This window comes from Cyprinus carpio, chromosome B11 (genome assembly GCF_018340385.1).
Source record: "Cyprinus carpio isolate SPL01 chromosome B11, ASM1834038v1, whole genome shotgun sequence".
Taxonomy (NCBI): Eukaryota; Metazoa; Chordata; class Actinopteri; order Cypriniformes; family Cyprinidae; genus Cyprinus; species Cyprinus carpio.
The window spans coordinates 7,875,633-7,946,358 of record NC_056607.1 but is presented as its reverse complement, the minus strand read 5'-3'; the positions used below and the strand labels follow the sequence as shown (position 1 = coordinate 7,946,358).

Here is a 70,726-nt window from a genome sequence, read left to right as displayed (position 1 = left end):
TAATAGTAGAGCACATAGGATGAGCTCACACGCATGTGTGTATGTGCTTCATGACAGTAGAAGGAGCTTGAGACATGGACGCAGACACATCTTTCAAAACGGTAAAATCCACTGCAAAATAACTAGCGAATAGTGTGTTTGAAATAGTAGTAGTCTGAGTTGGTTGTATAAACTGATTCTTGGTGAGCATTTAATATGTCTTTAAAATGTCCTGCAGCACTGACGGATCTGTAATTAAACGACCTGTCTTTTATAATGGAGCATCAGCTTTTATGATTCAGATGTTCAACATGCTTGTGCGATAGTTCATGAGCTTTTATTAGCTCACTCAATTTTCCACACTTACTTCCAGAGGGGGAGAAGGAGGGTTGTTGTGTAATATACCCAGCTAACAAAAATATTTTCTAAGAACGTTTTGTTAATGTTTCCATTAAGTTGTGAAATTCTGAAAGTTCTTTGAAACATCCAGTTTTGAATTTTTTTTTATTTTTGGTTGCATGAACGTTAGAGAAAACATTAAAGGAACTTTCCATTTTATTTCTTTGCAAACAGTTTGGGAACATTGCTTTTGAATATTCTCTGAACGTTCTGAAACAAGAACAATATGTTCTAAGAACATTCAGTCAATGGCGGGAAAAGAGTCTTTTGTGTGAACGTGTGTTTGCTTGAAGGTCTTTCTTCAGGTCGATATTGTTTAATGGTTGTTCAGTAGAGTCCTGTCAGAAATGGCATTTGAGTGAGCTGCAGTTTTGGCCGAACACAGTGACACACCTCTGTAAGCTTATTGGGCTTAATGTGCTTTTCCTCTGAGCCATTGTGTTAATGTCGTTGACCCAGTTGGCTTGGCAGTAGTTTTCCCATTTGGTCCCCAGTGTGGCATTATTAGCGGTGCAAAGACAGAGATGGGCCCAAACATAAACCTGCCCTAGAGAACAAATTGCACATGCAGATAGCGATGTTTATTTGCACAAGCTGTCTAGCAAGAAATAGGAGAAGAATTGCACAAATACACCCCCAAAAAATAGTGTTGAAGATAATTTGTTAAATTTTGTGAACACGATTTGCCCATTTTGCAGGCCAGTTCTGCAAGCCAGACACCCAAATCATTTTTTTTAAAATGGTAATTTTAAAAAAATGTAGATATAATGCTCTTCTCCATCATTTGATCACCATTTTATTCATTACAGCTGCCATGATCTATTATTTATATATTTTGAATTAGCTTATATTTTCAATGAATTAAAATTTTAGTTTGTTTTAGTCATTTTATGTGCTTTTGTCATTTTTATTCATTTTTTATCATTTAATATTTCTGAAACACTTTAAAATAAGGTTCATTAGTTAACTACTTTAGATATTTTAGATACAATCCTTCGACAGTCAACATTTACTAATGTATTATTCAAAATCAGAAATCAAAAGTTGTGCTTGTAACATTAGTTAATGCACTGTGAATTAACATGAACTAACAATGAACATCTATATTTTCATTCACTAAGATTAATCAATACTATAATTCATGTGTTCATTATTTGCTCATTAACTAATGAAACCTTATTGTAAAGTGCTAACAATATTTCCATTTAGCTTTATCTTTTGCTTAATTTTAGTCATTTTAAGGTGAGACACTGCAGGAGAATAAGGTAATATATATTTATAATATATATATAATATGCATAATATGCAGGTTTGAATATGCAAATCATGCATTATTAAATGAAATATGCACTAATTTGCATAAGTTTTTGCACTAAAATCTAAACACTGGATGAAGTCAGTTTCAGAATTCTTGTATAATTTTTTTTATTTTTTTTTTTATATTAGAGTCAAAGAGGGAATTTTGGGTATCACATTTTTGTCACTCCATAATTCCGAAAATACTTAGAACAGACAGGAAACAATATATTTTCACAATTTTGGGGGGAATAAAATGTTGTATATAATCAAGAAAATTATATATGAACAAATACCTTTGTAAAAACCTTCAGGATACAGACAGGAATAAAAATGTAAAGTTTGGTGTGTGTAGGTGCTACTGAACTGGACATTTATGGCTCAGTGTAGGAGACAAAACTCATTTTGAGAAAATGGCCTTTAAAAATATGTATTGTAATTGAAATCTACTGACAAAAATAGATAAAGTGCTATAAAAGAAACACTTAACAGTGTCTTTTGGATGTTTTCTTTGCACTAGTCATTGGTTTTGCCTTTAGTGTCTCTGTGTTTAAAGGAAGTTGTGAGCACTCTGCTTTAAAAAAAAAAAAACTTCACCCTATAAATGTGGTAAAATCACTATAATATACCCTTTAATCACCTGTTATTTTAATAATCTTGTCTGTATTTTTGTGGTTTTCCCACAGTGTGCCAATGTTTCTCTGTGTTAGAGGATGGTGCTTTGGCTCACAGTCTTCAAGAGCAGGAAAGTGAGTATAAACATCTTTTTCCTGTAATCTTGCTCATCCTTCCTTTTTACAGAAGTAAAATAGACCTGATTGATCTTTATCATGTCAGTTGAGCAGTTCTACAGCACCAACATCCAGAAGAACCAGGTGGTGCAGAACGATGTTCGTTTGGCCCGGAGGCTGCAGGAGGAAGAGGAACAGCGAGCAAATCTCCGGCAGGACCTGCAGCAGCTGTAAGCATCGTCAGGCCTTGACACGTGTCCTGAATTACTCAGTCAGCAACATTGCAAAACCGCAGACATTAAGGACATTCAGAATACTTTGTGGAAACAGATGCGTCGGCTCATTTGCGTTGCGCAACTTGATTAGTTTGTATATTGTGAGGTATAAGTTGAAAAACCACAGGGAACAATGTTTAGAGCTTGAGAGTAAAATTAGCCTGGCATGATTACAATAGAGCGGGATCGGCAAAGGACTTGAAACAAGCGACCTCACAAAATGTTCAAATAATAAACGTGTGAGAGTACGTTATAGTCAGATATGAGAGCGCTAAAGCTGTAAGTTCAACTTTGTCTCGTTTACAGGGAGGAAGAGGACTGCAGATATGCACAGATGATCCAGGAGGAGCTCCAGATGTGTGCAGAGGAGGCCAGGAGGCGAGAGAAAGAGGATGAGGTGCGTTTCATTAAAACATGATAAAGGATTAATCACGATTAATCGCATGCAAAATAAATTGTTTGCATAATATATATGTGTGTACTGTTTATATTTATTATGTATATATAAAGACACACACATACAGCATATATTTTTTAAAATATTTACATTTATTTACATGTATATATTCATATTTATATTATATATAAATATATTTAATATATAAACAACATATTTTTCTTAAATATATACTGCATGTGTATGTATTTATATGTACATAATAAATATACACAGTACACACACATATATTATGTAAACAAAAACATTTATTTTGGATAAACGTGATTAATCGTCTGAAAGCACTGATTTAGATCCATGATTATCATCATCATTATGAGTTTGGTATCATAAATTTTGCTAAGATGTTTGTCTCTTTTAACAGAAAGGCAGGACTTTTATTTCTGCAGTCACTGTATTGAATGTTGTGATTTCTCCCATTTATTTCTGTACAAAAAAATTATATTTTTTACATTTCTTACTGCCACTGATGAAATTCCGCCTAATGTGCTTGATACACAAGCACAAAAATACACAGAAAAAAAGACACTGAACACTGTATATTTAAAAGTTGTAAATAAAAATCATTGGAATATTTAAAAATAATAATAATAATGATTATGATTATGTGTAATTTGGATTACGTAATTAGATTCCAAAAATTAAGTACTTGTAATTTAAATTATATTACAATGCTCATAATCAGAATACAGTTACTTTTTATAGATTACATGATTATACATATTGATTTGCCATAATTCATCTTTTTTTCTCTCTCTGTTAAAATTTCCTTTCTAAAATTCCACTGCTTTTAAAAATTTGGAAAGTCTTCAAGATTTTCATCAACTCATAAAACTCCTGTAGTTCATTCATGAACCCCAGTTTGGGAAACCCTGGCATAATGTAACGTTTAATGATGTTGATAACAAAGAATGGCATAAATTTTAGGTCAAAACAAGTAATCAAAAAGTACTCAAAATACATAACCTAATACTATATGTACAAACTATAATTTTCGTTGTGTAATTTGTAATCAGTGACAGACTACAATTTGTAAGTAATCTACACAGCACTCTCTGTTGTTAATTATCTGTCCTTTCATGTTAAGCTTATTAAAACGTAATAGAGATGCTTTTGGACAGAAGAATAAAGGAGAGAAAGAACATAATAGACAGAAGAGAGTGAGAAGACTGAGGCCCAACTCGGATCTAGCACTCTGATATCCACTGGCTTCAAGTATTCTATTATGTCCTTTATTTAGCTGTTGGGCGACATTTCTGTCTCCTGAAGGAGCAGCTTTGTCATCTTTGTTGTCAGGAGTGGTTTTTGAAAGTGTTCCCATGGCGTGTCCGGGGTGACGCTGAGGAGGTGGACGTCATCTGGGAGGCCACGTCCCGTCGGATGCTTCAGTGGTGAAACAGTGAGGTTCTGTATTTGTGGAAAGACTATTTACCAGAGGCTTTCTAAAGCAGTCTGTCTGGAGCCCTTTATTCCACCCTTTGGAAAGACGTCTTGAGGAAGTAATGGTCTATAGCACTCTGACTCGTTTGAAAAGACACAGTGTTTGGCTTTGATATTTTCTTTTTAATGCAGTGACAAATTATCGATTTTGTCCACTTTTTCCAGATTAAAGTTATTAGTGTTCTCCTTTAATCTCTCTTGTTGTTATTATTTTTTTATAAATGTCATCAGATTTGAGAAATGGAAACCGGGAACGTTTCCTGGTCTAGTGGTCAAAATATCATAAAAATCTCAGTTATTATTGTCTATGAATTAAAAACAGGGACATCAAAAGTCTTTTGTTTTAAAATGTTTTGTATTTCATAAACTGTCATGCGGGTCTGACTGACCTTGACTGGTTTTAATATAATTGGTTTTAATTTTAATTCAATGAAAATCACATTATGAAAAATAGTAAATAGTAAACCATTGCAAATAGCAGAAAGATCAAAACAATATATATAACAAAATTATAACTTTAGGAAAACACATTGCAAAAATAAATATGGGAACAAAAGATAAAAACGGAATTAAATTATATATATTTTTAAATATATATATATATATATATATATATATATATATATATATATATATATATATATATATATATACAGTACAGACCAAAAGTTTGGAAACATTACTATTTTTAATGTTTTTTGAAAGAAGTTTCTTCTGCTCATCAAGCCTGCATTTATTTGATCAAAAATACAGAAAAAAATGTAATATTGTGATATATTATTACAATTTAAAATAATTGTTTTTAAATTTATTATACTTTAAATTATCATTTATTTCTGTGATGCAAAGCTGAATTTTTAGGATCATTATCACATGATCCTTTAGAAATCATTCTAATATGATGATTCATTATCAAAGTTGGAAACAGTTCTGCTGCTTAATATTTTTTCAGAACATGTGATACTTTTTTAGGATACTTTGATGAATAAAAAGTAAAAAAAAAAAAAAAAAAAAAAAAGCTATGTTTTTAACATATAAATATTTTGTAATAACAATATACACTACTGGTCAGTAATTTGGGGTCAGTAATTTTTTTTTCTTTCTCTTTTTTAAAAAAAAAAATAAAATCAATACTTTTATTCAGCAAGGATGTGTTAAATTGATAAAAAGTGATAGTAAAGAAAATATATTATTAGAAAATATATTATTAGAATTTTTTTATTATTTTGAATAAATGCAGTTCTTTTTAACCTTTTATTCATCAAATATATTAGACAGCAGAACATAAATAAATCAGAATATTAGAATGATTTCTAAATGATCATGTGATAGACTGGATGTTACATGTGACACTGAAGGCTGGAGTAATAATGCTGAAAATTCAGCTTTGCATCACAGGAATAAATTATTTTTTGAAAGTATATTCAAATAGAAAACTATTATTTTAAGTTGTAATAATATTTCACAATATTACTGTTTTTTTTCTGTATTTTTGATCAAATAAATGCAGGCTTGATGAGCAGAAGAAACTTCTTTCAAAAACATTAAAAATAGTAATGTTTCCAAACAAAATCATAGTTTGTATATAATATATAATATATAATTTTCTAATTACTGTGTATATATTCATTTTATAAAACTGTGAATATATTGTAAACCGTAATTACAACAATTTAGTTCTTTATGGTTGTGCTTTTATAAATGGAAGTCAACATTTTTTTTAAGATTTAGTTCATTGTTGTATTTAAATTTGTATACATAATAATTAAATGCATAACAAATAACATGTAAAGGTATAAAAAATTAAGTTAAATAATTGAATTTAATAACAACAATAATATTCATTTTTTGTTGTAATATTTTAATATTTTATTTATATTTTTATTAAGATTTTTATTTCATTTAAGCTCATTTCGAGGACAAATGTGGGTATTTGATTTTTTAATTAATTTAAATGTATTTTTCATTTATTTATTTGTATTTATGTAAATGTATTTATTTATTTATATATTATTTACTGATTAGTTAATTTGCAAAACACCGAAAACCTGGACTGCCCATAGAAAATGTGGATGTCTGGTCATCCTGTTTTTGTTTTTCTGCTAACGGTTTGCAGCCTGTGTGCTTCAACAAAAGAGGACGTCCATCAGCACCTGCTCTGTTTGTTAGCCGAGGGTGTTTTTGTCTGATGTGGGCTGTAGTTGTGCTTGAACGCCTGGTGTTGACTGTCCTCTCTGCCTCGCGGCGACAGTTTTAGACTGCAGATGGAGCGGTGTAGTGGAGTAGAAGGGAATTGTACTTGCTATTGACTTAATGCTGATTCAACAAAGTCTATCTGTGTATGTCCAGTGGATCAGCTTTCTAGTAATGGCTAAATGTAATCATCTATATCTTGACAGTTTATTGGTGTTCTGGGGAAGTCATGGCCTAGTGGTTAGAGAGTTGGACTCCTGACCCTAAGGTTGTGGGTTCAAGTCTCGGGTCGGCAATACCACGACTGAGGTGCCTTTGAGCAAGACACCGAACCCCCAACTGATCCCCGGGCACCGCAGTATAAATGGCTGCCCATTGCTCCGGGTGTGTGTTCACTGCTGTGTGTGTGCACTTTGGATGGGTTAAATGCAGAGCACGAATTCTGGCTGTACGTCATGTCACGTCACGTAACTGCTGGTGATATTTTCCTGTGTGACCTCAATCAACACTTTGTCAATTATTTTAACACAGTGCCAACTTCACAAGGCAGAAAACTCATAGCACACAAGAGAGGAACACTTCTGGCAAGGCATATGTATTTAGAGATCTCATTATGTAATTAATACAGATAACTGGTGTAGTAAACAAAATGTTATATGAAAGTCATAACTTAAAATTGTCTAAGGAATTAATGAAAAGTTAACAAGAATAGAAAAAATGGAATTAAATGCATAATGAATAATAGGTAAAGATATAAGTTAAATAATTTAATTTAATAACAACAATAATATTAGTTTATTGTATTTTATATATATATATATATATATATATATATATATATGTATATATATATAATATAAAAACAGTGAAACGGCTGGAGTTCTGTTATCACTAGAATATCACACTAATCTCAGCCAATCAGATTCGAGGACCAGAAAGAACTTGTTGATTATGATTAGACACACATTCCTGCTTGAGTTCTTCAGGCCTGTATCACTGAGGGTGGGCCGGTCGGTCACCAGAATGGAAACACTTTCATCAGAGCTCTGCACAATGAGAAATACCTCACCATGGTGCTGAGGGCACATTGATTGCTGTAGCTTTACTAACCATGCTTTACCTCCTCAGTCTGTAGGACACTAGTTTACCCCAAAAAAAACAGCTTTAAGACTGGAATACCCATGAGCCCACATAACAGCATCATCTGATGTTGTGTGTTTATCTGTGTAGTATTTGCATTGACTTTCCCATTGGGCATTTTCTGTTTATTTACAAGAAAGCGGGCAAAAACCCCTTCTGGTGAACATCCAGACACCTTGTTGATCAAAGTTAGGGCCTGTCTTGTCAAACACAGCTGAGTGATAACACATTGCTAATATTCTGATGTCTTTTACCTTAAAACTAAACTCTGTTTGGCTTACAAACCTATTAAATGTTTTTTATAAAATACTGAATAAATAGTATGAGCTATTTATAAGGTGCTCTGTTTCTGTTTATAGATTTCAGCTTTTTGGTTCTGCTTTTTTGATTTAGACCCACATGAGGGTGAGTAAATGATGACGATATATAGTAGTCAACATCTGAAGTGGATCAAAAAAGTTCATCCTAAAGTTGACAAGAACACATTTTGATTTTAGGCTTTAGGACAACTTTGATGAAAGGTTTTGATCCACTTCAAATGTTGATTAATGTACATTTCTGGATGAACTGGCCATGTAATAATATTACATTTAAAGAACAAGTCTCATTACTGGCCTATAGTGGACAAATGAAGTATATACACTATTGTGATCTGCATTTTTAATGTCGATTATTTTTAACGTGTCAACTCGTTTCCTGTCTTTACTTCCCATATTTAGCCAACCATTTCCTGTTGCGTAAAACGTTGGTGTATAAAAAAAATACCCATTTATTTATGTTTCCTATTCTGTTTCATTTATAAACAGTCACAAACCAGGACAACTGTGTCAGTTTAAATGTCAGATCTGTATTATATAGTGCAAAAATGTACCATGGTAATCATATTTTCTGCCAAAATTCTAGTTAATGTTTCTCAAGTTTAGATTTCACGTTCACAAATTCTAAAAGCTGTTTAAATGATCCAATATGAATGTATTTTGATGTTACAGTAGTAACTCTGGCTGTGGTTGCTGTGGTATTTTGGCGGAAAATGGTTCTAAGATCAAAGTCAGGCGAATATTCTCAGAGCTGCTGCTCAGTATGACGATGTTATAATAATGTGTCAGCGCTCGTGCGCTGTGTGGTTTTATTCCGTGACGTCGGTGTGTTAATGAGGTCTGAAGGACTCAGCAGATTTCAGGCAAGGTGTCCTAAGAAACGTCTCTGTGGGCGTGACACAAACAGTGTGTGTAGGTGTGTGTCTATGTATGAGCTGTATTTTCCGCAGGTCTGGACTGCAGCTCCTCTAGTGGGTGTCAGCCTAGGTTTTTGTGCTGTAAAATGATGAGTTTTTGTTCTAGTGACTTCGTGATGGAAGATTCACAGCCCACTTTGACACCTCTGCTGCATGATATTAAACTCAGACCAAGATGTGTGTGTGTGTCTAAACTGAGATCTTACTTTAAATATCACTTTAAATATCTCCATCCTGATGCATTAGAAATATATTCAGTTTGGCCATTATCACTTCGGGCCTGTGCATTGCTTAAAGTCAATATCAGTTCTAAAATAAAATATACATTTAATTACGTTATGTGACTGTATTATTTCTATTTCTTATGTTTTTTTTATTATACAGCACTTTGGTACAATGTGTGTTTTTTAAAGTGCTTTATAAATACATTGAAATCTATGGAAGCCCTCAAAATAAAAATAAAAAAGTAAATAATATAATTGCAAGGTTATATTTCACAATTCAGACTTTTTTCTTGCAATTCTGAGGGGAAAAGTCAGTACTGTGAGATAAAAAATGTCTAAATTGTGAGTTATAAATGCTACGTAAAATCAGAATTGTGAGATAAAAAGTTATATTTAATCTCAAAATTGGTCCAGAACTTGCAATTCTGAGAAGATTTGAATTGTGAAATAAAAATTCTAAAGTACGTTTTTTCAGTTTCAGTTATGATTTTTATGAAGCTTGTTTCCGCCATGGGATAAAAATAAAGATTATTGACACTTTTTATCTCACAGTTCTAACTTTTTTTTCTCTCACAGTTCTGAGAAACAGTCAAAACTGACAGATATAAACTTAGAATTGCATTTCTGAGAAGAAATGTCTGAATAATGATATAAAAATCTGCAATTGCCTCTTTATTTTTATTCTGTGGTGGAAACTAGCTTCCGTAGAAATAACTGTACAGTATAACTATATCCCTGGTTTTATTTTTTAGATAATTTGCAAACATTACTTTAAAAAAAAAAAATGCAAAACATAACAGCTTTCCATTTCAGCTGATGCCACCAAGCTTTCTTATTAAATTTTTGCAGTCCAAACAATTTCCAATAAATGAATCCTGCTTACATTTATTTAGGACTCAGTTGTAAATATGGCACAATTTTTTTGTTGTTGTTGATCTTAACAGTTAAGGTTATACTGGACTGTTAAAACATGCATCAGTCAGTTTATTACTGTATATGTGTGTGAATTGTTTTCTCAACAGGAAATCGCTAAACAGTTACAGGAAGAAGAAGAAATGGAGATGAGACGCCAGAGGGTTGCTGCTGGTTGCAATGACAATGACTGTGTTTCTCCACTCTGTGAAGGTGAAGGTTTTTTCTCACAAATGCTTGATGTGAATACCGGCATCACATGTTGCACAACTGGTTTTGGTCTCCTTCCGTCAGGTTTGGGAGTCTGGGAACAGATGCTTCAGGACGCTGAGATGGCCCGTAGACTTCAGGAGGAAGAGGATACGCTGCCTCACAGAGAGGTATGTTTGCTACTCAACCTGAGGCTGGTTTAGGACCAGGATGGGGTTAGTTTTTCTATAACAATTTGGGACCAGTATTATTTAACAACATTCATTATCATGTCTTTTTGTTCAGCAGTTTCCTCAGAGCTCTGGATCAGAGGTGGATTTCATTGCGGCCCAAGTAGCCCAAGATGAGGTAGAAACATCGTCAGGATAACTGGACTGATAAATTGATAAACAGATTGATACCAATTGTAATAAACAGCTCCATATTTTCATTAAGTGGAGATATAACGTAAATACATCAAAAGTTTAAACTACTACTTCTTGATTCTCAAACGGTTAAGAAAATACCGGCTATGATGATGCCACAAAACTCTGTAACTCCTCTGTAACTCATCAGGAGATCGCCCACTATATGCAGCGCCATCAGAGAAGAGTCAAAAACAGGCCACAAGACCTAGAGATCCAGACCAGACCTCCTGAACCGAGAGATGAAGGAAACACCACAACCAGGAAGGTCTGAATCAACCTCACTCACTTCACACATAAAAAAATGTTAAAGGGATAGTTCACCCAAAAATGAAAATTACCACATGATTTACTCATCCTCAAGCCATCCTATGACTTTCTTCTTTCAGACGAATACAATCGGAGATATATTAAAATGTACTGGCTCTTCCTAGATTTATAATGCCAGTGAATGGGGGTTGAGATTTTGAAGCCCAAAAAAGTGCATCCATCCATTATAAAAAGTGCTCCACGTGGCTCTGGTGTGTGAATAAAGGCCTTCAGAAGCGAATTGATGCGCTTGTGTATAAGATTTGTATGTATAAAACGTTATAAACCATAATCTCTAGCTTCAGCTAACTGTCGTACACATGTTCACGAGAGAGTGGTGTTCCAGCAGAGGACGTAGGCTCCAGTGAGAATATGCTAGTCTCGCGAGAACCAATTTTGGCTTATATCAAAATCCTCTGACATTTTTCTTTGTTCAAATCCTCGTTTTGTACTTCTAATTCGTGACTGGTGTTTAGTTTTGCTCTCTGCTCTGCGCTTTACGGGTTCATCACTGCATTCGCATACATCCAACGTCATCCGCTTGAATGCCACTCTCTCTTGGATGTGCGTACTAATATACAATATATGGATATTATTCATACACAAATTCATTGCTTCGTATAAGGAGGCTTTTATTATAATAATTATTTCTAAAGCATTATAGTATATTAGTGAATTTCATAGTGAATTTAATTTTCTGGATGAACTATATGCACATGAGGGTTTTGTGTGTGTGTGTGTGTGTGTGAATATATATGGAAGCTTGTTTTCAGCACTAGATAAACATTTATTTAATTGACTTCATATCTTGCAATTCTGACTTTTTCGCCCCATAATTCTGAGTTTATATCTGGCAGTTATGACTTTTTACTCAAAATTACAGTTTATATATACAGTTTTTGTGTAAATGGACATTTTGTAATTTAGTTTGACCTTTCGGGCCGTGTTGTCTCAATTTCAGTCTCTTCAGATGTTGCGTGATAGGCTGAACTCAGATGGACTGCATTCACCCGTGGAAGAGGAAGACTATACCATCGAAAGCCTTTTATCAAGCCCATCATGCACTGTGCTGTAAGTCACACGTTTTTTATCTCACACATTCTCAAAAAAACTTTCAACACTTACATATCTTCATCTCTTTTCAGCCGAAACCAACACATACACAATATTGCAGAAGAACTGGACCCAACGTTTAAGGCTAGGAAGCGTGAGAGGCAAATTTCCACCAGCCCCCTATCAGGTATGAACACATTGTTATATAATAGGAAAGTTCAATAAGTGTATTTTTGCCACATCAGCAGCCATTTCCTGTTTTCTCAGCAGGTCTATGTTTGGCCCCTCGTAACCCGCACAGTATTTTTTATGACTATTTACCAGAACCCACCTTTATACCACCAACTAAAAGGCAGAGCGACAAAGCAGGACGTCACAAACCCAAAGAAAAGAAAGAGAACTGTAAACAGCAGTGAACATGTGACTAACTCAGTGTTGTCTTTTGAGTGTCTTAACAAGTATTGTAGAATCCAATTTATGGACACAGATTAAACTGTTAGACTGAGTAACAATTCATGGTTTCATCATGTTGTTGTATGGCATCACACAACATGACGGCACCAAGGGAGATGTACGTAATTTAAGATAAGCACCTACTTTTAAACTATTAAAATACACAGAAGCAAAGTTCCTTCATTATATGATGATCAAAAACCTGTTTTAAAGGTAGGGTAGGTGATTTTGGAAGAGGTTAGCAATAGCAAGCTAGCTTTGAAAGCATAAGATCCCACCCTCCCTGCAAATCACATTCCAGAGCCACGCCTCCTCCAAAACACATGGAGACCGAGGAATATGATTGGACGAACATTTTATGGTCCTACTCCTTCCACAGACAATATAAATACCTATAAATAAATTTAGACTACTTAACTTAGTGATTGCTCTCAGGATGTGAAGAGACTTTCAACCAGCATAACAAAAAAACAACAACTTTTGAACCAAATCACCTACCCTGCCTTTAAACGCTTGTATTATTTTTTTTTTTTCATCTTCAGGTTTAGTCATTTTTTGTACATGCAGTGGAATAACATCTTTATTATTAACAACTAAAACAAAAACAAAAAACTGGGAAAAATTGTTAAAAAGACACCATAGGCCTTTTATTTTATGTTTGTGTAAGGGATGTCATGCCTTATTTCTGCTATTTTTGTGTTGCGCCTTAGTTCAGCATTTTCAAAAGGGTTTTAATAGACATTTGTTTTGTAAATGTGTGTTCCTCATTTTCAATTCGAAAAAAGAACAGCAAGTCTGTTTACTGATATTATTGGGAAACATTCATCTGAAGTCTTTTACCAGAATGTGAAGATTCAGGGGTTTTGCAGTTGGAAATTTAGTGGATTTAAATGAATGTTATGCAGGGAAATTCTGATGATGTTGAAATAAAATATCAAACACTGTCACATCCTGTCAGCCCACAATATTTCAGTGCAGAGGTCTCTGCACCCCCCACACATACTTTAACCTTTTGTGCATGTGCAGTGTGGCGATGACATCAACCGCATGAAGGCCTCTCTGTTCTGAAAGACTAAAGATCAACTGAACCCGTGCTGAGTGTAGACATCTCATTTGAGGATTTCTGTGTTTTTTGTTTTGTGGTTTTTTGGTATTATGTGTTAACATCTTACATATTTTCATAATAAAAGTCATTTGAGCAATTTGAGCATGAATGCCTCTTTTCGTAAAGGAAAAGTGGGCAACTGAACTTGTATGAAGTTCAGAGGTTTCATATTTGAGTTTTTTTCTTTCTCTTTTTTATTCTAACATATTATATGTTTTCATAATAAAAGTCATCTGAGCACATTTCGAGACTGACCACCACTTTTCTGAAAGTCTAAAGCAGTGCCTTGCACATTTTGTATGTCTCCCTAATCAGACACACCCAGTTTAGTTCTTGCGGTCTCTACTAACGAGCTGATGAGTGGAATCAGGTGTGTTAGATGACGGAGACATACAAAACGTGCAGGGCAGGGGGGCCTCCAGGACAGGTTTGGGAAGCACTGGTCTTTAAGAGCTACTGAACTCATACTACAGTTTGAGTTTGCAGTTCTCATATTTGAGGACTTTTTTGTGTCAAGTCAAGTCACCTTTATTTATATAGCGCTTTTAACAATAAAGATTGTGTCAAAGCAAAACATTAAAAGGGAAAATAGTGTCAATAATGCAAAATGACAATAGTAAACACTAATTTTTCAGTTAAAGGCAGTTCATTATTGAATTCAGTGATGTCATCATTCAGCTCAGTTCAGTTTAAATAGTATCTTTGCAATCAAGTCAACGACATCGCTGTAAATGAAGTGTCCCCAAGTAAGCAAGCCAGAGGCGACAGCGGCAAGGAACCAAAACTCCATCGGTGACAGAATGGAGAAAAAAACTTGGGAGAAACCAGGCTCAGTCGGGGGGCCAGTTCTCCTCTGACCAGACGAAACCAGCAGTTAAATTCCAGGCTGCAGCAAAGTTAGATTGTGCAGAGGACTCAACTGGTTCCTGTGGTCTTGTTCCGGTGGTCGTCTGAGACAAGGTCTTTACAGGGGATCTGTATCTGGAGCTTATCTAGTTGTCCTGGTCTCCGCTGTCTTTCAGGGCTGTAGAGGTCCTTTCTAGGTGCTGATCCACCATCTGGATACATACTGGATCCGGGTGACTGCAGTGACCATCTGACCTGGATACAGAGTGGATCTGGTGGCTACGTTGACTTCGGAATAAGAGAGAAACAGACTAATATTAGCGTAGATGCCATTCTTCTAACGATGTAGCAAGTACATCGGGTGTTAATGGAAGTGTTCCTGGTTCCAATTTACCTAATTAATGCAGCCTAATTCTTTAACAGATTTGGATTTTAGAAGCATATTAGTGTGTTATGTGTAAGCCAAGTTAAAGAGATACGTCTTTAATCTAGATTTAAACTGCAAGAGTGTGTCTCCCTCCTGAACAATGGTAAGGGTAGGTTATTCCAGAGTTTGGGGAAGGTGCGTTAACATGTTAAGTGTTTTCAGAATAAAAGTCATCTGAGCACATTTTGAGCATGAACAGCCCTTTTCTTAAATGACAAGAGGGCAACTGAGCTTTCATATTTTAATTTTTCCCCTCTTTTTCTGTTAACATCTTACATGTTGTCATAATAAAAGTAATCTGCGGACATTTCAAAAAGGTTTGATTCTTAGCAGTAAACTAAGTACAAAATTTATTGTTTCAGAACATGGGCATAATAAGAAAACATGGTACATTCGACATTTTAAATACTTCAGCTACTTTAATAGCAACAAAATGGCACAAACATCATGAATGCAGTTTTAATGACAGGATTCCAGTAGAATTCAGTAAATAAATTACAAATTACATTGATATTATACATATATGCATATAACTACAAATTAACGCTGATTTATGTTCAACTTGCTACACAACACAAGTTCATGCTTCCAGAGGCCTGATATCCTGTGAGACCAGCGAGGCCGTCGAACTCTGATTGCTACCGCCGTGCTCCTGCTGAGGAAAACAGAAGCTTGGCTCATCAAGAAGAGACACTTGAGTCTGTTCTCCTGCTGAGCAAAAGACACACAGAAAAACATGTTCATGTTAGGAAGGTGCATGAAGATACAAGAGCTCTCTAGCAAACCTATGTGCTGAATAACTAAAGAAAGCACACAAAGATGCTTACCTGCATGAGTTTCCTTTTCAACATGGGGTTTCTGAGTGGCCTTTCCTCTTCTCCACTCCAGGAAGAGGATTGTAGCAAGAGGTACTGCTATGCCGATGAGCCCAAAGATGATGAGAATAACAGTGACCTCTGTAGCAAAGAGCAACAATGCCAATGGAAACCAAATTTAGTTTTACATCTTTTAAAATGTAATCATACACACACACACACACACATATATATACACACATATTCCTATGATGTCTGTTCTCAATGAGGTCAGTTTGAACGTGGCACACATATTCTCTGCTATTTATTTCTGTCATTCATACCACTTTCTGTGTCATTTGCAGGCAGCACTGTTGGTTTGGTGTCTTGTTTAGGGCCACAGATTACATCCGTGTATGCATTTCCAGGCACAATTATTTGATTGTCTGGCTGCATACATCTGTGGGTTGAGAGATACAGCGTTTAACATTGCTTGTGATATGTAGCTTCATGAATAGGTGAATGAAAAGATGGTAAATGCATCATACTTGGTCCAGTTTCCGCAGTATTGATGGATCTTGTCATTGTACGTCCCTGGAGGACATGGCTCACAGCCTGTGAATTCACACAAGAAATATCTTGCGGTCAGATGCATATTTTTTTCATTTTAAATCAAAAGACGGATCAGTTATCTCTATTCAGACTCACCTGTTGCACTGGGCTGGTGTCCCTTGCCACACTCTTCAATGCATCTAGAGCATTTGTCAGAAGAACATCGATATCCTGCTTTACACTCACAAACTGTGTTGCTGCTGGCGGTGCAGTTCACCTTCACCTGGCTGTTTTTACCTAGCAGAGGAGGAGCGAGACCTCATCAAAACACAAGCAGCTACATTCATCATAGTATTCAAATCTGAATCTCATCTAAGTGACACTAGATGTGAATAGCACAGAACCAAACGTGTTCTTAACTCCTAATGTGACTGATACTGTTGCTGTTCAAACTGAAAATCACACACAAAAAAATTAAAAAGAATTTGTGACATGTATCCCACATTTTAGATTTTTTCCCCCCTTGCAGTTGTTTGTATGATAATATGTCTTTAGAGTTCTGAATTCTAAATCACAATTCACCTCATAATTCTGAATTCCGAAATATGTCGAGAAAAAAGGTCAGAATTTTCAATACCGCAAAAGATTGTCAAAAGACAAAAAAGGCGCAATTTCATTTATTTATTTGTTTGTTTGTTTTTTTCTGTGGTGGAAACAAGCTTGATCAAAATTGCGAGCTAAAGGGACAATTCACACAAAAAATGAAAATTCTGTCAATTACTTACCTTCATATCGTTCCAAACCCATAAGACCTTTGTTCGTCTTCAGAACACAACTTAAGATATTTTTGATCAATCTGAGAGCTTTCTGACCTGCAACACAACTGACACATTCAAAGCCCAGAAAGGTAGTAAGGGCATTGTTAAAATAATCCATGTGTCATCAGTGGTTCAACCGTGATGTTATGAAGCTACAAGAATACTTTTTGTGTGCAAAGAAAACCAAAATAACAAATGTATTCAGCAATTCTTCTTCAGTTACTCTCCTGTCTATGAAGGTTTAGAAAGCTCTCAGTTTTCATCAAATATATCTTAATTTGTGTTCCAAAGATGAATGAAGGTATTACGGGTTTGGAATGACATGAGGGTGAGTAATTAATGACAGATTTTCATTTTTAGGAGAACTATCCCTTTAATGTTTCACAATATTGACTTTTTTCCTCATAATTCAGACTTTTTTTATAGCTAGGGTAGGCAAAGTTTTCATTTACATTTTTGTTATACTGGTTGAAAGTCTCTTCACAGCCTGACAGCAATCAATAATTAAAGTCATCTAAATATAAAACTATATAGATATCATGTTCTTCCAAACATTGCATGCAATAGGCAGTCCTACCTGCCTGCTAAACTATGTATTTCCATACCCCTGTGCAGCCAATAGCGATAGTTTGGGGCATGGCTACTGTGACAGGCTGAGCCACAGGGTGTTTAGCCAGTGGGGAAAAAGAAATTCAGATTCCATTAGAGATCTTACAGAAATTCAAAGACTTGCCAAAATACTCAGAGACAGAGGGTAAAACAAGGGTAAACTTTGGCAGGGTTCAACTTTTTACAAGAATGAGGACTTTGATGACATGTTTGGGTTTCTGTTGATAAGAAGAACTTGCAGAGTTTCTTCTCAACAGGTAAGCTGCAACCTGATTGGTCCCTTTCCCTTAGACCCACCCACACATCATCAGAATATGTCAGTAAAGGGCCATTTTGGCATTTTTTTGCTAGAACACATGGACATGTAGCAGTTTCAGGCAGTGGGAAATAAGGACGGTCTGAACTTTAGTTTAAAAGGAAAAATATATGGCCTGCATTAAATCCTGTACCTGAACACTTATCACATATCATGCACACCATTGGGTTTCCATCAGCGATAAACTTGTCTTTATCACACGGAGTACACAAAGCGTTTGGATCTTCACCACAAGAAGCGACAAGACGGTTTCCTGCAACACACACACACACATACACTTTGAACATCTGGAAATGGATAAAGCTTTAGTATTAAAAAATTACATATAAATTGATGAGGAACATTTAATGCACTGTTTCTAGTAGACTAATCTAATAAATAAGAGTTTGTTTGTCAAGTACTTTGCTTATTTGTAGTATAGGGGAAAAGATAATAGCCTATTTTAAATAACATATTAATTAAAATAACAAATAAAAAAAATAAAATAAAAAACATAGAAGCATCTTCACACATGGACTTTTGAACCTCACTTTGTTTTCTACATCAGACACGGTTTCCTTCCGGTGAAAGACATTTCCAATGCACGATAATCAAATCGAAAGTGAACCTCAGATGTGGTTATTATCATATGATCGCACATGATCATGAGGAAACTGAGATGCACTTTTTATGTACTTAAAGACAAGCTGGATATTATGAACACAATTTACATTGACTTGTGTGCTTGATAACACACTGTCATTAATATTCTCCTAGTAATTCTATTTCCAGTTTTGGGGTTTTGGTCATTTCAGAACACTTGCTCCATCACCTCTCACGAAAATATATAATGCATTCAAAATCATATGCCAGAAATTAAATAGAAAAAATTGTCATTTGTTTTCTATTTACATTGATATTAGTGGTATTATTAAATCTAATAATTTTACCAAAATGCACCTTTTATAAGCCTTTTATAAGGGGCTTGGGACTAAAAGGAGAAAAAAAAAAATTATGATTTTTTTTTTTTTTTTTTTTTACAAATTTGTGTCAAATGAAATTGATAAAAAAAATTGCAAGTCGTGACATTTGGCAAGTATGGTAAGCCATACTTGGAATTGGTGCTCTGCATTTAACCCATCACCGGTGCCAGCACTGAGACTCGAACCTGCAACCTTCTGGTTACAAATCTAAATTTCTAACCATTAGGCCACAGCTGCCCCCAATTATTCCAATGGGAATTTTTCACATTGAGCAAAAATAAATAAATAAAAATAAGCAAAAAGTACTTATTAAACTATATACTTTTACTAGCCAAAGGTCACGTCAAGATCTGTTGTTTAAAAGCATATTTATATTGCTTGCCATACATACATTTATATAAAGTAGTCAACATTTGGATCAAAAAAGTTCATCAAAGTTGTCCTAAGACAAGAACACATTTTGGCTTTAGATTTGGTGAAAGGTTTTGGTCCACTTCAAATGTTGACTAGTGTAAATTATCAGTAATTTTATCCCAAAGGTGATCCTTCCTTTTCAAAACTCACCTGGTTTACACTTCTTACAGCACTTTCTATTGGAGTCCTTCAAATCAAAGTTAAAGTCCTGACATCCAGATTCCACAATGTGTCCTGCAGCCAGAACCAGGACAGACACAACCAGGATCAGTCCAAGGATCAGCTTCATCCTCCTGACAAGCCGTCTGTTAACACACTTCACACACACACACACGTCTCTGACAGAATACTGATCTGCTCTATAGTGAGCTGAGTCTACAAAATCTGAAGAGCTCACACGTGAAGCGACATTTGTAAGTTCCTCAACGTCACAAATACACCCACATGAACACACACGCTCACAAAAGAGGCGTATAATCTGTGTTTAATAGTGACTCATCAGCTTTGTTTTTTTCATAAATGATGACGAGCTAGTTCAAAAGTGAAGGGATATTCCTCTCTCTTTAGTAATAAAATAATGTCTTTAATTTCATTTTTAAAAGGGGAACCACAACCACTTTGAACTCTATGCCATTTAACTATATTTAAATTTCATTTTCTGTTGTCACATAATAAACTTGTTTTCGGTTTCTGTTTAATCTAAGAAGCCCATCCAGACAGGTCTAATGATTTAGTCAATATAAAATTAAAATTGACTCCATAAAAAAAAGGATTTTTCACTCAAAAACTGCTGGTAAATTTGAAAAATAATTACAACAAACTAGTAACACATTGAATTACAGTAAACATAAAATTCTGACGTAGAAAGTCTGAAGTATTTTCTTAGAAAATATACTGCAGTAATTTTAGTTTAATTTACAACTTTGAAAATGTCTTTTTTACAGTCTATTATTTATTTATTTTTAATCTTATTTTGAATGATTCATCAGTCCATATTATTACAAAGGGAATAATCTCTGAAACAACTTTCCTTTTTGACCAGTGGATGTACAAAAATAAAATGAACAGTATATTTAAATAAAACGAGCCAGCCTCTAAAATTCTTTGTGGTATTCGATTTTATAAATCTAGTTAGAATGTTAAACGGTAGGCAGTATAAACATCTGGCCTTTAAAATTCAAAGACAGTCCATCCCATCTTTCAATAACACCTTTAAATCATGCATATATTAATAGCCTTATTTTTCAAGTGTAACATCATTGCTGATAAATATTTATTGTCTGTAAGCAGGAAAATCCCCTTTTTTCCCCAGTCCTGTTTATTACAGTGACATTTACATATTTAAATATGTGGGAATTATTGCAACACTGGTGATGTCATCATCTGGGGTTTCCTGCATAACATCAGTGCTCCTCCTCATTTCTATGGTTTCTGAACGGAGACCTCCATGTCTCCCTCTGCAGGCCAAAGCTGGGAGTTCTGAATCCAGATGTGAACACAGTGGGCATGCTCCTCAACAGTCCCGATTTAACCTCATCATTTCTCTTTTTCATAAGTGCCAGAGCTGGAGTCAGGGGCAGATTATCACAGTTCTGAAAGACAACAGAAGTGGGTCATATCTTAAAGTTACAAAGGAACATCTGGCTCATTTAATCACTTTAAGAATACCAGCAAAATAAAATAAAATAAAATAAAATGAAATAAAATAAAATAAAAACATTTAAATTATATTAAATTAATTAAATTCTAGGAGGATGAACTTCTGATTATGCATTAACAATGTAGTGTTATAGCCTTAAAAAGTAGCCTACAAGACCAATCCTACAATAACAAGAGTTCTTAAGAACGATCACAGTAATGTAATGTTTAATGTAATATTTATTTGAGTTGTTTTTATACTCTATCATTCAAAAGTTTGGGGTTGGTAAGATTTTTTTTATATATTTTTGAAAAAAGTACCTTTGGCTCGACATTTACTTGTTAAAAAATTTAGTAAAACAATTTCAAATAGCTGTTTATTAATTGAATATGAATTTAAATTTATTTTATTCTGTGAATGGCAAAGTTGAATTTTTAACATTATTATTCCAGTCTTCAGTGTCATGTTCCTTCAGAAATCATTCTTATATGCAGATATGGTGCTCAAGAAACATTTCTTTTTATTATAAATCCTGAAAACAATTGTGCTGCTTATTTAATTTTATTTATTCATTCATTTTGTTGAAATTGGCATCAACTTAAATTCATGTTATTTTTGATCAATTTTATTGCACCCTTCTTGAATACAAGTATTAATTTCTAAAAAAAAAAAAAAAAAAAAAACTTTCTGACCCTAAACTCTATGTGTACTTTTGAGACAGTGTGATGTTGTATATTTTAAATCTAGAATATTTCTCTTCTAGGCTTCAGTTGTACATGTATTTACTGTAAACATGGCACAGATGTGGTACACGGAAATAAATTCAAAATAACAATGTTCTATTAATAATGACATGAAATGTGCCTGAAATATCAGAGGTAACATGAGAGTTTTAATGGCTCTTTTAGTGCTAACTGTGTGATTATCTGACAGCTGGCACAGAAAGTGCATATGAATGAGAAATCTTGTTCTCTCTTACGGTGGTTCGAGCGTTTGATGGCGTGTCTGAACGCTGTGAATTGAGGTCTAGTGTGGATTTGCTGACGCCTGGCGCCGGGTTGTCTGTCCTCTGCTGTCCTGAGGAACTCGCACGTGCATTGACCCGCTTAAGAATGTCACTCAAAGTGCTGAAAGTCTTGCTCCGTGACAGTTCTGACGGCCTGTGAAAAGCAAGCAACATCCCTTAACTAAACTAAAATAACTGTAATGAATGGCCTTGAGTGACTTGCAGCTTTCATAAAATGGTGGCAATGAGAGCAGTAATAATAAAAAAAGGATTTATACATGTGTATGTGTCTGTGTTTATACAAAGTTCTGGCATGAAACTCTAGGTGGCACAGTCCATTAGGTCTGACTTAAAGGGGTCATATGACGTGATTTCGAGTTTTCCTTTCTCTTTGGAGTGTTACAAGCTGTTCATGAATAGATAAGATCCCTAAAGCTTCAAAGAATAAAGTCTCAAACCCAAAGAGATATTCTATTTAAAAGTTAAGACTCGTCCACGCACTCTCTCGTTTAAACATGCCCCCACATGTCTACGTTACTGTGTGGGAAGATTTTTGTAACATCGCCCAAATGTTCGCACAAAGAAAGAAGATGTAACTTTGGCTGTAGTACTGTTGCTGCCACCGTCACGTCGTGGTGACGCTGTTTCCTGATCCTGAGAGAATAGACAACCAATCCTGATTCACAGTCTGTAAGTATGTTTTCATATTTAAAGAATTTGCCACTGATGATTGAAACACAAGTTTTGAGCAGTGCAGAGTAGCACTTGTTTGTCATTTCTCCGATCACAAATGCAGACATTGTTTTATGTTTATGCAGCGCAATGCAATGCAACGCGTAAAAAGACAGTATAAGTCATTATAATCAGTAATTATGTCCCCACTGGATGCAACAAATGCCTTGTTTGTAATGGGTTTTATTGGTTTTGTCTTGTCATGCTGGGACACGGAATCACAATATGTTATGGGGCGTAACATTTCTGTTACACACCTGAGGCTTTCAGCCAATCACAATGCATTGGATAGCTGGCCAATCAGAGCACACCTCGCTTTTCAGACCGATGAGCTTTTTAAAAATTGACGCGTTTCAGAAGGCAGGGCATAGAGGAGAAAATTTAATGTACAGTATGTGGAAAATAATGTTTTTTGAACCTTAAACCTTATAAACATTTCATTTCCCCAAATACACAAAATAATGTTATTTTTAGCAACATCATATGACCCCTTTAATATGATAATGACATCATTATTACATGTCACAGCTGATTGGTTCTCTCCTGTATCGGTAGCCAATGAGTTTGCTGCTCAACATTCAAATACTTATTTATTGCTTGTGGTAGAAGTTGCAGCACACGAGGGGGACCCCCCTTGAAACACGACTGGGCACGATTGGGCTAGGCTTGAGTAGAAATTGGGCGGGTTTTGTTACGAAAACAAGGCAACCCTGCTCTCCACCTTTCCCAGCTCCACCTGTATAGATCTGCTACAAATGAATCTTTGTTGTCATGAATAATGACTTGGAAGGATGAATAATGAATAATTGAATTCATCAATACAGAATTTTTTTAGATTCAATTACATAATAATATCATATTAACTCTTTCCCTGCCAGCATTTTTTTTTTTAAAAAGTTGCCAACCACCGCCAGCGATTTTGATGATTTTCACTAAAACTTGATGGCCTCCAGTATATTTTGCTGTATGAATATCTGAATATTCAATACACCAAAATAAAGATCAGAGCCTCTACTTAAAAAAAAAAAATAAAAATATCGTTCGGGAGGTTTTGTACTCGTTCAGAAGTAGCGCCCCCAAGTGTGTAACAGTGAAAACACGAAAAGCCATAAAAACTTGTCTTTGGCAGGGAAGCGTTGTCTTCTAAAAGATGAGACAACTCGTCAGTGGTGGGGAAAGAGTTAATATAGAATTTATTTGACATATATAGGCAATTTTATGGGAGCTCAGAATCTGGCTCATGCAATCAAATTTTAGGGCTGAACATCGTTATATGTTAACATACATACATACCTTAAAATTAGCTTGTGTGGTTCCTTCAGGGTTCATCGTATCTCCTAAAACTCTGTCCCTCCTCAGGTAAGGCTCTCGTCTCCCAGAGGCCCCAAGCTCTTCCTCTGATGTCATGTCCATACGGTGAGTGCGAGATTTGTACACAGGAAACCTCTCCTCACCCTCAGCATTCAGTAGAGGATACGTGATTCTGTCAGGAATCTGTAGAGGCCTTTGGATGAAAGAGATCAGCACAACTTTTGTTAACATCTATCTAAATATGTGTCTTTTGTCTACTGGTCTTTCTGAATGTCTCCTTTGGACCGGTTGTAATAGTTACCTGTTCACCACCTCATTGCTATGCATATCTCCTGGAGAGTAATGTCGCCTACAACAGAAAAAGACCATGTGTGTTAAGCACAAACATGTTTAACAATACATCTGTATGTACTGCATGAGATTACATGAAAAGCCTTTTGAGAAATACTGACCTTGGTCTTTGATATTCTGTATGCCTTATATCTGACAGAAACATTGAACTAAACCTGAAATGCAACGAGATAAGACTGAATAAACATGTTTGTACAGAAAAAGCCTCCAAGGATGAATATTTGACCTAAATCTGAAACACAATAGGAAGCAGATTCAGGATTGTGATCTTTGAAGAATTCGCAGCTTAGAGAATATGAAATCATGTTATAAAATGGATAGTTCTAGTCCTTGATTCTGATTGATGGGCCACATTCGAAGCTGTTGTAAATAACTCTACAAACAAACTGCGCCATGAAATATTGTATATTTGTATATTGCTATGTCTGTGTGTTGCTCGGCAACCACTTTGTTGCAACCACAACTGTTTCTGAGGAACTACATTGTTTGGCGGAACAATAATGTATCTATTAATATCATTATATTTTATTAACTTTGTTTATTTAGTGAAACCTCACTACGTATATGGAATAACCGTTTAATAAAAGCAATAAGCCCTGTGAAGCTATGGCTTACAATGAACTTATAACAGATCTGTGTCATGCCTAAAGGTATTTGCCCACTTAGTCCAAAATTTTCATTATTTATTTATTTTTTTTTTTTGTATTCTTCATCCCTTCCTATCAAAATGCTTGCTACCGTTGCAAAAATAAAGAAAATCAAACATTTTCCAATTTTTTTTAATGACAGACAAAAGTTTTGGAGGCAGTGTGAAAATGTGATTGACACAATGTGAGGTCGTATTTATTTTTAATGTGCGAAAATTTTGGATGAGAATTTCGGATTCAGCATTCAATGACCTTAACAATGCCCCTTATCTGTTATATATCAAAAAGTCCCTTTAAGACAAGTTATGTCACTCAGCAGCTATCTTTGAAACACCTATCGGACATGCAATGCAACTCCTATCTCTTTGAATGGGGAACATAAAATTTTCCAAAACTGTTCACTAAGCTTGCGATTAAATTTCATATTTGAAATCACCAAAGAAATCTGACAACTGTCTCATAAATGTTTATTCTGCTCAAATAGCATGTATTATTCAGGCTAGGCCAGCCAGTGCGCCTGCGCTGTCCTGAGCGAACATCTCAGGATGCTTACTGTTTCTATAGCAACCAAGACTTTCAACGGCAAATATCCACCTTTTTCTTGTCGTAAAAATGGGCGGGGCCATTTGTAAATTCTATGGGTCTGGCTTCTGGTCTCATCTGCGTCCACTCCATCCAGCTATTTTTAGCTGAACAAAACATTACATTTAAATTCTTTATGAAATATCATGTGTCTTATATTATTTTTATGCATTATCTTAATTATGAGCACACTGATTTGTAGTGCAAACAGTTTTACCGTTTACTGCATGTTGTTATTCTCCTCGTTATTTTCCTATAGCGGCTTACTTCCGCATTGAAGAAAAAGGTGGATATAATAATATATTTTATAATTGCCTTTATTTTCAATTAAACACAAATCTAACAAATTTGTAAAAGTTTAAGACAGTGATGTCTACATTGTATTTTTGTGGCACAACATCACAAAATAATATTATATTTAGTCAAATTATATTGTTTATCATAACACTTTCAGGTCAGCTAATTCTTTTTTAAGACTTATTTTTAGGGTTTTTACCTTTTTTATCATAATAAGACAGATCATAATAAGGAGGGCGGGATTGGGAAAGGTCCTTGAGTCAGGATTCGAACTGGACCTTGATCTATGCAGGGTCAGAAAGCTCTCGGATTTCATCAAAAAATATCTCATTTTGTGTTCTGAAAATACCTGTCTTACAGGTTTGGAACAACATGAGGGTAAGCAAATAATGACAGAATTTTCACTTTTGGGTGAACTATCCCTTTAAACTGGTGGTATTTTATGCAAATTAATCTGTTCAAAGGCTGTTTAAAATAGTTGTTCTGTAGTTTTCTCATATTTTTGTAAGAACTATTCCTTTAAGTGACTGTGAGACCATCACTTATAATGTAATAAATGTGTACTATGCTTTACTTACTTGCCGTCCTCTGGATACCCTTGCACAAGTCTGCTGTTAAAGTCATTGTAGGGCGCCTCCCATCTTCCCGGATGTCTGTCCAGGAGGTGTCGATGATGAAAGGGTACCTCAGCAGCTTCAGGTGGACTAAGAGGGCTGTCTGGGAATCTCTGGATGACCCCCATCGCCTCCCAGTCCAGGGGCCTGTCAGCAGGTGGAGGTGGAGGACTGGAGACAAACTCTGCGAGTTCGACTTTATTAATGTTCAATGGCTTTAGTTTTTTAAATGGTTTGGGCTCGGTAGCTGGTTTTCCAGCTTTCCACGCATCCGGGACTGGGAGCGAGGCAGCGTAGAGGATCCTAAACTCACGATCGAAAGATTCAACCACGCGGCCGCTGATGACTGTGACTAGCTGGCGGTGCAGGTGAGCATCGCTCCAGCTAAGACTGACCAAGACACAGAAAACAAATCAACAGATTATAAAGGGTTTCTAAGATGTACAGTACAACTCCCAAAAAGTAGCACCATAAAATTCTAGCCTAATAAAAATTGTCCATATGACTCGTGCGCAATTCAAAACTCATTCTTCCACATATTTCAAACATGGTGCCTCATTACGCATTTGGCTCGTGACAGCCAATGACGTGCTTTCAATGTGATATATTTTTGGAATTTTATATTTTCGAAATCATTCCGATCTCAAAAAAGCCTCAAAAGCAAAGAAAAAATCACTCACGAGTAATATGGGATATTTTTATGATAGTTTTATGGTGCTACTTTATTCTTTTGGAGCTTGACAGTGTGAGTCCATTGTTTAAATGTGGAACCATATGGATTTTAAATAACTTGACATAAAGTACAGTAAATGATTTTAGGGGAACAAGTCACTCTTTATTGATAGTAGGCTACCATTCAAAATTTTGGGGTCAGTAAGATTTTTTTTTTTTAAAGAAATTATTCAGAAAGGATGCATTAGAAAATATTACTAAAGATTTACATTTCTAATAAATGCTTTTGAAAATTCAGCTTTGCATCACAGGAATAATTTACATCTTAAAATATGTTCAAATAGAAAACAGCTATTCAAAATTGTAATAATATTTCATAACATTACTGTTTTCACTGTATATTTGGACAAATAAACGCAGCCTGGGTGAACATAAGAGACTTCTTTAAAAAAAAAAAAAAAACTACTAAATAAACTTTTAACTACCTTTAAAAAAAAAAAAAACCTTTTTAACAGTAGTGTACTTTAACAGCTGTGAAAGAGACAAACGAATTGTTCCCACAAACTGTTAATTTCTCTAATTGTCTGTATAATGTAGGGGTGGTGTGGCTTAAAGTCTTTAAAGGTATTAGCTGGCAACCCAAAAGTTGGTTCAAATCCAGGAAGGTTCCCACCCATGTTCCCTAGAGCAAGTCTTCAACTGCAGCTAATGTGTTTCTTGGCTGGTTTATGAGCTCTATAACTGTATGAAGCCGTTCTTTACCTGTAGCTCCCAAAAATCACTGTCTCCAGATCCACCAACACAAAGTTGTCCTTCAGTTCTCCGACCACCATCTTAGTGTCGCGGGTCAGGTAGGTCTTACCTCCAAGAATGCGCACCATGATATTCTGGAATATGTGGAAGAGACTCCGGTGAACTACATCGCAGAACCGAATGTTTCAGAACCTTTCCTCATGAATGCATAGCTCAAGCGATTGTTGATTTCCAATGCATTGAAAACTTTAGGAATTTCAGCTTTTAACCAAAGGTCAGTTCCTGTTAAGTTTTAGAGATGTGGAGTGATTTAAACCCACGCATTCCACAACTGCACACCAATCATCTGCACCAGATGAATGTGGCTGAACCTGTTCATCACTGCTTTGTGAGATCTTCTTCTGAGTTCATATTTACAGACACAGAAAGAGAAATATACTCTGTGATGAAGAGTAACATTTGCTAACAGATGCAGAGTTCTCCACTAAGGTGTGTCTATGTCTTTTGTTTAGTGAAACAGCCTAAAGTTCAGTCTGTTAAGGTGTGCACGGAGGTTTTGTGGTCTAAAGGTTATATAACTGGCTTGAATATTATCAAAATCAGGCAGAACACTGATTTGTTAATCGTTGTATGTTATTTGAAGATGATTGAGATACCATTATAGTTTTTATTAATATTTTTTATATTTTCTTTTCAGTTTAATTTCAGTTAATTTTGTCTTTTTGTCAATTTTTCTTATTACGCTAAGTTAAACTAAATAACAAAATGTAAAAAAAAAAAAAAAAAAAAAAAAAAAAAAGGTTCTTTAGATGAACTTTTAACATCCATGAAACATTTTCCACAAAAGGTTGTGATAAAAAAAAAAAAAAAAAACATTTTTGCTTTTTAAAATGCTAATCACACTAAGAAAACTGTTCACTAAAAGGTTCTTTGCGGACACTAAATTAGTACTTCAACCTTTATTTTTTAAGTCTTGGCAATTAGCTGAAATAAGGTCAGTTTACCTTTTTTTTAAGTTTAAATTTTTTTACTTTTTTCTTTTTTCAATTAGATTTAGTTTACTGTATCCACTCACTGGATGTTGAAGCTGATGCAAAAAGCAGTTCTCTTCCACGGATCTTCTGTTGAGGATGATGTACACAGGAACCCCCCGTGATGCAGCGTTTTGAAGGTCACCAATCACGGTGCTGTCCGACAATTTATCTGTTACAACAGCAATCAGCTGCCCAACACATGCAACAAAAAAAAAAAAAAATAATAATAAAATATATATATATATATATATATACATATATACATACATATATATATATATATATATATATATATATATATATACATATATATATATATATATATATATATATATATATATATATATATACATATATATATATATATATCTATATACATATATATATATATATATATATATATATATATATATATATATATATATATATATATATATATATATATATATGTTTACAGGAAACGTTCTAACAGACTTTCTGTGGATGAATCTTCATATGCAACATTATTCTAAAATGTCTGCTTTCAAAATAGTTTTGTGTTATTTTTTTTAACTTTAACTTTTTTTTTTTTTAACAAACGTAGCAATACCTGTTAAATGTATAGATTAAAAAATGTGGCTGTGGTTGCCAGAAAAAAGATATACTATTGTAAATACTAATACAGTATATATAAGTATATAGATAATGTATAGACATACTGTATATGGAAGTTGCACAAAAAAATATAAAACACCATCTTTGTTTCACACATGACACTAAAATAAAACAATAAACATTCATTTAACAACATAAGACAGAACATAAAACCAAAATGTACATAACCAAAAGAAAACTATTTAAATGAAAAACCATCAAATTTGAAGTGTCACACAGGGAATTCTGGGTATGTAAGTATACGGTTTTTCATTGTAAATTATAAGATGGCTTGTTTTTTCAGTTACAAAAATAAAATTTACCATTAAATTTTTTCATCATTTCATTAATAAATTACTGTACTGTAAAGTTACTGTAACATTTTTACCATTAAAATTATGATAATTATTTACCAAATCTAAACCATGTTTCAAAACCATGAAGATAACTACAATAACAACTATATGAATTGTTTAGTAAAAAAAAAATGGATTCCAATGATATCATTCTTCTGTGCTGCTATCACTATTGTTGTGTTGTGAATCTGCTATTTCTTTCAATTAAGAACGATTTTTAAATCCATATCTTTATTGTTGTAGTAACCATCATTCTTGGTGTGATGGACCTTAAGGTCAACCTCTTTGTTTTAGCTTCAAGGATCTGGGCTGCGTTTCCTAAAAGCATCATAACCCTAGACCACAGAACCATTGAGAACGCTTTTGAGAAACAGCCCTGTCTTACCTTAGTGGCTGCTTGTAGGTGTCTCCTGAGGATTTCCCGTATGGTGGGCATCTGCTCTGCAGGAGGGTTGGTGTAGATGTGAATCTGTCCCATGTCCATCCAGATTGTCTTTTCCGGCCATCCCAGTTCCAAGCATGGTGCCGGAGTGTCGGACTCTGTTGGAAAATAATGTCCAGAGAAGTCCTCCCCATCAGAGCCGACCTCCATCTCACCGTTTCCATCCTCCTGGTTTGCATCACTTTGATGATAGTCCTCGGCCCAGCCGGAGATCTGGTTCACCTCGCCAGGGGACAGGAACGATCCGATTTGTTCTTGGTGGAGTTTGGTGTAGAAAGCCTCATGACCGGAGCTCACTAGGCTTTCCACACAATAGCGCTCTTCCTCGCAGTGCAAGAAGTCTGGATTAAACTCTGTCAGTGGAGCGAAGACGATGTTCTCGTTGAGGCTCTGCTCTTGAGTGTTTGACATGATTGGAGCCTGATGACGGTTGGAGATATCCTTCTACTACAAGGAAAATGACTGGAAAATTACATGTTGATATGTAAACAACAAATGGCAGCTGTTCTAAGTTACTTGGAGGAGGAGGTTGGTGAATTATTCAGATAGATGAGATAGTTCTTCATGTGTTGAAGATATTTAACTCTTTTTAAACACCTAGAGTCAATAGAAAAGCTGGAAACTTCATGGTGGAATTGTTGCCATCGTCCTGGGATGATTTGGAGAGCTTTGAAATGACCTGTAATACAGACACGAGGGAAAACAGCAACAATAGTTTTTTTTATTTTATTATTATTATTATTATTATTATTATTATTATTATTATTATTATTTGGTTTGAAAAAGAGGTGTGCTTAACTGTATTGAATGTGCACTTGTGGTGTACTTCAAATCTTAAATACATTACAAAAACTGCATTATCTAATATTAATTAAATAAAAGGCTATTTAAGTGTGCTTAAAGAAAGTTACAATTTAAAATGTGCACATTGTAATCATGTCAAATTAAAAGTATACTTTAAGGTATATTGTAAATAAATGCTTTAATAAACTTGCCGTGCTTTAAAGAAGTACACTTATTTTGATGTGTTTACTAACATACTAAAGCACAGTACCTTCCTTGATCATAATTTCAACTGCATTGTCATTTAATATTTCATTTAAAGTTAATATGTTGTACAACATCATCATTACAAATGTGTAAAATACATGACAAATACATAAAAAATACACGAAATACAAGTATTAATAGAAATTATATTAAAGTATACTTCAGTTTACCATAAATTTACACATTAACCATATTTCAAAAGAAAATAAAAATAAAATGGCATATAATAATGTACTTAAGTGAATCAAAAAGCCCTTTTTAAGTTTAGCTAACTGCATTTAATGTAAAATTAAACTACAGGTTCTTTTATTATTATTATTTAATTGCAATTAAAATGCAATTAAGTGTCCGAGAATCCAGTTCTCACTTAAGTATATGCTTTAAAATTAATAAAGACTCTTTTTTTAAGTAAACTAAAGTGTACTTCTTTTCCACAAGGACCATTGTGAAATAAAATTACAAGTATATTTTAGTTTACCACCATAAATGCTTGTATTATCAGTTAACTTCATCCATATTTCAAGAGACAGCAAAAGTAATTATGAAATTACATAAAGATGTATTAAGTCCTAAGCAGGTCAAAAGCACTCTAAAGGTCAGCCAGTTGCATTTTAACCTTTAATTACAAATAACATGCAATTAAGTGTCCAAAAACTTTACACTAAGTTCACACTTAATTAATAAATACTCTTTTTAAAAGTACTACTTTTGTAAATGTACTACTCTTTGCATATTTGATGCCAAAATCTTTTTTACAGCCATACTTTACAAGAACAGATTATGTACTAAAAGTTGAGACTTACCCGTCTGTGCCCGTCTGTCTCACACACCCTCAGTCCATTGACTCTTTCCGTCAAGTTCTGACATATCGCTGCTATCTCCTCCCATTCTAAATGGCCTCTCTCTGTCTGGTGTTAAATTACTCCCCGTCACCAGCCAATGTGAGCAACTAGTCAACACTGCGATCTGCCCATTTTTAGCTTTCGCCCAAATCCACGTCTTAAATCGGCATATAATCAGCAAACCATCCCCAAAACATGTTCTGGTCTCCCTCGGCCCAAGTCCGATATTAGATTTCTGTCCTTGTTGTGTCTTTAGTAAACACGTCCCTGTCGCCGGCTCGCTATCGTGACTGGTTCTACCAGCCGAGCCAGTCTTCTCTGGGGAGCAGAGATTGAGACCTTCCTTCCCTCCCAGCTACAGTCAAAAGGGGGCGAGGTTGGAACTCAACACCTGCCTAGCGGTCTCTTTTCACATCATACACCTCTGGTTGCATGGACATGAGGTTACAAGAAATATACTAGATGTTTAGACACGTGCAGGGAAGCTACATGTTCGAAGGAGTGTTTTAATCCACTGAAGAAAGTATGCTGAGCTCACCTTTGCTCTCTTTTGGGTTTTGCATGAACAAGTTACTGGAATTCCATGCAACTCGTGCAATTAATGCACACATTCCTCTTTAATCACCACATCTATGTGTAGTGTCATGCCAACAATGTTTATTTTGTGCCTAGACAGAATCAACAGTGCTTTTCAAAGCAGAGAATGTGTAGTATGATGGTGTGTTGTAGTGCTGACAAATCAACTAAACACAATGATACAGATTTGTTAGAGCAATATTAAGTATTTCAATTAGCAGTGCAGATTGTTACAAAGTAACAACTATTTTTACTGATTCAATCTCATTACTATGTAAACCACTTAAAGAGCACCATGTCTCACTCGATACCAAACATTTTCTAGTGGACACCTGTTGATCCTACTTGAACTGCAGCATTTTAGTGGTACAATTGTTCTTTTCTGTTTATTCATTGTTGCACTGAAGGTTTACTCTAACCTTAAACATCATAACTACTATTGTCATTGTTAAAAAATATTTTATTTATAAAGTTTGCATACATAAAAACATAATAATACAAATGCACATGGGCACATATTTAGGATTGGAAAAAAGGACAGTTTTAACATTTCCAGTTTTAGGAATTCTGACGATTTGATTCGAAAGAAACATTTCTGTGTTTTTTACACTCCAGTTTCCTTAAAGCATTATTTAAAGTAACAGTTCAACCAACAATGAAAATTAGCTGAACATTTGTTTCTCTTTATCAGAACAGATTTGGAGAAATGTAGCATTGCATCACTTGCTCGCCAGTGGATCCTCTGCAGTCAACGGGTGCCGTCAGAATCAGAGTCCAAACAGCTGATAAAAACATCACAGTAATCCACAAGCACTCCAGTCCATCAGTTAACATCTTGTGAAGTGAAAACATGCACATTTTCCATAAACAAATCCATTTTTGAGGCCTTTTCATTTTAAACTGTCGCTTCTGGACAAAATAACAGTTCATAATTCATAACAACACGTCCTCTGGTCGATCTCCTGTTGTTCTCTCACATCAAAATCTACTGAAATATTTGTTTAGAATCATTTTGGACTGTTTGGCTTGTAAACAGTGCTTGATCTGTGCGTATTTCTCTCCTGATTCAGACTAAACTAATTTTTCACTGGAGTAAGAAATATTATGGATAGAGGAGTCATATTTTAGCTAGGCCTTTTAGCACCTTAATGATGGATTTATTCAAAACACAGACTTTCCTTCATGTGGATTATTGTGATGTTTTTATCAGCTGTTTGGACTCTCATTCTGACGGCACCCATTCACTGCAGAGGATCCAATGCTGAGCAAGTGATGCAATACTACATTTCTCCAAATCTGTTCGGATGTACGCCTTGGATATCCTGTGGGTGAGTAAATATTTGAGCAAATTTTCATTTTCCTTTAAAAAAGAAGTTTGCATCAAAATCCCACTTGATTGTCAGCATCAAACTTAGAGCAGCAGTTTCCCCACTACGGGAAAATACAGCAAGTTTTGTTGCAACTTTGTTGCAGCAAAGCAGGTTTTGAGAGTTTGGTCCTAAAAACTAATGTTATTATAATAAATAACAGTAAGCAATATCATAAACTGGCTCACCTAATCAGCGCCATAAGTAAATACTGTATAATCTCATAGCAGACTAAACTAATAAAAGTAGCCTACATGTGTGGTGTTAAGCAGAAAATCAGGCCCGTTTGCGCAAAAGCACATAAAGTGCTCCACTGACAAGTAAAAGGGGCACACACACCCACGCTAGAATGTAACAGTAGCCAAAATGACCCTTTTCCAGTTCACGAGAATCTTGAAGAATCGCACTCCTTTGAAAGGTGTAGATAAGAACAGCCCCAAACGCTGCAAAACCTGCAGTGTGAACGGAGTGAGAATAAAAAAGTGACCACAAGGGGGCAGCACATATGGTACTGTAAAGGGAGTGAGATTATGATATGAACTTTCTGTCTACCTCCCTACCTAAATAAATATAAGATAAAACTTTATTTTAAGGTGTCCTTGTTACACGTTACATACTTACCATAGTAAGTACATGTAGTTAATATTATTCATTCAGTATTTAAATGTAAACCTATCATTGCACTGTAACATGGACACCTTTAAATAAAGTGTAACCAAAAATAAATACAAAGTTTGATTTTATATACCTGCAAATAGTTGGCAAAAGCCAGTGAAGTAGAAAAGACCTCCTTTGGACATGGTGAAGAGCTGTCCGAGGAACACTATGAAGGAGATGGAAGAGAGCACCACAGACAAGATCATGAGGGCCTGGACGGACTGCAGCCATTCTGAGAGAGAAAAGCACACACGAACAACAACAGTTACTTACCTTTAACAAGTACATGTAGTTATTATAGTTCAATAACACTGCCCTGTGTCACATTTGCTGAAAGAAATCCAATACTTGGATACTCGGACTAAGTTTAAGTGCCGATTCCAAAAAAATAGTGCATGTTTTGCTAAAGCACGTCACAAAATATGATGCATTTCATATAATTTTACAACCATTTGTAAGGTGGAGAAGTTTTTTTTTGTTCCTTAATCAGCAGATTAAGACACATTTCCTGTCTTTATCTGAGCCAGTTTATAACTAATTTCACGTGTATGAGTCATTCTTAAGAATTTATTTTATACCTAATATTTATGCTTTTTCCACTTATTTGCAGATTGCAAGTGAAATGATACAGAAACTTTTGACATCTGACTGCTTTTGTTAACCTTGAAGCTGATTAAATATAAATAATCAGAAAAATCTTATGGATGTTTTTGCACTCAGCATCATCAAAATAGGTAATATTAGGCCTGTTTGCAATTTGAAAATGTATCAAATCAGCAGTTTTGTGAACATTCACCAGTTCTCCTGGACTCTGATGATTGAATCCAGTGATTATATTCATTATTTGATTGTGTTAGCTACCCACCGCTGTCTTTGGCAGAAGCACATAACAAGGTTTCTGTGGCGTTTTCATAGGTGCACTTATACCAGAGATCCATGTTCTCTCTGTCTCCCCAAGACCACCAGGACTAGAACAAGATAATAATACAAAGTAATAAAATGCAACAAATAAAATATATATATATCTGTATAGCTTTTTTAGATAAAGAAGCTTCAGGTCAGTACAAGAAAATGCAAAAGAAAGTGTAAAAACAGCAATAAAACACAATAATAGAAGTGTATAATCAAACAAAAGGGTATAATAAAATATATATATAAAAAATAAAAAATACCATAGGGGGAAAAATGCAAGTAAAAATGTTTTATCTTTACCTGATATATTAAATTATTTAATAAAATAATTTAACCTACAATTCTGAATGTATTTTGATAGATAAACATGCATGACCTCAGAACTCTGATGCATTTGCTCAGTAGACAGATGTTTCTTTATTGTAGTAACTATGAGTAAGATATCTTTGGCATTACGACTAACCTTCTCCATAGTGGCAATGAAAAGCATGGCTAAGGTAACCAAATGCAGAACGGTCACAAACATCAACAGGAATGCCATTTTGGTGGATCCTGCAGGCAGAATAAAAGGTGCTGGTTGAGAAATTGAATCTCACAGAAAAACTGAGGAATCATTTGGGATTTAATCAGCGTGTTTGATGTGGCCGTCATTAAGGAGCTCTGTGTAAACAGCAGTAGTTCGTGTCTGATCTCCGGATTTGAATGAAACCGAACAGAATGAAACAGATCTCCTGTTTCTATGTGCATCCCATTCATACTACCATTCAAAAGATTGAAATTGGCGTTAAGTCTTTAGGGCTGCATTTATTTGATCAAAAATATTATTATAGTTTCAAATAACAATTTTCTATGTGAATATATTTTTAAATGCAATTTATTCCTGTGATGCAAAGCTGAATTTTCAGCATCATTACTCCAGTCTTCAGTGTCACATGATCCTTCTGAAATCATTCTAATATGCTGATTTGCTGCTTGATAAACCTTTCTTATTATTATCAATGTTGTGGGAACCGTACTACATTTAGTTTTTTAGGATTCTCTGAAAGAGCAGCATTTATTTGCAATAGAAGTCTTTTGGAACATTTTAAGCGTCTTTACTGTCACTTAACGCATCCTTGTTGAATAAAATTATTAATCCAGTTATGATTCCAAACTTTTGAATGGTAATGACTATGATGCCATGTTAATCAAAATGATGCCATTTGCTGATGGCGACTTTTCCAGGGAAAAATGTAGGACTTGCGTGTGAACCTTGATTCAAGCGCTATAATAATACTTCACTGGCATCATACCTATAAATGAGTTTTCACCTCACTGCTAGACGCTTTTCCATCGTCACTTTTCCGAGATGCAAAACATGGCTATACCACAAACCTTGCATGACTTTTCCATCCAAAAGATGAACAGAGACTTTTGGTTGAACAAACAAAATGTCCATTCATAAATATGAACTGTGTGACGGATCAGGATAGAGAAGGAAGACTGGGAATGACACAAGCTGATCCCAAGATTGCACACCCCCTCTGTCACAACAGAGCAGTGAAAATATCTCACGGTGCATGCGAGGACACCTACCAAACCAGAGACCAAAAGGCCCTTTGTGGTGGCCTTAAGATTACGTATTTAGTCAACATTCCTCACCTCTGGTTTTCATTAATTCAAACCCTACCTCTCCATGTTTACATGAAGGAGCTGCTTGTCACGCGTTCTAGGCACCGACTCGGATATTTATTTCTCTTTAGTGCCATTCAAGACTTTACCAAGATGCTCTTTACACTGTAAACACAGATGAGCTGTAATTACAGCTCATAAAAGTACCTAGATCTTACAGCAATGTAGAACGGACTATCACATGTAATTAATTAAGACATTTTGGATTCCATACAGTAGTCTTCTAGTCTGTTTGGTTGCAGCTTATTTGTACTTCTGCTGTAAGGTTTGTATGTACAAAACCAACAAACAAGAATATCTCAGAGAACATATAGTTTGATTCTGATTAATAATAAATGTTCTTCCTTCTTAGGTTCAGCGCTTTTTGCATATTAACTATTTTATAGTTATTGTTTTTTTAAAGGTTCTTGATGTGACTTTTAGGTTCTGTGTGAGCATGTTGTTATAGTCTCATGCATTAATAATGTAAAAGTGAAGACCTTGGGTTCTTTATGCACCAGTACATCCATCCAGTAGCTTTCTGAAGAAATATGGCACTTTAATGGTTCTTCTAATGCACATAAACTATAACTTTAGAAGTGGAAATGCTTTTTGTTGTTAAAGATGTAAAAATCAAGCTTACCTTGTGTAGTTGTAGAATCAACAGATCTTTGGTCTGAAGTGCTGTGTTGTTCCTCCGTGTCTTCAGCAGGTCTACTCCCCTCTCCACACACACACACACACTCTTCACAGTACCCCACGTTTGGGAAAAAACGGTCCAGGGAGGAATGCAGGCTTGGTCTGAGGAGGAGTTTCCTTCACAGCTCCTGAAAAACTCTGGGTTTGTTTTACAAACTAAAAATGGGCTTCTAGTTGTGTGTCCACCCAAACCCAGAGAGAGTCTGTTACATATCTACACAACAGTCAATGCACTGATGTTCTGATATAGATTCGGCGATAAAACTATTTTGTGTACTTGTGAATATGTATAAATTAACATTTAAATATATATAAATATTTATTATTTCTTACATTTTAAAAAATTATATACAGTATAAACATTTTGGGGACATCCAGAAACAAACTCTTTTGTAAAAACAACATAAAACTCTAAAAAAATACAGAACATTTTCTGTGAGGGTTAGGGTATAGTATTTATAATTATCTACATAATATAACAACAGAAGAAGTTAATGGAATGTACACATTTAGAAAGCCAAGTAAATGTGTGTGTGTGCGTGTGTGTGTGTGTGTGATTTTTTACATTTTTTATTGTTATTTAATTTGTTGTTATTTAATCATTCCACAGCCTAAGAACAATACCGTAAAATCTAAAGTCATAAAAAACGAAAATTGAGTAGAATAGTCTCACTTCATTGTAACTGTTGCTATACTGTGACATGTTTTCAGAGTTAAAAAATGTTGAATGTAATTGCCTTTCAGATTCCTCTCTCTGTAACACTGCTCCTTTACTTTATTTGTCATTATGAAATATTCTATTTCAGTAAATTTAAATTACATTGCCAAGATGCATAATCCTTTCAGATTAGTTTTTCCCAGGTGGGGCAAGATAACCCCCCTTTCATAATCTCATAATTCTTTTTATTGTTGTTTTTGTTTTTGTTTTTTTGTGCCATTACAAATAAATCATTATTGCTTCTGTTTGATTCCCCAGAATAGTGTGTTGGGTGATTCTTAATGATCCTCTGCATACTAAATGTATCTGTATGTAAATGTGTTACAGTTTATCCGTATATGAAAACTGTTTATATATATATCCATACATACATATCTATATCTATATCTATATATACATATACATATATATATATATATATATACACAAGTCCTTCTCAAAAAATTAGCATATTGTGATAAAAGTTCATTATTTTCCATAATGTAATGATAAAAATTAAACTTTCATATATTTTAGATTCATTGCACACCAACTGAAATATTTCAGGTCTTTTATTGTTTTAATACTGATGATTTTAGCATACAGCTCATGAAAACCCAAAATTCCTATCTCAAAAAAAAATAGCATATTTCAACCGACCAATAAAAGAAAAGTGTTTTTAATACAAAAAAAGTCAACCTTCAAATAATTATGTTCAGTTATGCACTCAATACTTGGTCGGGAATCCTTTTGCAGAAATGACTGCTTCAATGCGGCGTGGCATGGAGGCAATCAGCCTGTGGCACTGCTGAGGTGTTATGGAGGCCCAGGATGCTTCGATAGCGGCCTTAAGCTCATCCAGAGTGTTGGGTCTTGCGTCTCTCAACTTTCTCTTCACAATATCCCACAGATTCTCTATGGGGTTCAGGTCAGGAGAGTTGGCAGGCCAATTGAGCACAGTAATACCATGGTGAGTAAACCATTTACCAGTGGTTTTGGCACTGTGAGCAGGTGCTAGGTCGTGCTGAAAAACGAAATCTTCATCTCCATAAAGCTTTTCAGCAGATGGAAGCATGAAGTGCTCCAAAATCTCCTGATAGCTAGCTGCATTGACCCTGTCCTTGATAAAACATAGTGGACCAACACCAGCAGCTGACATGGCACCCAAGACCATCACTGACTGTGGGTACTTGACACTGGACTTCAGGCATTTTGGCATTTCCTTCTCTCCAGTCTTCCTCCAGACTCTGGCACCTTGATTTCCGAATGACATGCAAAATTTGCTTTCATCCGAAACAAGTACTTTGGACCACTGAGCAACAGTCCAGTGCTGCTTCTCTGTAGCCCAGGTCAGGCGCTTCTCTGCCGCTGTTTCTGGTTCAAAAGCACACGCCTGTGCACGGTGGCTCTGGATGTTTCTACTCCAGACTCAGTCCACTGCTTCCGCAGGTCCCCCAAGGTCTGGAATCGGTCCTTCTCCACAATCTTCCTCAGGGTCCGGTCACCTCTTCTCGTTGTGCAGCGTTTTTTTTGCCACACTTTTTCCTTCCCACAGACTTCCCACTGAGGTGCCTTGATACAGCACTCTGGGAACAGCCTATTCGTTCAGAAATTTCTTTCTGTGTCTTACCCTCTCGCTTGAGGGTGTCAATGATGGCCTTCTGGACAGCAGTCGGGTCGGCAGTCTTACCCATGATTGCGGTTTTGAGTAATGAACCAGGCTGGGAGTTTTTTTAAAAGCCTCAGGAATCTTTTGCAGGTGTTTAGAGTTAATTAGTTGATTCAGATGATTAGGTTAATAGCTTGTTTAGAGAACCTTTTCATGATATGCTAATTTTTTGAGACAGGAATTTTGGGTTTTCATGAGCTGTATGCCAAAATCATCAGTATTAAAACAATAAAAGACCTGAAATATTTCAGTTGGTGTGCAATGAATCATAAGTATATGAAAAGTTTAATTTTACCATTACATTATGGAAAATAATGAACTTTTATCACAATATGCAAATTTTTTTGAGAAGGACCTGTATATACATACATATATATATATCCATACATACATATCTATATCTATATCTATATATACATATACACATACATACATACATATCTTTTTAGATATGTTTGTTATTACCGCTATTACTGTATTAGATTCTTTAATCTGATAATTATATTCATGCCTTCTGTTCATGGATAGTCGCATGCTGTAGTTTGGGCAATTAGAAAACTCCTACAGTACATGGAGTAATCTGGAGAATTATTTCCTGTTGGAGGAAACACAGACCACCCAGAGAAACATCAGTTCACACCCATAAATCCCCCATGAAGTGTTTTAATCTGATCTGCTCCAAAAATTAACCTGTCCACTTAAAATGAACTATTTTTTATCTAGTTATGTTAATTCAATGTGAGAATAGCATGAGGAAGGGGATCTAAAGTAGTTTATTTCAGTATTTTATGTTCATGTAGGGCAGGCTATGTGTTTTTATCTTATCTTTTTTATTTTATCTGGGCCATTCCATGAAAAGGATGACTTTTGTGTCCTTCATCAATGTCTTTAACCATGAAAAGCAGAATTGAATTTAACACGAAAAGTCTGATGGAATGTTTAAAATCTCAAAGAAAGTTGGTGGAATGAATCTTATAGGCTACTTATGGAACCGCGTTTCTTAAGGGGTTTGTGGGTTTTTTTGCAGGACATCCCACAGACACACACACACACACACACACACACACACGGCCTGATGAACGTGAATTCCACGCAAATGCTGAAAAATACTTAAAGCAATTCATTATTACATCCATAGGCGACCGTGAATGTTCAGAAGTTCCATTAGAACGCTACAGTTACATGAAAAGAAAAGTTCGACTGAACTCACTGCAGCAGAGTTTGGAGCGGGACCGTGTGCATGTTTTTGTGACATATCAGGACACAACTTTGTATAATGACATGGGTATGACACAGGTATTACAAGGAGAGGGTGACTTATGAGGACATAACCCAAGTCCCCATTTTTCAAAACACTTATAAACCATACAGAATGATTTTTTTTGAGAAAAGTAAAAATGCACAAAGTTTCCTGTAAGGGGTAGGGTTAGGTGTAGGGTTGGTGTAGGGCAATAGCACATAGAGTTTGTAAAGTATAAAAACCATTATGCCTATGGAATGTCCCCACTTTTCACAAAAACAAACGTGTGTGTGTCTGTGTGTGTGCTTCACTGAATTTTCACAAATTTTCAAAATAATAACCTTGAACGATAAGTAATTAAATGGTTCTGAATAACGTCAAGAGATGTGCACAGCACAGGTAAGATCTGTTTAGACATTTACGTGGTCAATTGTTCATTTTACTTTTCTTTAAAGGGAAACACATCACGATCCGAATTTGGTTAACATCAATCTGAAGTTATAGCAATATAGCCTACCTCGTACTATTTTGTGTGTTATTCGCAGTTTATTAAGTAACAGAAAGTTGCAATGTTTTCATGCTGGCAATCTGCTAAGTCGTTTCAAGGAAGAAAAACTGATGTGCGCAACCGATCTGCAACAATAAAATATATGCAAAAAATTAGCAGAACAGCTCACGGGTTTAGTGTAAACCGTAAACAACATCTAAAACACACCAAATCCATAGATAGATAGATAGATAGATAGATAGATAGAACATCTGTATGTTCATCTCCATATCTGTTTGGGATGGACCGATGTTGCAGGACATGGAGCAGCGGCTGCAGGAGGAAGGGTTGGGTTCCTCGGCCTCTAGCGATAAGCATCTGTCTCTGCTGTGGCAGCTTTACACGAAAAGTGAAAGTACCGTGAGATCCCTCAACCAGCAGATACAAGATCTGCAGAAGGAACGTGTTGCTGAGATTGAAAAGGTGAGCACGGCTGAAGAAAAAATCTGGAGACTCGTCACTTGTTTGGTTACTTGTGTCTGGACTGTGGTCTCTGTGGAACACAAAAGTAGCTGTTAAGATGAAAAAGAAATGCAAGGCATTGAAGAATATACACAAAAAGGAAACTGCAGCCTTGTCATTCTTCGATCTTAGGTTCAGCAATAAATCAATCACATTAAGAGTCTCACAAAGACCCGAGACTCTGTGGCTTTACATCTCGAGCAAGGAAACGAAACGTTCCATGCAACTCTGGATGACATCCATCAGCAACAAGGTGCATTTCTGTCTGTTCTCTCCTCCATCAGACTCGCTCTTCACCACTCATGACATTTGAATTCATGCTTACAGAAGCACAGAGGAGTGAGATCTCCGAGATGTTACTTCAGGAAGTTCTGGCTGATATTATTCCCATCAGCTTGAGTGAACAGGTGGCTTACCTCCTCGCAGACAGAGCCTCGCTGCTGGAGAAAATACAAAGTCAGGAGAATGTGTACATGAAGACCACCGAGGGTCCTGATGTCCAAAAGAAGGATTGTAGAGGGAATGTGGTCAGAGTAAGAGAATCAGTTCTCAGGGTGTTTTGTCTTACTACATGTCAAGTCAAATGTATTTATTTAGCCCTTTTCACAAAACACATTGTTTCAAAGAGTTTTACAGACAATCTTTATATCTTAAAGGGATAGTTCACCCAAAAATGAAAATTCGGTCAATAATTACTCACCCTCATGTCGTTCCAAACCCGTAAGACCATGTGTTGTGATACTCTCAAACGCATGTCGAAGACTGACATGGAAAAGAAGAAATTGTTTTGTTTTCTTTGCACACACAAAAATTCTCATAGCTTTATCTAATTACAATTGAACCCCTGATGTCACATAGACTATTTTAACGATGTCCTTGAATGTCTCAGTTGCATTGCTGTCTATGCAGGGTCAGAAAGCTCTCGGATTTCATCAGAAATACCCTAATTTGGTTTGTAACCATATGAGGGTGAGTAATGGTGATTTTTGGGTGAACTGTCCCTTTAATATGTTTAGTCCCATTTAGCAGATTAGAGCTGAGTGATAATATAGAGTATATTTTTTAATGATATAAACAATAAAGCAGGCCTAATTCTTGTTTTAAGTGCAAAACTTCTGATTAGAAACTTAACATCATCTCCACAAGGTGGCACCATCACACATTCAGAGCCCTTGGAAGAGGCTCCTAGGACTCAGAAAGGCTGCTCAGAGTAAACCTAAATTACTGCCTGTATGTTTATGACAATTAACCTGATGCATGTCATTGAAATGTGCAACAAGAAGCAAGAGGCATTAGTATCACGTCCCATTTCAGGTGGATTCCAGCGATGCTGTATGTTTAATTTGCACAAGGACCACTTTTACTAACCTTTGATTTGTCTTGTGAATGTTTCCTTTTCAAAGCATGCACATTGAGGATTTTTTAATGCAGCATGCTCAATGCCTACAAAGCATGCACTGGCTAATCAAACACACAAATTGCCCACTGTAAAATGCTATCTGTGTTTGTACCAGGCAGTTGAGCTGCAGTGCAGTGCGGATGACAAGCTGAAGGGACTGGAGCGAGATGTAGAAGAGGCGTCTGCTCGACTCGCCATGGCTCAACTGGAAGTTGCACACCTGCGTCACGAAGTGGAGAAACTGAAATGCTGTGGTATAATTTATTTGCCATTTCTCTTTCTTGTACAACCTATAGACAAGCTTTTAGTTAAACTCACTTATAGTTTGACTTTTTTCCCCTTTATTTAGAAGTTGCTGAATTATGAAAAATGAAAGAGATGTACAAGAATCAGGAAGAAGAGCTGAGCCATCTTAGGGAGACTGTGAAGAGGCTACAGGCAGAGGGTGTACAGTTGCTCAAAATTGTAAGATAATCATGGAAAAAGATAAATACATTATTCTAGAAAAGAGATGTTCAAAAGTTTTGGGTCAGTATGATTTTTTAAAATAATAATACTAATAATAATAAATTTAAAGGAGGATTCAGAATTCAGTGAGGATACTTAAATTGATCAAAAATAAAATGTTAAGACATTTCTCATGTTACAAATGAATTCTTTTTTAAATAAATGCAGTTCTTTTGAAATAAAACAATCCTGAAAAATGTATCATGGTTTCCACAAAAATATTCATAAATGCTACATAAAATTATAGTGGACTAGTGATGTCACATGGACTATTTTAACAATGTCCTTACTACCTTTCTGGGCCTTGAACTTGGTAGGTGAATTGCTGTCTATGCAGGTCAGAAAGCTCTAAGATTACATCAAAATTCTCCTAATTTGTGTTTTGAAGACGAAGAAAGGTCTTGTGGGTTTGGAACGACACGAGGATGAGAAATTAATGACAGAATGGGTGAACTATCCCTTTGAATAATCAGACCAACCCCAAGCTTTTGAACAGAAATGTATACATATTATGACAAGTTTGCATCCCTAAATATCAATCAGTCAATCTATCTATCTGTATTGACACACTATTAATATTATTTTACTCTAACAGACAGAAGCCCCTGACAGAACCGTCACTCTATCCAAAGACAAGAAGCCACAGGAAGAGGATATCCATTAACGGTTCGGCCTTAGTTTGACTGTATATAGCAGAAAAACATACACTAATGGACCTTATTTATATTTAATTTCATGTGAAAAAGACATTGAAGCCTGTTCAACATATTCTCTGTAGTTCTCAGTCATTTAAAACATTGAAAACTGACAACTGAAGGAAGCTTAGGCTGTAAAAATATAATTGAACCATAATAATTGATGGTTCCAAATCATGGACTTTTCAAGAATCAACAATACTAAAGATAAACAAGCTCGAGCTGTTCCTCCAGGTGTCTTGACGAGATGCAGGAGAGGTTACACATGCTGCAAGATCTGATGCAGGTCACGCTGAAGCTGCGGTTGGAGTTTGAGACAGAGGCTGACCTGCAGATGAGGGCAGCGGATGAATGTGAAGAGCAGAAGAGGAAGAGGACGGAAGCGGAGCGGTTAGTGCGAGACTTCCAGGACCTCTGGGCAAGAACACTCTGCAGATCAATGCAGGCTAGCATGGATGAGAGCAGCGATAACCCTGTAGGGTAAACAGAACAGAACCAACATAAATGTATTGCAGATATCATTTATGTTCTATAATTTATTGTAAACATTTAGAAATTAGTCTGATTCAAAGGGGAGTCAGAAGGCCGAATCCTGACTGGACGAGAGGAGGAGCTGGGGATGGAGGAGGGTAATTAGCTGCTGATAATACTGAAGGATCTTAGAACTAACGCTACGCTCGATTTTTCAAAGTCTATTAAATGTTAAAAATAATGCCTTTCAGTTAAATTGTAACAATGAATGGCTTACTGATTAAAAAAAGATGCCATTAAAAGCGTATTTAAAATATGCCATATTTTGTATCAACATTGTCTGTCCTCACAGATCAGAGATTTAGTAACTAAGTTACAACAGCTTGAGGCACAGGATGTGGAAAGACGATGTGACAAACACCTGAAGCAGGTTCTCAGTCATTTGACTCTTCTTTGAAAGCTGATTTGGTCACTAGTTATGCTAAGGAACTAAATGACTGATTTTTTAGGTGTCTTCTCTGGAGAATGAAGTTTGCCAGCTGAAGGCTGTCCTTCAGGAGGAGCAGCAGAAGACCGGCAGCTGTCCATGACCATGCAGATGGAAACTGACCAGGCCAGAACTTTGGTCCAGGTGAAGAAACCTCTATTCTCTGACTCAGGGTTTCCCAAATTGGGGTTTGAAAAGCCAAAAGGTAAAATGAACAAATAAATGGGGCTGCACAGTGAATTAAAATGAAATGGAAATCACAGTATAGCTTAATGTGGTTATCAAATCAAAGGTTGCAATTGAATAAATAAGCACGTGAAGCGTTGATGCAGTTTTTCAACATCTCCAAGTGGCTTGCTTCACAGAAAATGCTTCTCACAAATGCCATTTTTTTTTGTATAATGGGCATTTTAGGAGCACAGTGTGCTATTGGTTCACTTTATTTGCTCACTTGCATTTTGTAACATAAATGTCTTTATCAATACTTTTGATCAATTTAATGCATCCTTGCTAAATAAAAGTATTAATTTCTATAATGTCATATTAGAATTGCACATTAGAATGATTTCTAAAGGATCATGTGACACTGAAGACTGAAGTAATGATGCTGAAAATTCAACTTTGATCACAGGAATAAATTATATTCTAAAAAATATTAAAATAGTAAACAGTTATTTTAAATAGTAAAAAATATTTCACAATATTACTGATCTTGCTGTGTTTTGGATCAAATAAATGCAGGCTTGGTGAGTAGAAGAGACTTCTTTAAAAATCTTACTGTTCAAAAACTGTTAACTGGTAGTATATTAGAAAAAAAGTGTAAAATGACAAAAACACATTACTAAAATACTGAAAAAAAAATAGAAAAACAAATTATTAAAAACTATATTAATATCTCAGTGATTAAAATAACTCTGCAGATATCTTTAAGATTAAAAATTAAATGATTTAAATGAATGAAAATTTTTGCTGAGTGATGATAAGAAAAAAGTTTGGAATAGATTCTTTATTTCTTCTATTTTTTCCAGTAAATACAACATCAAGCGAATCCACTACAAAAACAAGCTGAGCCGGGCCAGAGGGCTTTACCTGAGAGAGACAGGGTGGCATGACCAAAATATTAAAAGACTTAGAGAAAGAGATTTTTATTTCCAGGAAACAGAAGGAAAAGGTGCAGTCACATGGCAGACTGGGCAATAAAATCGTAAAAAATTGTGTCACCTTTAAATGATGATGCCTGCTCTTCATCAGATGTCACACATGATGAAGATTGTCACATCTGAAAATGAGAGTCTGCTTCAGAAGAACAGAGAGCTTCTTTTACAGCTGCACGACTTTGAAGAGGCACAGAAAAATGCTTGGGATGCAGTTACCTCCGTGCAGATGAGGTACGTTTAGTTGTACATGCGAAAATTCAGCTTTGCGTCACATTTGAACATATATTCAAAAACAGTTATTTTTAATTATAATATTTCACAATATGCATGTTTTACTGAATTTTGATCAAATAAATGAAGCCGTGGTGAGCATAAGAGACTTCTTTGAAAAACATTACAAAATTATTACTGACCCCAAACTTTTGCCTGCATTTCCTTCCTCGGGATACATTTGTTTGAAGAAGAGAATATTCAGCAGACAGCAGCAAGAATGTCAGAGCACATCGAGTGTCTGACGATCCTGGCCGAGACGAACTGTGACGTAAGTACCACCCTTAAACAAGAACATTTATCTAAATCTAATCTTTACAGGTTAACAGTAAGAATGCTGATGGCTTGTCTAATGAATTTTGTTCACATTCTACATTCTGTAGGAAGTCACTGCTGAGAGAAGTCGCGTCATAGAGGGCGAAGACCAAGCTACTCTACCTACATAAATAGCTTTTTCTTTTCAGTGTAAATTAAATTATTTTTGTAAACCTAAATATTTCTAAATAAAGATCCCATCCCATTTTTTGTGTCTACGTAATCTAAAAAAAAAACATTTTCTTTCCCTCATAAAAAACATAATTGACATAATGACAGGGCAGTGAGTCAATAACAAGTCTGAAAACACTCCCTTGTGTGCCATGTGAAAAAGTTCAAGTTACATGTCTCATTTAAAGGAACTGTTCATTTGCTGACAATTTACTCACCCTCAGGCCATCCGAGATGTAGATGAGTTTGTTTCTTCATCAGATTTGGAGAAATGTAGCATTACATCACTTGCTCACCAATGGATCCTCTGCAGTGAATGGGTGCCGTCAGAATGAGAACCCAAACAGCTGATAAAAACATCACAATAATCCACATGACTCCAGTCCATCAGTTAATGTCTTGAGAAGCGAAAAGCTGTGTTTTTGAAAGAAAGAACTCCATTATTAAGGGGTTTGAACTTTTTAAATTATCGCTTCTACCAAAAGAAAAATCCATAATCCATAACTCTTCCTCCAGTGAAAAAGTCCATCTCCTGTTGTTCTGTCACACCAAAATCCACAGACATATTTGTTTAGAGCTGTTATGGACTGATTCAAACCCAACAATTTTTTTTAATTTTTGGAGAAAGCAGTGTTATGGATTATAGATATTTTTTTGGAAGCAATGGTTTACAGTTAAAACACTGTAATGATGGATTTGTTTCTTACAAAAACAGCTTTTCGCTTCACAAGATGTTAATTGATAGATTGGAGTGGTGTGGATTATTGTGATGTGTTTATCAGCTGTTTGGAGTCTCCTTCTGACAGCACCCATTCACTGCACTGGATCCATTAGTGAGCAAGTGATGTGATCCTACATTTACTCAAATCTTTTCTGATGAAGAAACAAACTCATTTACATCTTGGATGGCCTGAGGGTGAGTAAATCATAAGCAAGTTTTTATTTTTGGTTTAAGTATTACATTGAATTGACATGAACATGCAGGTCTCAACATCAATGCATTAACATAAAAATAAAAAAAGAAGGTAAATGTAGTTCTGTGTAAACATATGCATGTACTGTATAAACATATAATGAGCACATAGACTGCTACAGAATTTTCTTGTTTATTTATTTGCTTACTTTTACAAAGTCCGTTCCCACTCCGTGTCTTGACTTTGCCAAGGCAAACCTTATAAGTACCACAATTCAAGACAATTAAAAAGGTATATTTGATAATAACTAGACATGTAGTCATTTTATATAAACTGGTTAACACTTAAGTACTGTATAGTTTATTTACAGCATGTTCATGCTAGGAAATAAAATTACAGAAAAGTACTGAGTACACAAGTAAACACCAATATGGTATAAAATATATATATACATATACATATATATATATATATAAAATGTAATGGTAAACAACTAGTGATAAAATGGTTAAGGCTTAAAATGTGTAAAATTAACACGTTAGTTGTTAATATTTCAACATGATAATAAGTATAAACATAAATAATAAGCCAAGGAGGTATTCTAGACGTTGATACAGCTACACAAATCTCATGGGCAACTCTACAGCTTATTTTTCCCAATATTGTTCTCTCCTGTGTAAGATGTATAATGGTTGAATCTCACAAGAACATGTCCAGGTCATATATTTCACCCCCAAATCAAAAGAAAAAAAACACTAAAATATATTTTGAACAAAACAAAATAAAGCCTATTTTATGAGGACCAATAAGAATTTTTTTTTTTTGTTGTTGGCCATTTTCATGAAAATGTTCCAAAATGTTCCAAAACAAAAATAATATAAATATTAATACTAATATAATAATGTTAAAATAAACACACTGCCTTTCAAAAGTTTGAAATCAGTAAAATCTTTTTTAATTGAGTCTCTTATGCTCATCAAGGCTGTATTTATTTGATCAAAATACTGAAAAAAAAAACAATGCAATTTATGCAATTTCTAATATTGGTTTCCTATTTTAATATACTTTATAAGATTATTTATTTCTGTAATGCAGTGTCACATGATCCTTCAGAAATCATTCTAATATGCTGATTTATTATCAGTGTTGAAACTGTTGTGATGCTTAATATTTTTTTGGAAACTGTGATATTTTTTTCTTTGATTCTTTGATGAATGAAAAGTTAAAAAGAACAGGATTTCTTCAAAATAGTATTATTTTCTAACAATATGTCTTTACTATATATATTTTTTTAATCAAATTAACACATCCTTGCTGAATAAAAATGTTAATTTCTTAAGAAAAAAAAAAATATACCAACCCCAAACTTTTAAATAGTAGTGTAGATTGTAACACAACATTTCTATTTTGAATAAACACTGTTCTTTTTAACTAAGAATCCTGAAAAAAGTATCAGAAGTCCCAAAAATATTAAGCAGCACAACTGTTCCCAACATTGATGTAATGTAATATTAATACAGATATTAAAATAAACATAAATTAAGTTTAGACATGTCTCTTATGCAAAAAAAAAAAAAAAAAAAGCCTTAATTTTCTTTTGTTCAAAATATAATAGTTTGGACATTTCTTGGCAGTTTTCAGCCTTCTAGAATGTCAAATGCATGCTGACATCCGTAACATAACGCAGGGGCTTTGAACCGTCACTTTTTTAAAGTGTTCATTCTGAAACATCAGAATCTTTTGAGAACTATTTTCATATTCCATTTTTGGCACCAGACCACAAGAATTTGTAAAGCACTAAAGGATTAATCTTGCAAAACATCTAAATGTGCGGATTTGTCTATAAAGTCAGATTTATAACAGTCCTTTTGAGAAGTTAACATTTAATGCTAAAGCTATTTTCAGTCAGATTTCCCTACAAGCAAGGAAATAAAAATATTGTATGATTGACATTACCAAAACACAAGACCACTGGTCTCTAAATCAACTTGAGTTGCCCAAAAGAAGGGAATTTTTTTTTTTTTTCAGACAGCATAGAAAAATATGAGAGGAGGTACTGGACTTGGTCCAAGCTTTAAACATACAACGTATGTCTTCTGATTTTATAATGCATAATACCTACAGTCCCAAACGTTTAGCTGCCAAGAGCAATGCCTTTATTGTCGTAACAGACCAGAAACATTTAAAGCCAAAACTGTGTGGCCTGAAAGTGCTGTGAAACCATCTTTGGATTTCCCGATTATTCCCTCTCAACTCAGCAGTGAGTCGGAGAAGAGGAATGTGTGTAACAGAAACTTCCTAAACCGCTGCTGGGTTTGAGCCTCTATCCACACAGTCTAATACATGTTGGAATGTTCTCAAAAACCGAAACAAACGAACAAACACACACACAAATAAACATCAAACCACCGAGAACAGGCGATTTTGCTTGCTTATGCCAAGGTTGGGAAACTGACCGACCATGGGCTGGTCCAGGACAGCGTTCTCAGATGAGGGAAATGCGAACGGGAACGCTGGGCGATTCGGTCCTCTGTGGTGAGTGTTGACTCACCAGATGTTCTACCACCGTGTGCTTAGACATGTGTTTCATAAGGTAGGTCTCCTGGAAAGGGACGTTAAACAACAGGTGTTTATGAAACAAGGAGAAGAACAAAGAAGACTGCATAGAGTATGAAACTATTTTATTCATGGATTGTCTGTATGAGGGCGTGTGAGAAAATGCGGTACTACTATGGAAATGTAAAATAACAGATAAATAATTATTTAAATAAATAACTAAAAATATTTGAAATGAAAACTGCAAAAGAAAATTTCGTGTCACTTATTTCACATATTTTACCATTTTAATAATGTACAAAATAAATGAGCATATAAGAAATGCCACATCCCCGTGGTTCCCAAACTGTGGTACTCAGGGTTATTATGGTTTACTAAAACTAAAAATATTAAAATATTTGTTACTTGAAGTTAACTAAAATAAAATATAATATAACCCTCAAAATTATTTTGTTTCAGCATGTTGCCAAGGCAACATTTATAATTTTTATTTAGTTTAACAATGTACTAAAATAAACAAAAAAATTAATAAAAGCTATATAGACATTAAAAACAAATCTAATAAAATTATTAAAAAAATCAAATGACTAAAACGTTAATAAAAAGTAAAATGGAAATGATAATAAAAACTATTCAAATTCAAACTATTAATAAACTATAACACTGTATACTAAAATAACTAGTGCTATCGCAATTAATCGCATCCAAAAGAAGTTTTTATTTGCATAATATATGTGTGTGTATTGTGTATGTTTATTATTTATATATAAATACACACAGATACAGTAAATATTTTGAAAATATTTACATGTATATACTTATATTCTTATATTTTATATTATATATAAATATATTGAACATATAAACATATATTTTTCTTAAATACATACATGCGTTTGTATTTATATGTACATAATAAATATACACAGTATACACACATATATTATGTAAACAAAAACTTTTGGATGCAATTAATCGCGATTAATCGTTTGATAGCACTAATAATAACACTAGTGGTACTATCTTGAAAATAAACAAATAACTAAAAATATTTAAATGGTCACATTTTATTTTAAATAGCTGTATTTCTAATTTGGATCTGTTTGTTCAGAAATTGTAGAAATTGGTCACCATTTATTTTCCCCACTATTTCTAAATCACCTTTTTGGGATTTTTTGTGACCTATTTTGTCACCTTTTTTTATGGTCTTATGGTGTGTCAATTTTTTTTTATCTTTCAGTTAATGTAAGGTCATAAATATTACATGCATCTTAATTATAAAGAATCAGCAACACGCCAATCATAAATGTTTTGGATATTTAGTATAAAGCATGTCACATCATCTTCATAAAGTATTTTATGTCAGCTACACATTAACTGATTTAAGAGCACATGGCTCTTGGGTCGGAAAGTTGAAGTTTAAAGGGATACTCCACCCCAAAATGAAAATTTTGTCATTAATCACTTAAACCCTCAAAAGCTTTGTTCATCATCATCAGAATATTCCATCTGCCATCAGTGGTTCAACCATAATGTTATGAAGCAACGAGAATACTTTTTGTACACAAATAAAACAAAAATAATGACTTTATACAACAATTTCTCCTCTGTGTCTCTCCACATCAGCGTAGCACCATTTTGGAGAACATCCGCTGAACGCAGGCAGTGTACGCTATTCTGATTTTTCTTTCAAATCAAAGCGTAAATATACATAGAAAACATTTCCTTGTGGCATGGCTGACACAGAGCTGCCTGCGTTCAGCGGATGTTCTTCAAAATGGCGCTACGCTGATGTGGAGACAAATTGTTGAATAGAGTCGTTATTTTTGTTTTATTCGCGTATAAAAAGTGTTCCCGTTGCTTCATAATGTTACGGTTGAATCACTGATGGCAGATGGAGTATTCTGACGATGCTTTCATACTTTTCTGGACCTTGACAGTGTATTTTACTTGGCAGTCTATGGGGCAGTCACAAGCCTCCCGGTTTTCACCCAAAATATCTTAAATTGTGTTCCGAAGACAAACAAAGCTTTTACAGGTTTAGGACGACATGGGGGTAAGTGATTAATGACAAAATTTTCATTTTGGGGTGGAGTATCCCTTTAAACTACATCAGAGTCAGAGTGATGAACGCTGTAGTACTTACTGAGGTGTAGGCTCGACCACACATGCTGCAGCAAAATGCCTTGGCGTTTTTGATTGCGTGAGCTGACAAGTGGATTTGGAGGGAGGCGGAGTCAGAGTAAGCGCGGTAACAGTTGGAGCACTTGTAAGGCTTGTCTTTATTATGTGATCTCTGGTGAGACTGTGGTGAGTAAAGAAAAAGTTCAGTTAATTTAAATATATATAATATTTTTAGGTTTAGTTCATATAATATATTTTTAATGAACTATGGGAACAATTACAAAAGAAGAGATATTTGGGTCTTACTTGCAGATTGGAGAGCTGTGTGAAGGATTTTTCACAGCCTGGCTGGAGACATTTATACGGCCGATCACCTGTGTGGATTCTGTAGCAAAGCAAAATGTGATGACAAACATCAACCTGAAGTTCACGACCCGAGCTCTTCAAATCAAACACGTGCACAAACTGAGGCTGAAAAGTCACCTGGTGTGCTGCTGCAAGTGTGAGAGCTGGCGGAAGGAGTTCTCGCAGTAGGAGCAGTGATACGGCTTCACTCCCAGGTGAATGCGCAGGTGTTGGGCCAGGTAGGACGCGTTGGCGAAGGACTTGGTGCAGTGAGGGCACTTGTGTGGCTTTGCTTCCGTGTGGGTCTTGGAGTGTATCTGCATGTCCGACTTGGAGAAGAACGTCAGCGGACACACTTTACATCTGAAAGACAAAACACACATTTTTCCTGAAAACCTAGGGCATAGAGTATAGGTTATGTGGCCGGTAAAGTCTGCAAATGGTATGAAAGCAATTTAAATGACACACCGCAAGTTTGGGGCTAAATAAAACAAAGTGAAAACACACTTTGGAGAAAGGAAAATCAATTTGTGTTTGCACCGAGAGATGAGACACATGAAAACAACATGAGAAAATCGTGCAGTGTGTTTAGGACTTTACTGGTTTGGAATGACATGAGGGTGATTAATTAATGACAGAATTTTCATATTTGGGGGAACTATCCCTTTAAACAAATTGTTATCTTCTGAAGCTGTACCTGTAGGTTTTGCCCTCTTTGGCAGTGATGCTGACAGTTGACTGGTCGGCTCCAGAGGCCAGGATTGGGTAGGGAACGACTAAGAGCGGCCCAGAGGGGTTTTCAGCTTTGATCTTTTTGCGACCTCGTCCTATGCTCTTTGGAGGAGGACCCAGCAGTCCTGCCAGTCCTCCGCTGTTTTTGATAAAGTCCATCCCTGGCCCACCAGACAGTCCTGAGATGAGGTTTGGGGAAGGAGCGCCGCCCTGACGCGTCTGACTGCTGGTGGTTGGAGTGGTCGGGGTGCTCGGCGTCACGCTCTCTGACGTGTTGTGGTTGGCAGTTCGAGAAGACGTCAGCGACAATCCTGAAAAGGAACCTCACTTTAAGGAACAGTTCACCTACAAATGGAAATCTGCTGATAATTTACTCACCCTCATGCCATTCAAGATGTAGAGTTTGTTTCTTTATGGAAACCAATTTTGAGAATTTTTGGAAACAGTGGATCCTCTGCAGTGAATGGGTGCCGTCAGAATCAGAGCTCAAACAGCTGATATAAACATCACAATAATCCACAAGCAATTCACTTAACCTGTGCATATTTCTCTCCCCATTCAGATGAGACAACTAGTATTTTGTCCAGAAGTTAAAATGCCTTGATGAATTTGTTTATTACAAACACAAGACGTTAATTGCTGGACTGTAGACTTGTGGATTATTGTGATGTTTTTATCAGCTGTATGGACTCTCATTCTGACGGCACCCATTCACCGCAGAGGATCCTTTGGTGAGCAAGTGATGTATTGCTACATTTCTCCAAATCTGATGAAGAAACAAACTCTTTTACATCTTGGATGGCCTGAGGGTCAGAAAATTTAGTTTTTAGGTTGAACTGTTCTTTAAATGCAAGAAAGAACATTTTTGCATTGGCGTACCTGACAGATGATTCGCTCTGGATGGCTGGTCTATGATTTGCCGCAAATGCCAGTCTTCCCACAAACCTCTTGCTTTAATAGCCGTTTTGTCGTCCAGATTCAAGTTTACGTCACCTAGAATACGACCTGCCCACATTATGTGCACAGTTAGCAGTATGCATGTGTCTCAGTGAGCAGATCTGTGCTATGCAGCGGGGAATGTACCTGCGACAGTGCTGGAGGCAGGTCGAGCGTGTAGGGCGATGTCAGGCTGGGTGGTGCTGTGAGCATGGAGGCCCGGCATGTGCTGCAGCTTAGATATATTGTGCTGCCCGCCTTCTGTGGACGTGGGCGGCACCAGCAAGGGCTGCTGGGAAGGGACAGAAGTGGGCGGCAGGTGTTGAGGTCTGATTTTCTCCGCCATGAGCTGTTCTTTGATCTTGTTGATCAGCACGAGGTTATCCAACTGGGGAAAAAAGGGTGAAAGTGAGATTAGAACAAGCAGATGGTTCAAATCCTCCTGGTTCTGAACTACTGACATGATGAGAAGAACACGTGTTTAATCCTGTAAAGCCTGACTTATGAGACAAGTCCGAAAAATCGGATTTTCGGCAGTATGCTGATTATTTACAGGCCTTAGAAATTTGATACGATACAGCAGGCTTTATAGGGTTAAAAGTGTTTACGGTCTAGAGAAAGATCTGACAGAACATTTAAAAGATAAGATGCATTTAAAACTCTACACTTAAGCATCCTGGCGCCGTTATCTGCTACTTAAAACAACTAGTAAACAATAAAGATTAAGCCTAGTGCTGAACTAAAGTAAATTATTGATGCTAAACTTTTTAGATAAACAGCAAGGATTAATGAAGTCTGTCCGCTGATGCATGTTTGTTTCCTTACCTGACCAGGAATAGATGGTGGAGGAGGCCAGAAGTATGGATTATTAAATCGAGGTTCTGCCATTCTGAAACACACACAGTCATGGTTGATTAACGATGCTTTATTTTATCTTCATTCATTGTTACGTCGCTTTAATTTGACCAATCCTAGGCTGAGCACAGTTTTGACCATTTTCTTTAAAACAACATGCACTTGTAAATCATTAGAAATATGGCCAGAATAAGTATATTAAGACATTTTAGGATTAATTTAAGGTGTTCTTAAGGAATCAAACACTGGGATCATGTACTGCTTTATGTACAGAGTTACAGTAAAGCTTAATTATAATGATATGAAATGACAGCCATTGTTCAGAGGCTTTTGCTGTTGGCTTAAGTCTTGCACTAATACCCTTATTAATTGCAGACTGTGCCTTTAAATGCATCAGCACATTAGGATTATTCACAACACAGTGATATGAATATGATACAACACAGAACAAGCATTTCAAGCAAACTCATGCTGTTTGTTCATACACAGTTCACACACCCACAGCAGATTGCTCAATATTGCCAAACTCAACATGACGCCTGTTGGGAAAATCAAACAAATTACATCTTCCTAAAGCAACACACTTTGAATACCGCTTGTTGCATTGCTGGCATTGAAATAGCAACATAAAAATACATTTGCTGTGACGATGCAAAAGTCTTTAAATTACACTGGTCAATCAGAAAGCACTATTTAAAAGCAAAGCTGACTGTAAAGAGAAAATAAAAAAGATCATTTAAATGTTAAAACCTGAAAATTTCAAATGCATATGTACAGTAAATGTGGCAGATTCATATGTAAAAGTGAAAACTCTACCTCACAGGTTTAGCAGGAAGTGAAATAGACACCCTTTCAGCATCATTGAGGAAATATTCAGCGGGGTCTGGGCTCATATATTTGGACATATCGCTTTTATTATTTCTGGCTCCGCCGCTAAATGAATTTCTCTGCAAGGCCCTTTAGTCAAACACTCTCAAGACCCATAAGCACTGCCAAAACATTCGTAGCACAGTGTCATGGACATAATGCAAGAAAACGATACACCTAAAGTAATCACACCGTATGGAACCATTCCTAAAGGGCCAGATGGGTAAAGTTAAAAATTAAAAGGGTGGAAAGACGAACGTCATTGTCCTGTTTGTTCAATACAACCACTTCAAGGAATCCTTTCCTGTTGCGTTCTGCTCATTTTGACCCAGAAAGGATCTTCTTTTCCTTGTAAATGCTGGATAATGTTATCACATTTGAATAAAGCCTAACTGACTTTGACAACTTCCCCAATTTTTAAAAAAAATATATATTTTTGTACTTTTCAGGGATTTTTTCTTCCTTGTTGTTGTGGTGACCCCAGTCAAAAATGACGGGTCTAAAAAAAGAATAGCTTATAAATATCTTGTCATGCTATATTATCACCAAATACTGGATTCGATATTTAATTCAATTTGTTTTAATTCAGTTACCACTGGTTTTGTGTTTCTTTATGGAACTGATTTTTTATTGCACCTCAGTTTTTGAGTGATATGATGCTATTTTGATTCAAAAAGAAGGTACATAAGCTTAGATAAATGAGGCCTACGAGTTCCAAAGAAACAAAACCTGTGCTAAAATTAAAGAAAAAAAAAAAAAGTTGACAAAAAGACTGAATCCAAGATTTGGTGACAAAATAGACTAGCATAATGAGAAATTCACAAGCGATTTTTAAAAGACTGGAAACACAAAATTTTCAAATGCAAAATAGCTTATACATAAACACTGCAGAGTATATCAAATATGACTCTGGAACACAAAACCAATCAAAATTATCAATTTGTCTTTTATGCCAAAAATCATTAGGATATTAAGTAAATATCATGTTCCATGAAGATATTTTGTAAATTTTGTACCGTAAATATATCAAAACTTTTGATTAGTAATATGCATTGCTAAGGACTTCATTTGGACAACTTTAAAGGCATTTTTTTCAATATTTAGATTTTTTGCACCCTCAGATTCCAGATTTTCAAATAGTTGCATCTCGGCCAAATGCTGTTCAATCCTAACAAACCATCCATCAACAGAAATCTTATTTATTCAGCTTTCAGATTATGTATAAATCTCAATAAAAAAAAAAAAATGATCCAGGTTCACAAATTATTATGAAATGCCATTAACTAAAAGCGCTGAAATTCACTTAAAATATTTTCATAGCACTGAAAAGTACTTCCAAGAACACCATGATAATACCACAGTAAATGTTCCAAAATAAACATGTAGCATATGCAACAGCAAATACAGTTTCACGCTACAATAGTGCAAGCTTCATTCTATAATCAAATCTACATATTTCGTAGTTTCTTCACATTTAAACGACGCTGAGGTGAAGTCTGTGAGTGACAGGCTGCCTAACAACATTTAAAACGCGAATAAAAACCACGCAGCAGCTTTAAACGACATGTAAATATCAAATCAACATTTTGGCGAAGAATGTCACGTCTCAGAGGCTTTGATAAAAACTGAGATGAAACTTACTCAACTTTTTCTTCTATTCTATCGGCATCCTTGAAATTATTCTCTATTAAAGCACGTCGCTTTTGCTCAAACGTCAAATTCAAGACAATAAGGGACGCGATTCGTGGCTTCTGGAGGTCCAGCTCCCCGGTGTCTGCCTCTCCCACATTCTCAGACAGTTTTATTAAAAAATTCAGACAAAAGGAAAACAAAAATGGCAGCCTGTCTTATTTTTATAAGGACAGGGCGCCATATTCTGCAGATCCCAAAAAATGTAGCCACAAAAACAAAGCGCGTGGATTCAGATGAAAAGAGCGAGGAGTAAATCGCCACGTTATTTGCATTAAGTGCACGAATGATTGTTTTCTTAGATCTGCAGGTTTGAATAGCCCGGCTGGAGGAGAAAAAAAAGAGAGGAAAAAAAACCGAGAGACTTCCTACAACAATCATGCGATGCTACCAAATCACGCAGATGGAAACAGACGCGCGCCTCTCCAGCGAAAATCTAACAGTTCTATCGCGACGCAATTATGCAGGAGCGTGCAGATGCAACATTGTTGCAACATGCGTCTGCTTTTGATTTTTTTTTTTCTTTTATTTGAACTTTTTGCTCACTCGAATGACTGCTAGCGTCGCTTCAACGCATCATGCAAATGTAAAAAAAAAATTCTATGCTTTCGTGAAGGTGAAAAGAGCGCGACAGACATACCTTGCGCACACTTCGACGGAGGATTTATGATATTTAATGAAAGGTTCTGATGTTCTTTCGGCTTTGCCTTCAGAGGGAGTTCAGACCTTCCGGGTCGCCTGCCGTTCACTTCTGGGTGCTGCAGGGCAGGCACAGCGCTAGAACAGCCAAATCATATATGATCACATATTATAAGAGCTTTCCACATGAAAATATTCGCTAAAAAATAAAAAAATAAACAGGACTATTTAACATTTTGTGTTACTGTAATGTCCTATGAGAAGTGTGTCAGAGAACTGATTTCGACGACAGGGAGCTCAAAAGAGCTGAGATCTGAGAGTGATTCAGAAAAGACCATAGGAAAAATAGATACTGTAATACGCGTTTTATAATAAAAAGCCATTTGAAAAAATACATTGTTTTGTAACAGGACAGAGGAATTGCATAACATCCATTTACACCTCTGTGTCTCGTGGAATGTAAACAGTAGGTTGGATTTTAATAAGAATAGAATAGAATAGAATAGAATAGAGATACATGTGCAAACAAAAACAATATAAATGTATGCTTATACAACCAGTCTAGTTTACCATTTTCAACATCTAAATACAGTCATCAGATCTATAAAATACCACTAATTGAAGTATAGAAATTCTGAGTGACCTAAAAATACACTGAAAAAAAAAAAGAATTATTCATTTACTTTAGCTACATTTAAATAAACAAATTTAGTTTACTAACTTTCAACATTTTTTTTATTTAAATGTAGCAAAAATAAATTGTTTGCAACCACTTACCATTAAAAAAATAAACGTATGTTCCTTGAAATAAAGTAGATTTAACTGAAACAAAATAAAATAGAAAAAAAAGCTAGCTGCCAATATTTCACATTTCTATTTTCTTTAACTTGGCATATTAAATAACTAAAACTAAAATAAAAATGAATAAAAACTATATTAACATTTTTTAAATTGCTAACAAAAAGAGAAAAAAAGGAAAACCCAACAAAACAACTAAAATTAAAATAAAACAAAATATAAGATACAATAATTTAATTTAATTGATTAATAACAGATAAAATACTACTGTTTAAGGACAATTTCCTTTCTTAGTATTGTATGTTTGCTCGTCGGTGTGAGTTCTCCGCATTCTCTCAGCTGAACGATAGATGGCAGCACGCGCTCAGTCCCCTGCAGTCTGATGTAAACATGTGTGACGTGTCACCAGAGACACGAGCACTACGTCAGGAAAGTCGCATGCGCACGTCTGAACACCTGTGGTCGTGGAGGAAGCAGATGGACGGGTTTCCGCAGTCAAACACTGACCCTCCTTCCACACTGACGCGTGCTTTGAGTCTAGGTAACGTCACAGATAATGCGTGACCGTGTAGACACGTCCCACTGGTGGAGGGGGAGGAGAAATGCACACAATCACTCACTGTGAAGTCAGAAAGACGAGTGGACATAAGCTGCACGACTGACTGCAGGTGTGCTCAGGATCTGTCTGTGCTTGGACCTGCAGCTCCTCAGATGTCTGAGCTCACATCCTGTCATCTCTAGCTTCTGGTGAGTGAGTCCATCAGGTTGTGCTGGCCCTGTAATTATGACCAAATGCAAAATGCTGTTGATTTTAATTTTCATGAGAATATAGGCTATCTTGAGTAGTGGATGGAGTGGCAAACTCTTGAATAAGCACATATATATATATATATATATATATATATATATTATATATATACACTCCATCCACTACTCAAGATAGCCTATATTCTCATGAAATTATTGGTAACCCTTACTCGGAATTGGTGCTCTGCATTTAACCCATCCAAGTGCACACACACAGCAGTGAGAAATGAAAAAAAACATTTAAAAAGCATTAAAGTAGTCAAATCTTAGATGTTTACTAAGATCCTTCTATTATCTATTAAAACCCACTATAATATATCAAATATTAGTAAGATTAACATACATAAAATCATCATTTATTGGGTACTTTCAATTGGGGGTGGCTGTCACGAACCCGAGCCCCTAACTTATGAAAATATTGAATTTTTTTTTGTATTTTTTTCCATTGTTGTTTTTAAAAGCATCTTTTTGATTCTTTTAAAAAGTTAAGTTCAAAAAAATATTTAATATTTTATTTGTAAATTATGAAACTATTTTAAAATACAATGTGTCCCGCATTTTTCATGTCACTACCTAAACAGTGTATGTTTTAGTTCATTGATTGATTTGAACTAAACCCATAAATTTATGATCAGGAAGTATTCCTGCATGTGTCCCCTCTTTTATAGCTACAAGGTGTGAGTAGATCTCATCATTTTGAGGTAAATGTGTAACTTTAAGGAACGTCACTACGAAACACCTTTTTTCTGCAATTAAGCAAACTTTTTTGGGAGTTATTCCATAAAATGTAGTTTTTATATGTATACCACTGTTCAGAACTGTGCAAGCTAACCATGTGCTGATTAGCAACTTCAAGCTATGTTCAAAAGTTAAAAAAAATTGTCACTACTGAAACGGTCACTAACAAAAAAATCCTTATATTTGGGGGAAATAAGCCAAATTTTAGTACAGTTATGCAAAATTTTTGTATTTTAGTGTTTCAGAAGTGTTTTAGTATGCAAGTTAAAATTCTAGTATACTGATTTATCAACTAGGATTTTTTCTGTATATATATATCTTTCAATGAATCTTGGGGCGTGAACATCATCTGACTTTCACATCTTGTGCATTTATCATCAGCTTCCTTCCAGAGATTGTGCACCACAACTCTTAAATGAAACATCAAGTGACACTGTATTTTTAATGTTTCTTCTAAACGTGAAGATGGAGGGTGTTCTGGGTGTTATGCTGCATCTGTGTGTGTGCAAACTGATGAGCAGCATGCTGTTGTGTTCGTCTGTAATCACACACACCATCACTGCGGTCAGTCTGTGCTGCAGCTGCCTGCTGTTATTTACAGACCTCGCTGTCACTGGTAAGCAGAACCACAAACCTTGTCCACATTCTCCACTTAATTCACCAGCTTAAAGAGACAACTCACCCAAAAATGAAAATTCGTTGCTAATTTACTCACCCTCGGGCCACCCAAGATGTAGTAAAGAAGATTTTTAGCTGGTTCTTGTTGATTCATAAAATGCAAATCAGGCAGCTGCCTGTTTTAGAGAATAAAAAGGCATATCAAGGAACACATAATTAATACTAGTGGCTTCGGACAATATAATAAGGTCTTATGAAGCAAAACGATCGGTCTGTGCAAGAAACTGAATATTATTTACAACATAGTCTGCATTCCAGATCCTCAGGTAAACGGTCCGGAGTGATGTCTGGTTCACGAGCGAATCATTCTTTTGAACCTTTAGTGAACTAGTTGAATCAGTTCACCAAATTGGACTGAACGAAACGGTTCACGGCTCGAGCAGCACAGATCGACAAGTTACTCAATCGAAACTCACTTTTTCACGCATGTGCGTGCTTTGATCTACACATAAACAAAGCATGCACGTGGTGTGCTGCGCCTTGTTTATGTTCAGAGGAAAGCACGCGCATATATTGTGGTACTCTCCAAAATGGGGCTAGGGTGACGTGGAGGAAAAGAATTGTTGAATAAAGTTATTTTAGTTTTTTTCACAACAATAAGTATACTTGTAGCTTTATAAAATTATGGATGAACCACTGATGTCACATGGACTATTTTGTCGAAGTTCTTGGTACCTTTCTGGACCTTGAACGTGGTAGGACCCTAGCGGTCTAAGCTCTCGGATTTCATCAGAAATATCTTTATTTGTGTTCCGAAGATGAACAAAGGTCTTATGGGTTTGGAACAATATGAGGGTGAGTAATTAATGACAGAATTAAAATTTTTGTGTGAACTATCCCTTTGATAATATAATTGCGTATAATTTGCATATTTAAGTAAATTTACTAATGAATTGAACCGATTCATTGAAACAAAAGAACCAGTTCACGGAAAAGAATGGAATTTTCCTGTTTGCTTGAGGCTCTGGTTTACAGGTAATAATACTCAGTTTCTTACACAGACCGATTGTTTCCCTTCATAAGACCTTATTATATCATAAGAAGCCACAGGTATTAATTTTTTTGTATTATTCTCAAAAAAGAAACAGGCAACCATTGACTTGCATTTTATGAAGCACCAAGGACCACGGTTTCAGCTAAAAATCTTCTTTACTGTTCTACTCAAGAAAAAAATCATTTATATCTTAGATGGTGTATTTGGGTGTACTACTCCCTTTAATGCCTCTTTCCTGTTCCTCCAGTGTTTTTGCTCTACATCTGGTTCATGGAGTCCTGGTTGACGCCTTTTTATGCGTCTTCGGATGTCATCGCCCTTCGATTTCTGCTCTTCCTTTGCAAGGCCTATGGAGTTGTGTTACTGCTGATGCCGCCTTTGATTGCTGTGGAGTTGTTGGTTGATCTGCTGTGTCCTCAAAGTGGGCGAACGAAGGGTAGAGATGCAAGCGAATCCCTCTCTAGAACAGTTGGCTATTTGGGATGTTTTCTAGCATGGAGCATGAGCGGGATCTACAGCAGCCACGACTGGATGCTGGAGCAGATCTCAGTGGAAACCTGTCAAGGAAAAGGTGGCCATCTTCTCACGTGCCTTCCCAGCGCTGATGAGTCTTCCTGGGTTCTTCCTTCTATGGTGGTCCTGTTGAGTTTAACAGGGAGCCTGGGTCTGTTCAGGACGAAGGCATCCAGAAGATTGCCTGACTCATCTAAAAACACACAGATGGCCAAGAAAAAGGACTATTTGGGCCCTGGGCTAATGCATATGTCACAAACTCTGGTTGACTCAGAAAAAACACCCACCAGCTGTGGCGTACACATGGCTGGGTTTGTGAACAGTGAGCCACGACAGATCTGTCCTGGGAATGGTGTACTGTGCGCTAAACAAACCGGTTTGGCAGACAGTATCAAGAAACAAAAGCAATCATCCAGCTTTGCAACATTTGCACAGTCCAAAACCGATCTTTCTCTGGAAGTCACATCATTGGCTGTCTTTAACAGGACAGACGCAAAGTCTCAAAGCAGATGCTATTGGTTTCCCAAAATGGAAAGTCCCTGCTCAGGGCGAGAAATCTTCACAGGGTTGGTATGCGTGGCTCTAGTTTGTGTTTTTCCCACAGTCATCAGTGGTAATATTCTCCTAATCTTTAATCTGGAGAATCTGGTGGTGTACAACTTAAAACTCTCTTCAGTTAACAGAGTACCGGATCTGTAAGTGCTGAAGGTGCGGATGTGTGGATAAACAAATACAAATCTATATATTTAACCCCCTGGTGCTCTTTGGTCATTTTTGACTAAAAATTTTTATTTGTTTTTTTTAGAATTGTTTACGTCATCAGAATGATGGCACTTGTGTTTTATTCTAAATTCTAAAAGATTTGAAAAGGTGATTTATAATGACTGGAATCATTGGACATTAATGGAGAATACATTTTTTCTAGAGGACACTCTTGGTATTGTGCCGGGGAAAATAAAAAATCTTACTGAAAGCTCTTTTTTGAGGTATCAGCCTCAAATTTGGAACATAACTTTTTTTTCACTTCAGCAATCTCCTCTTTAAAATAGACCAAACTCAAGTCTGTGCTCTAAAGCATTCAAGACTAACAACAGTTTAAGTTGGAAATTTCATGCAATGAAATTGTGGTCAATAGGCAATAAAAGCATAAATATAATTTATGCATAAATATGCATACATGTAATTTAGTACCATAAAACCCCCTAGAAAATGTGAACTATTTATAAAAAAAAACACTATGAAACTAAAATATAGTAAATTAACTGAATTAAAAAAACATCGGTATTTGAACAACGTGAGGAGCACTAAAGGGTTGGAGTCAGTGTATATATATATATATATATATATATATATATATATATATATAGTATATATATATATATATATAAAACAAAACATTATTTCAACGTAGACAGGCAGCATTAGTAAAATCTGTTTTAAATTAATTGGAAAATATGAATAGTTTGTTGTATATATATATATATATATATATATATATATATACACACACACATATATACACACATAAACATACACACACACACACACAAACACAATCTATTAGCATGTGGTTCTTGAAATGAACAATGATGAGATAACATGACTTTCATGTCACCATGTCGTCAAGTGACCCTTGAGAAAAATGTGAAAACAAAAAAACGTGATTGAACTCTGAATTACCTCTGATGGAGGAGGTTTGTGAAGCTGAAAACTGCAAAAGGAGATGGCCAATCCGTCAATGTCCGTGAAACAAAAGAGAAACACGTTTGATGGATCGTCTATGCAAGACAAAATCTGATAGAAGACGACAAATTAAATTGCCGAAAAAAACATATTAACAAAACAATACACTAGTTAATTACATTCACCTTCCCAAAAGACCAAAAGTAATCATATGAGATTGCTGCGTTATTTTTAAACCCAAAACCAGTTTACGGTTCCCTAAAAAAAAGGAATGGGGCCCGAGGGTACCTAAAAAAAACAAAAACAACACTAACATACTCTATGATCAACAGAACAATAGTGACATAACTGTTAATTAGCAATGACAACAATAATCAAACTCCAAAATTTCCTGCAACTTAGAATCAAACACAAAAAAATCAGTTCAACTTAAAAACCAAACACAATACAACGAACAATAAAAAAAGAGCAAAATCACAAACCCTGCGCCGTCTTGAGGTACATCAAAAACAAGTAAAAATAAGAGCAATCACAAAGTTGACGGGTTAAGAGGATACAGCTCTTGAAGAACAGCAGAGGTCTCCCTGCGCCGTCTTGAGGTATCTGTATGTGAAACCGTACTCTGAAACTGAAGAAGCCTTTGTTAATCGGCCCATCTTCCTTCCCGCGACGAGCTCTTAGCTGTAGTTCTCTTCTGAAAGCAATACCATTCGCTTCAAAACTGTATCTGTGCGAGAGAAACGAAACCGACGTCCTAGACCAGAAACTATTCTCGAAGGGTTGAAACATGTGCACAACGATTGTAGGGGCGAATGTGTATGCAACCCAAAACGCTCAGTAGACATCTTCCTTGCAACGAAGGTAACACATCATACTCGGATTACGATGTTTGAAGCTAACGCCACCACTCAGCATTGGCTTGGTTTGTTGGAATTATCGCTGTGGATTTGTAGATGAACATATGTGGCCTAGTTACTCTTGATTTACAGCGGTCATGATACACGGTATGTTCCTTCTTTGGAAAAGCCCGTACACAAAGATGATCATGGTGCTACGGTTCCCTAAAAAAAAAAATGAGCGAATGGGGCACCGAGGTGTGGGGCTTGTGCACCATTTCGAACAAGGAACAATACGTGATATATTTAGGCCTGGTATGAGCAGTGTGTAGTGGCATATTTGCGTGTTAAACTGGTAATTCAGTGTCTGAAGCACACTTCATCAACAAAAACTCCAAAATCATTTTCCTTGCGACATATGAATTTAGCAAAGTACGGTAACCCGACTTGTGACTGACGGCTTTGATGCAAGAGCAAATTCAATGAAGCTCCCGCCAATATCTCCTTGGAAATAAATGACTTCGGTTCTGTCGCTTGTGTTTGTTGAAGATAGTGGGAAAAGACCGTCTAAAAGCAGTGGAAACGCCTGTACTGACGAGAATCGTTTTCATTTTGCCAACAAAAAAAACAGAACGACAGGTTTACATTTCAGCATTTTAACTAAGAAGACGACAAATTATAAGCTGTCTAAACAGATGTGTTAAGAATTCATGAGTTTATGAGGTGCATTTTCCTCGCAAAGTAAATAATCTGTTCATTTTGAGAGCACCAGCTGGTTTCATATGAGATTGCTGCGTTATTTTTAAACCCAAAACCAGTTTACGGTTCCCTAAAAAAAAGGAATGGGGCCCGAGGGGAGCTGTGCTTCACAGAACAATAGTGACATACTGTATGAGCAGTGGCATTTAGAGTTAACTGGTTATTTGTCATGAGCACATTCATCAAACTCCAAAATTTCCTGCAACTTAGAATCGGTACAATTGAATGAGGTTTATGAAGAGCAAATTCATGACCGAACAAGTAAAAATAAGAGCAATCACAAAGTTGACGGGTTAAGAGGATACAGCTCTTGAAGAACAGCAGAGGTCTCCCTGCGCCGTCTTGAGGTATCTGTATGTGAAACCGTACTCTGAAACTGAAGAAGCCTTTGTTAATCGGCCCATCTTCCTTTTGGGCCCTTCTGTTGCTCTAGTTGACTTCTTTGAGAAAGCACCACAGGGCAAACTGACAGCACATAAACTGACGTCCTAGCCAAAAACTCAGACTTGCACAGGCACATGTGAATAACAGGAGAGCAAACAACTCTGATCAGTCCGTGCAAATTATTTGAACACTCATATAATAACTTCTAAGTTTATTTTACCTGTATTCTAACAGGCTTCATTGCGCAGTGAATGCTTTTGGACTCAAGATGTATTTTTGCACAAAACAAATTCATCCAAAATAAAATCCATCAATACCACAAATCCACCAAACCACAACAACAACACAGCACAATAACATTATGTCAGGGGAATGTATTTAAAATTTTATAAATACTATTGACTATTGTTTTTAAATGTTATAACTTGCCTACGAGGTCCCATCATGATATCTATGTAACATATAATCCAGCATCTGGTGCTATATACTGTTGCTCAGTGTAATGTCTTCCCTGAAGCGGAAGCCCTGCAGTGACATCCTTGCATTTCTAGGTGTGAGAAAGTGAGCTTTTCATTATAATGACGGTGAGGTGTCTTTAAGACAGTCTTTTTACAGCTGAAACCTCACACCACCCACACCTCTTTATATCCGTATGACAGCATCTTCTTTTGTAGAGATACATTGTACAGAAGTCTATAGGTTTGACAGGACCCTTGTCCCGAGGGATACTAACACAATTACACACGGCTTCCAGTAAAAACGCGGTATAACAAAACACTTGTGCAATATAAGATCCATAAAGCTTGTCCTAAGTCTCCAGAGTTTCACTAAAGCATGGTGTCCTAACGTCTAAAATCAATTCTTCTACTCACACACAAGCCATTTTCCACCAACACACAAGCAATTAATCTCCAAAATCGCAGTACATAATTTCCAAAAGCCAAAAACAATTCTTCAATATCTCAAAATCAATTCTTAAACATCACAAAACGCAAACAGCTGGCATTGTTTTTAGATGGCAAAAGCAATTCGTCAATTGCTCGCTTTGTCTTGTGATGCATCATAAACAGCTGGAAAAGAAAAGTGCATGTCGAAGGAAGAAAGGAGTTTCACCTGTTGGAAATTGCTAAGGTTTACTTTTTTTTTTTTTTTTGAGAATTGCGACAGTCAAAATGCAAATAATTACAGATCCATATATATATATATATATATAATATATTATATTATATATATATATACTATATACCTAATTATATACATTTACATACAGACATACTTACTTATATATGTAGTCTGGATAATGTATGTGTATATATAATGTTGTATTGTATATATATGATATGTATGTATGTATTATTTGTATATATGTATATAGTGTATAATATGTGTATGTGTGTGTGTATATGTATGTGTGTATGTATGTGTATGTATGTATATATGTGTATATATATATATATATGTATATATATATGTGTATATATATGTGTATATATGTGTGTATATATATGTATATATATATGTAGTATTATATATGTGTATATATATATGTATATTAAAAAAATAATAATAATAATAATAATTAGAAATGCTGCCTTGGCAACTAACTGAAAAAAGCTAAATATAAAAAAACTAATGCAAAAAAAACAATACTACTTAATTTACTACATTGAAGATGGAAAATATAAAAAAAACAAAATATTAAATAAATAAAAAAATAATATATAAATGATAGACAACAAAAAGTTTCTCAAGAACATTATAAAGAGAGTCTTTTTACTAGTTAAACCCCTGAGGGTAAATCTTAATTCAACTACTGTAAATCCTAAATAAATCATCTATTTCCTCAATAAGTAAACAATCTTGATCTCTATGAACACAAACATATTCTGGCAAGTAACACCTTTATTTTTTTGTCTCATTTGACACTTGCTGGGCATGTTATGAAGTCAGTCAAACATAATGAAGAGTCAGAAATGCTTCTGGTTTTACCATTTCTTTTAATTGAACACAAACATTTTTCCTTGAACCTCTAGTTTCAAGAGCTCTTCAGAGTGCATTTAGACAGCAATGAGAGTCAAGCAGCTCTCATCCAAACACACAAGTCATCATCATCACAAACAACAACAATCCTCAGCAGTATATAACTATATATCATAAAGAACCCATCACCATCACTAAAAATAATAATAATAATAATAATAATCGTCTGACTGCCTTAAAACTCGAGAAACAACCTCGATGTCAATTCACAAAAATTCCAAAGCCCCTACACCCCAAAACAAAAAAACACGACAGAACACACACGTACATCAGAACCAATCAGGAGTGGAGAAGTTCAGCTACAGAATAAAACACTGAATGGATGCCGAACCCGTCCATCATTCCAAGTGAAGTTATTTAAACCAGGGCATATAAAGC

The 70,726-nt window shown here is 35.5% G+C and overlaps 6 protein-coding genes across 15 annotated transcripts in view; 2 read left to right on the top strand and 4 right to left on the bottom strand.

Annotated features, from left to right (window-relative positions):
* The window catches only part of LOC109098970 (coiled-coil domain-containing protein 50-like), a 17,293-nt gene extending 4,001 nt beyond the window's left edge, over positions 1–13,292 (top strand). For 2 of the 4 annotated variants that reach the window (XM_019112524.2, XM_019112527.2), the window contains 10 exons: positions 2,361–2,423; positions 2,512–2,635; positions 2,987–3,077; positions 10,391–10,493; positions 10,575–10,660; positions 10,776–10,838; positions 11,046–11,162; positions 12,165–12,274; positions 12,349–12,443; positions 12,524–13,292. In XM_019112524.2, the coding sequence (XP_018968069.1) occupies positions 2,361–2,423; positions 2,512–2,635; positions 2,987–3,077; positions 10,391–10,493; positions 10,575–10,660; positions 10,776–10,838; positions 11,046–11,162; positions 12,165–12,274; positions 12,349–12,443; positions 12,524–12,672 (1,001 nt within the window). In that variant the 3' untranslated portion in view covers positions 12,673–13,292. The remainder of the gene's footprint in view (positions 1–2,360; positions 2,424–2,511; positions 2,636–2,986; positions 3,078–10,390; positions 10,494–10,574; positions 10,661–10,775; positions 10,839–11,045; positions 11,163–12,164; positions 12,275–12,348; positions 12,444–12,523) is intronic. The other 2 variants (XM_042733738.1, XM_042733737.1) reach the window with 2 other exon arrangements.
* A 2,022-nt stretch (positions 13,293–15,314) lies between these two features.
* On the bottom strand, positions 15,315–20,534 carry LOC109098971 (tumor necrosis factor receptor superfamily member 9-like). 2 transcript variants are annotated; one of them, XM_042733735.1, is made up of 7 exons: positions 19,703–20,534; positions 18,310–18,429; positions 16,590–16,730; positions 16,430–16,496; positions 16,226–16,341; positions 15,915–16,043; positions 15,315–15,798 (listed from the first exon to the last, which is right to left on the bottom strand). In XM_042733735.1, the coding sequence occupies exons 1-7, from the start codon at positions 19,839–19,841 to the stop codon at positions 15,668–15,670; spliced, it is 843 nt and encodes a 280-aa protein (XP_042589669.1). In that variant the 5' UTR covers positions 19,842–20,534; the 3' UTR covers positions 15,315–15,667. The 2 variants fall into 2 exon arrangements, with proteins under 2 accessions (XP_042589669.1, XP_042589670.1); XM_042733736.1 differs by having other exon boundaries at positions 15,315–15,795.
* A 118-nt stretch (positions 20,535–20,652) lies between these two features.
* LOC109070795 (protein FAM83E-like) lies at positions 20,653–32,911 on the bottom strand. Of its 2 annotated transcripts, XM_042733733.1 has the most exons (10): positions 32,475–32,886; positions 30,565–31,300; positions 29,232–29,378; positions 28,166–28,290; positions 26,696–27,121; positions 24,693–24,746; positions 24,542–24,589; positions 24,223–24,433; positions 22,171–22,353; positions 20,653–21,144 (listed from the first exon to the last, which is right to left on the bottom strand). In XM_042733733.1, exons 2-10 carry the CDS (start codon positions 31,030–31,032, stop codon positions 20,956–20,958), a joined length of 1,851 nt encoding a protein of 616 aa, XP_042589667.1. In that variant the 5' UTR covers positions 31,033–31,300; positions 32,475–32,886; the 3' UTR covers positions 20,653–20,955. The 2 variants fall into 2 exon arrangements, with proteins under 2 accessions (XP_042589667.1, XP_042589668.1); XM_042733734.1 differs by lacking the exon at positions 22,171–22,353 and having other exon boundaries at positions 32,475–32,911.
* Positions 32,912–33,888: 977 nt separating this feature from the next.
* LOC109070796 (epithelial membrane protein 3-like) lies at positions 33,889–38,478 on the bottom strand. The gene is made up of 5 exons (XM_019087307.2): positions 38,319–38,478; positions 36,489–36,577; positions 35,979–36,081; positions 35,205–35,345; positions 33,889–34,908 (listed from the first exon to the last, which is right to left on the bottom strand). The coding sequence occupies exons 2-5, from the start codon at positions 36,564–36,566 to the stop codon at positions 34,733–34,735; spliced, it is 498 nt and encodes a 165-aa protein (XP_018942852.2). The 5' UTR covers positions 36,567–36,577; positions 38,319–38,478; the 3' UTR covers positions 33,889–34,732.
* Positions 38,479–51,145: 12,667 nt separating this feature from the next.
* On the bottom strand, positions 51,146–60,272 carry LOC109066322 (zinc finger protein 362-like). Of its 3 annotated transcripts, none has more exons than XM_042733730.1 (9): positions 60,120–60,272; positions 56,894–56,957; positions 56,216–56,456; positions 56,012–56,137; positions 55,098–55,443; positions 54,539–54,763; positions 54,362–54,440; positions 54,078–54,236; positions 51,146–51,977 (listed from the first exon to the last, which is right to left on the bottom strand). In XM_042733730.1, the coding sequence occupies exons 2-9, from the start codon at positions 56,954–56,956 to the stop codon at positions 51,861–51,863; spliced, it is 1,356 nt and encodes a 451-aa protein (XP_042589664.1). In that variant the 5' UTR covers position 56,957; positions 60,120–60,272; the 3' UTR covers positions 51,146–51,860. The 3 variants fall into 3 exon arrangements, with proteins under 3 accessions (XP_042589664.1, XP_042589665.1, XP_042589666.1); XM_042733731.1 differs by lacking the exon at positions 60,120–60,272 and adding an exon at positions 59,432–60,057; XM_042733732.1 differs by lacking the exon at positions 60,120–60,272 and adding an exon at positions 59,437–60,057.
* Positions 60,273–61,221: 949 nt separating this feature from the next.
* LOC109060423 lies at positions 61,222–65,574 on the top strand. 3 transcript variants are annotated; one of them, XM_042733727.1, is made up of 3 exons: positions 61,223–61,663; positions 62,843–63,077; positions 64,381–65,572. In XM_042733727.1, exons 2-3 carry the CDS (start codon positions 62,906–62,908, stop codon positions 65,343–65,345), a joined length of 1,137 nt encoding a protein of 378 aa, XP_042589661.1. In that variant the 5' UTR covers positions 61,223–61,663; positions 62,843–62,905; the 3' UTR covers positions 65,346–65,572. The 3 variants fall into 3 exon arrangements, with proteins under 3 accessions (XP_042589663.1, XP_042589661.1, XP_042589662.1); XM_042733728.1 differs by having other exon boundaries at positions 61,224–61,663; positions 62,927–63,077; positions 64,381–65,571; XM_042733729.1 differs by lacking the exon at positions 62,843–63,077 and having other exon boundaries at positions 61,222–61,663; positions 64,381–65,574.
* Positions 65,575–70,726: the final 5,152 nt, after the last annotated feature.

What these genes read in the sequence shown, in the direction of transcription:
- LOC109098971 (XM_042733735.1), bottom strand. Translation starts at nt 19,841, where the DNA reads ATGAAGCTGATCCTTGGACTGATCCTGGTTGTGTCTGTCCTGGTTCTG. An exon ending in ACACCAGCCCAGTGCAACAG is followed by an intron (nt 16,497 to 16,589) that starts GTGAGTCTGAAT and finishes GTGAATTCACAG; the next exon opens with GCTGTGAGCCATGTCCTCCA. An exon ending in TGCAAATGACACAGAAAGTG is followed by an intron (nt 16,044 to 16,225) that starts GTATGAATGACA and finishes TCTTTGCTACAG; the next exon opens with AGGTCACTGTTATTCTCATC.
- LOC109070795 (XM_042733733.1), bottom strand. Translation starts at nt 31,032, where the DNA reads ATGTCAAACACTCAAGAGCAGAGCCTCAACGAGAACATCGTCTTCGCT. An exon ending in ACCTACAAGCAGCCACTAAG is followed by an intron (nt 29,379 to 30,564) that starts GTAAGACAGGGC and finishes TGTGTTGGGCAG; the next exon opens with CTGATTGCTGTTGTAACAGA. An exon ending in CATCAAACGCTCGAACCACC is followed by an intron (nt 21,145 to 22,170) that starts GTAAGAGAGAAC and finishes GTTGTCTTTCAG; the next exon opens with AACTGTGATAATCTGCCCCT.
- LOC109070796 (XM_019087307.2), bottom strand. Translation starts at nt 36,566, where the DNA reads ATGGCATTCCTGTTGATGTTTGTGACCGTTCTGCATTTGGTTACCTTA. An exon ending in TGCTTCTGCCAAAGACAGCG is followed by an intron (nt 35,346 to 35,978) that starts GTGGGTAGCTAA and finishes TTTCTCTCTCAG; the next exon opens with AATGGCTGCAGTCCGTCCAG. An exon ending in CTTTTGCCAACTATTTGCAG is followed by an intron (nt 34,909 to 35,204) that starts GTATATAAAATC and finishes TTCACACTGCAG; the next exon opens with GTTTTGCAGCGTTTGGGGCT.
- LOC109066322 (XM_042733730.1), bottom strand. Translation starts at nt 56,956, where the DNA reads ATGGCAGAACCTCGATTTAATAATCCATACTTCTGGCCTCCTCCACCA. An exon ending in CACCATCTATTCCTGGTCAG is followed by an intron (nt 56,457 to 56,893) that starts GTAAGGAAACAA and finishes TTTTTTCCCCAG; the next exon opens with TTGGATAACCTCGTGCTGAT. An exon ending in CACAGCTCTCCAATCTGCAA is followed by an intron (nt 54,237 to 54,361) that starts GTAAGACCCAAA and finishes TACTCACCACAG; the next exon opens with TCTCACCAGAGATCACATAA.
- LOC109060423 (XM_042733727.1), top strand. Translation starts at nt 62,906, where the DNA reads ATGTTTCTTCTAAACGTGAAGATGGAGGGTGTTCTGGGTGTTATGCTG. An exon ending in TACAGACCTCGCTGTCACTG is followed by an intron (nt 63,078 to 64,380) that starts GTAAGCAGAACC and finishes CTGTTCCTCCAG; the next exon opens with TGTTTTTGCTCTACATCTGG.